This window comes from Triturus cristatus, chromosome 6 (assembly GCF_964204655.1).
Source record: "Triturus cristatus chromosome 6, aTriCri1.1, whole genome shotgun sequence".
Classification (NCBI taxonomy): Eukaryota; Metazoa; Chordata; class Amphibia; order Caudata; family Salamandridae; genus Triturus; species Triturus cristatus.
In genome coordinates, this window is record NC_140589.1 from 1,720,050,050 (window position 1) to 1,720,122,138 (window position 72,089).

Consider the following 72,089-nt stretch of genomic DNA (forward strand, 5'->3'; position numbering starts at 1 on the left):
TTGCGTGAAGGGGGGTTACTTTCACTTCCTTGTTTTCTCAACAGGTGACGCACTTCCAGGGTCAGTGGGGCGGTTCTGGTCCTCTGATCTCCACTATTTAAATATGCTGAGACGGCGGATGTGCAGCGGATGCGCGTATCAGGTGCAGCGCTGGCATGCCGAAGGTGTGCCTAAGGCAAGCCCGTCTGCGTCCGTCCGCGCCTGGACTTCACCAGACGCCAGACATGCTGCCAGTTCGGCCAGAGGTAAGCTCATTCTGCTGTAAAAGCTGTGGCTTTAATTCCTGGGCCATCACTTTGTACCCTATTTCCCCTCCCTGTTCCAGTCATAATATCAAACTCTTTAGCCTCAATTGTCGCTCCCTAGCTAAGCACTTTTCTGATGTTTACGATCTGCTGCAGGATGAATCTCCCGATGTTCTTTTTCTAATGGAGACACGGCTGTCAGCTGACATGGTGGCTGAGCCAGGTTTGGCGCTTCCCCAGGGTTTCAGCATTGTGACTCTTAATACGGTATTGCAGTTGTCTTTAAATCCTGCTACACCTGCACCTTTGTCAAAGAGACTCTGGTCGGCTGTGAGTACGTGCGCTTTGGGATCTCTTTAAACGCTAGCTATACCATGTCTGGGCTACTGGTAAACCACCCGCCAGTACCTTCAAAAGAGTTTAGGGCAGCACTCATCGATACAATCAGCTCCTTGGCAATGAGAGCGGCCAATTTTAGTGTTATTGTTGATCTATACCTGCATCTAGATAGACCTCATGATTTGAAAATGGGTAATTTCTCAGCAGACCTTGCGGAGTGTCAGATGATCCAACTGGTCCAAGGTCCCACCCACTGCGCCGGCCATTTGCTGGACCCATTTTTTTCTAACCTTCCCTCCCTCACAGTTAATATCCCCATCCTGGTGTGTTAGTCCGACCATTATCTGATACCCATGACACTCTCGGGGGTAGTGCTCTCTCGGAGAGTGCTTCAGAAGTCTTCTTTCAAGCGCCCCTGCCACAAATTGAATTTTGACCAATTTCATGCCCTCCTCTCTGCGAACACGCTCAGCCTGCCGGATGACCCGCATGCTGCCGACAAAGCTCTATCTGACTGGATCCTCCATCCTCTGGATACACTTATACCTGCTAAGTGGTCCAAGAGCCGTAATACTAAATCTATTCCTTGGTATAACGACAAGCTCGCTACTATGCGTAAAGCATGCAAAAGGTTGGAGCGGGCATGGAGACGGGACTATGACCCAGTTCTGAAGGGGTGCTATCGGGTGGCCATTAAGAATTATCACAGGGCTATCCAGACAGAACGGGTAGCTTACTTTGCGTACAAGATCAGAAGCAGTAGTAACCCCGCCAAAAGCATTTTTTCCATACTTAAAGATCTTAAACTGTCGGGGGTATCTACAGCACCTTTGATATCGTCTGATGAGCAATGTGAGGTTCTCATAACCTTTTTTATTAAGAAGGTGGAAAACATCTATAAGACCTTTCCTCAAGCTGCAATGTGTCCTGACCGTATGTTCAGACCCCTTCCTACTCACACTCTTGCTGCCTTCCCATCGATCCCCCAGGATGAGCTGTGCATGCTATGTAGCAAGGTTAAATCACGCTCTCCTGCTGACCCTCATAAGCCTGATCAATTTATGAAATCACTACCTGTGCTCCCTACACCTCTGGGTCAGGTGATCAACATGTCCCTGTCCATGGCAGTTGTCCCAAGGAGTTGGAAGCAATCAAGGGTGGTCCCCCTGCTAAAAAAAACCCAGCCTCGATACAGCTAAACCAGAGAACATTCGCCTCATATCTCTCCTGCTGTGGGTATCCAAGATCTCAGAGACCTACATTAATTCCATCTTGACAGGATTTTTGGAAGACAACAACATTCTAGACCCCTCTCAGAATGCCTTTCGCCCAGGTCACAGCATGGAGTCTGCCCTCCTAGCTGTGACCGAACATCTGAGGGTAGCACTAGATGCGGGACGCACTTCGGCACTGATTTTATTAGATCTCAGTACCACGTTTGACATGGTCTCCCACCAGATCCTGCTGCAATGGTTGGAGGAGTCGGGCATTGTGGGCTCTGCTCTGGATTGGTTCATCTCTTTTCTCTCTGAGAGGACCTTCCAGGTGACGGCTCCCCTCTTTTGCCTCCATGATCCATACTATTAAACAAAGGGTGCCACAGGGCTCAGCTCTGAGCCCAACGCTTTCCAACTTGTATGTCCAACCATTAGCAGCTGTAGCCAGGAGCAGAGGGCTTACAGCAGTATCATATGCAGATGATACACAGTTGGTAGTAGCACTCTCTGACGATTCCGTGCAGGATGTTTGCAAGTTTCGGAGCGAACTTGCAGCTATCGCTGAGTGGATGACTGCCAACTGCCTCCAGCTTAATGCCAGCAAGTCTGAGGTTTTGCTGGTAGGGAGAGACTCAGAGCTGTGGAGTGAACTCTGGTGGCCCGCTACCCCGGGCTGTGTACCTGCCCCCAAACAGGTGATAAAAAAGTTAGGTGTCTGGCTTGACTTGGCCCTTAGCTTCCAGGTCCAAACTAAGAAAGTAGCAGGGACCTGTTTTGGCATATTGCGGGGGCTCAAACGTCTGTTGGGTTTTTTCAATCCGTCCATTAGGCAGGTTATCGTTCAGGCCTCTGTTTTGTCTAGATTGGATTACACTAGCTCGCTCTTTTTGGGGACTAACAAGACAGAAATCCTGAGATTGCAGAGGGTTCAAAATGCGTCTGCCAGAACTCTCCTTGGACTCCCTAGAACCTGCTCTATTACTAGTGCCATCCGCTGACTACACTGGCTGCCAGTGACCAGATGTGTAGAGTTTAAGTCCCTCTGCATTGCTTTTAAAATTTTGAATTTCTCCTCTCCTGGCATCCTGGCCAACTTGCTCTCACCTTATACACTCACTCGCCAACTCCGCTCTATGGGTCAAAATCTGGTGGTCATTCCTCGGGTGAGGAGGGTGCCTGCCGATGGGTGCTCCTTCCGTACACTGACAGCCAAACTTTGGAACTCTCTTCCAATACATATCCACAGCTTGAATAATTACCTGGCATTTCATAAGGCTATTAAAACGCACCTCATCCCTCCGCTATAGGCCCTGCTCTCTGCTTGTAGCCTCCTAATTTCTGCTATCAGCGCTGGGACGCCCCTTTGCCGGGGCAGCTGTGCGCTTTATAAAATATTATAACATAACATAACAGAGCCACCAGGACAAGAAGAACCAGGCCCAGGTAAACCTAATCTATGAGGATCAGCTATACCAATGCCAGAGGCGACCAGGACCAAATAGACAATGAGGAACAGGACAATGCAAAACAGCACTAGGGGTAACGGGACTGGGGTAAAAATGATCAGAGGGCCAGGAGGATGTAGAACAGTTCAAAGTGGACTCAGTGGACAAGGGCCAAGGGAACAGAAGTGCCAAAAGTATAAGGCACAGAAGGCCCTGGACCATTACGACAAGAAGGGCTATGAGAGACTGTGCGCACCAACCAGGACCAGAGGGTGAAGGAAAACCAGGGCCAGGAGTAGCAGACCCAAATAGACAGACCAAAGAGGACCAGTACCAGGAGACCAATGAGAGAAAGAACAATGACAGACGGGCAAAGACCACAGACATTAGATCAAGGATGGCCAAGGGGTGAGAAGCAAAAAGACCTGGACCAGGAAGAGCAAAACCAAAAAAGGCCAAGGCTAGGAGGATCTGAAGACCCTAGATTAGAATGACCAGGGAGTTATAAAGGACGAGAAAGGTTAGGTCCATTGGGAACAGGATCAGAAGTTCCAGCAGTGTCAGACTCTGGGGGATCCTAAAGCAGGGTGACAGGAACTACATGAACCAGTGTGACCCACAACATAGGGACTAGGAGGACCAGTGCCAGAGGGATGAGGAAGACCAGACTCAACAGGATCATTACTTGGAGTTCCATCATAGAGGGGTCCATGGTCCTGTTCGGAGTGATACCTTGATTAAAAGGGCAGAGATAGATACCCTTTTGAATACAGAAGGGTCCATAGTCAGATGGATAAGCAAAAATAAGGTAAAATAGGCAAACCAGGACACCAGGAGGACTAGTAGGAGTAGGATGGGGCAAACGGACTGGGAACTAGGCGGGATAGGGAAACAAGACCAGTGGAACTTGCATCAGAAAACCTGACACATGAGGGCCAGACAAGGAGTACCCAAACTAAGACCATGAAAGCATAGACCAAGCTGACCAGGATCAGCAGGATTAGGAACCGGCAAATGGGGGTACTTGATAAACCAGGGGAGCCAGACCAGGAGCAGGAGGACTAATGTATTAGAATTAGGGTTAGGAAAATGAAAAGGTCCAGGAACAGGGACCTGTGAAACAGGAGACCCAAGATCCAAACTATTGGGTGCAGCAGTACATGGAAATGACGACCAGTCAAACTAGGACCAGGAAATTTGAAAACTAGCATGAAATATAACTGGGAAAGGTTAGGGTGAACTGTGGCAGGGCAAGTTATTGCAGAGCCATGCAGGCAAGGAGCAGCTGGGCAAGGGCCAGGAGGAACAGGATCAGATTGAAGATGACCAAGAAAATCATGACCTGAAAGGCAATGGCCAGTATGCCCAGGATACTAGGATAAGCAGGACAGAAATTAGGAACACTGAGGGGCCCGTACCAAGGGCACCCAGAAGACCAGAGTGAGAGGACTAGGTAAACTAAAAGGATCATGACCGGGAGGACTGGAATCAGGGCTAAGAGTGTCAAGAAAATCGGGACCTAGGGGACAGATCTTGGAATACTAAATGGGGCAGGGCAATCATTACATGCAACAAGTGACCTGTTCCCGAGGTGAAAAACCGTTCAAACATCTATACCCTTTGTCATATATTTTAAGACAATCTATACAGCATGTGGTCACACCATCTATGCTACTTATGGGTATGATTTCACCAATTTAAAGAAAAAGAGAAAGAAGAAGTACATACGAGGTACAATGGTCTCTATAGTCCCCAAGTGTCTGTCTCTAAACACCCAATTGTGGTGAAAAAGTGTAGGAAAGGAGCGAGGGAGCCTCACGGTAGCACCACCAGGGAGGTTTAAGCAGGAAGGTACTCGCCTGCTACCTCAAGGTCTCATCATCAGCTACCCTCGTTCCGAAATTATAGTGTGTGTAAAGGAGGAAAAATGGGTAACAACCTAAAGAGTGCTAAGGTATGTGTAAAAGGAAATATAGTGCCAAATTATGTGCACCTAGGAAACCCCACAACTATATACAGAGATGAGCTAGAACACACTGGCTACCAATTTTATTCCATGCTGTGTGTCTACTCCTATTAAAATGCCGACATGTTTCATTGCCTTTGGGTACACTCACGGCAATTTCTTCAGGGCGTGGGGTTTATTTCTCCACCCTGCATTTCCGCCTGTACTTTAATAAAAACACTTCTGTAAGAGACAAGAGACAAAGAGACAAACAACAACACATAGCAACATTAATTGACAACGGGCGAAATGGAAAATGTCTACTATTTCCCTTGTAGTGTGTAAGCCATGTCATTTACCGGGATTTTACCCAACGTGGGTATACCTTTACCCTGGAGCTCTTGCATGCGATAGACTGCACTCCTTCAAGGCTCTTCTGGTTAGCTCCTACTGTGAGCCTGTAACACATAATCATGAATCACAAGCCTATTCTATGAATTCTGACATTGCGTAATTCACTATGCGTCTGTCCTTCCGCTTTGTGCCTCACGCTGCTGGTATCTGTGGCATCCCTCTGTCTCACAGCTGTCCCGTGATAGCATTGTGTAACGATGTGTCAAATTATAGCTATAGTGGGACGCTGCTTCTTCACTACTTTAGCCCTCATAGTTATTTTTTAAAAAAAGGTTGGAACGAAAACCCTCTGGGTGTGCTGCAGACCATCCTGTCTTTCACTCTGTAACCCCCAGGCCACTACTCGTATTTCTAACTGCTCGAAAAACCCCATTCCTGTGGGGTTCTGAAGGACCCTTTCCTACCGGTCTCTCATGTTGCAAGACCCACCTTAATTGCTTGCGCGTCCGGCGTTAGCTCAGCACCGCATCAACCCGATACGCTGTTACCTGGAACTAAATACACTCAGGCTCACCTCGTGTACAGACCCGGAAGGGAACCGCCCTTCTCAAGGAGTGTGTAGTGAGGCGCTCCTACCTGTGTCGAACATCGCCGCCATCTTGGAATGATGTCCGTAACCCATTTATCACTATCGCCACTACTCGTTCAGGGGAAATAGGGTTAAACAATATCACTGTCACTCCTAATAGATGGCTTATTTTGTTTATATCATCGGAATTGACATACTGCCATTGGATATTTTGCAATTACATCTGTTTCTTTTACACAACTATCAGTGGTCAGATGTACGCACTTTAACTGTGCTAATTGTCTAGTATCACATGGCTCCCTATTGTAACGGTGTAGCGCCTCAGCTCTCTGCTCACTCCATATCAATATGGTACAAGTTGAGGCTACATTTGACATTTTAATTCAAATTCAAACCCCACAACTTTATTGTAGACGAACAATCCCCAAGAGGGAAGCTCACATCAATAAGGATTATTAGCGGGCAGTGTATTCTGTTTGTTCCTATAATTGCGCATGGTACCAAGATGTGTCGATGGAGACCTGCCTCATATAAAGATTGCTAAATGCACCAGTACAAAGCTCTCATTAAAGATTTATCCGCTGTTAGCCCATGGTTGTTTATACTGCAAGGTCAAAATTGGGCCTTGATCGCTAGTTCTGGCATGCTGCACCACAGTTGTCCCGGGGTGGACAAAACCGGATTAAATGATCTTATTGAGTGGAATAGGGTAACTGTATAGTCCATTATGTACCTATTCCTCTACTTAAAACAACTGTGGTGCAGCATGCCAGAACTAGCGATCAAGGCCCAATTTTGACCTTGCAGTATAAACAACCATGGGCTAACAGCGGATAAATCTTTAATGAGAGCTTTGTACTGGTGCATTTAGCAATCTTTATATGAGGCAGGTCTCCATCGACACATCTTGGTACCATGCGCAATTATAGGAACAAACAGAATACACTGCCCGCTAATAATCCTTATTGATGTGAGCTTCCCTCTTGGGGATTGTTCGTCTACAATAAAGTTGTGGGGTTTGAATTTGAATTAAAATGTCAAATGTAGCCTCAACTTGTACCATATTGATATGGAGTGAGCAGAGAGCTGAGGCGCTACACCGTTACAATAGGGAGCCATGTGATACTAGACAATTAGCACAGTTAAAGTGCGTACATCTGACCACTGATAGTTGTGTAAAAGAAACAGATGTAATTGCAAAATATCCAATGGCAGTATGTCAATTCCGATGATATAAACAAAATAAGCCATCTATTAGGAGTGACAGTGATATTGTTTAACCCTATTTCCCCTGAACGAGTAGTGGCGATAGTGATAAATGGGTTACGGACATCATTCCAAGATGGCGGCGATGTTAGACACAGGTAGGAGCGCCTCACTACACACTCCTTGAGAAGGGCGGTTCCCTTCCGGGTCTGTACATGAGGTGAGCCTGAGTGTATTTAATTCCAGGTAACAGCGTATCGGGTTGATGCGGTGCTGAGCTAACGCCGGACGCGCAAGCAATTAAGGTGGGTCTTGCAACATGAGAGACCGGTAGGAAAGGGTCCTTCAGAACCCCACAGGAATGGGTTTTTTCGAGCAGTTAGAAATACGAGTAGTGGCCTGGGGGTTACAGAGTGAAAGACGGGATGGTCTGCAGCACACCCAGAGGGTTTTCGTTCCAACCTTTTTTTTAAAAATAACTATGAGGGCTAAAGTAGTGAAGAAGCAGCGTCCCACTATAGCTATAATTTGACACATCGTTACACAATGCTATCACGGGACAGCTGTGAGACAGAGGGATGCCACAGATACCAGCAGCGTGAGGCACAAAGCGGAAGGACAGACGCATAGTGAATTACGCAATGTCAGAATTCATAGAATAGGCTTGTGATTCATGATTATGTGTTACAGGCTCACAGTAGGAGCTAACCAGAAGAGCCTTGAAGGAGTGCAGTCTATCGCATGCAAGAGCTCCAGGGTAAAGGTATACCCACGTTGGGTAAAATCCCGGTAAATGACATGGCTTACACACTACAAGGGAAATAGTAGACATTTTCCATTTCGCCCGTTGTCAATTAATGTTGCTATGTGTTGTTGTTTGTCTCTTTGTCTCTTGTCTCTTACAGAAGTGTTTTTATTAAAGTACAGGCGGAAATGCAGGGTGGAGAAATAAACCCCACGCCCTGAAGAATTTTCCGTGAGTGTACCCAAAGGCAATGAAACATGTCGGCATTTTAATAGGAGTAGACACACAGCATGGAATAAAATTGGTAGCCAGTGTGTTCTAGCTCATCTCTGTATATAGTTGTGGGGTTTCCTAGGTGCACATAATTTGGCACTATATTTCCTTTTACACATACCTTAGCACTCTTTAGGTTGTTACCCATTTTTCCTCCTTTACACACACTATAATTTCGGAACGAGGGTAGCTGATGATGAGACCTTGAGGTAGCAGGCGAGTACCTTCCTGCTTAAACCTCCCTGGTGGTGCTACCGTGAGGCTCCCTCGCTCCTTTCCTACACTTTTTCACCACAATTGGGTGTTTAGAGACAGACACTTGGGGACTATAGAGACCATTGTACCTCGTATGTACTTCTTCTTTCTCTTTTTCTTTAAATTGGTGAAATCATACCCATAAGTAGCATAGATGGTGTGACCACATGCTGTATAGATTGTCTTAAAATATATGACAAAGGGTATAGATGTTTGAACGGTTTTTCACCTCGGGAACAGGTCACTTGTTGTATAGAAACGTTTGAGTGGGGGATGACCTGTTCTCTGCCCCTATAGCTCCAATTTGTGTTGCAATCATTACATGCAACAGAACCAGGGTGAGGAAGATCAGAGGTAAGAAGACCAACCAGCATCTGGAAGACCAAGTGGAATGGACACTAATGGGCAGGAGGGCCTGGACCAACATGACCAGGCTGAGTAGGACCCGAAGAAGGAGAACCTGAATGAACAGGATATGGATCAATGGCTGCAATACCAGTAGAACTAAATGGAGAAGGAACAGATCAAGGAGAACAAGGACAACCCAAACCAGGAGGAAAATGTCTAATGGTGCCAGGACACAAGAAGCAAGATGGACCAGGACCAGGACCTGCAGTACCAGGACTAGGAGGTTGACGGTGAGGAAAACTAGAACAAGGTGACTAGGGCGAAGGGGGCAACAAAGGAACAGGGCCAGATGGCACAACTTTGGGGGAAGGGTTATAATGGCCAAAAGGCAAAGTTTATGATAACAAGCACAAAAGGACAAGAAGGACCAGGATGACCAGAACCAAGGAGACCAAGACTAAGAGAGCAGGTAGGTCAGGTCCTGGAGAACCCAAACTATGTAGGACTGGAGCAAGCGTATCAGGGACACTGGGCACCGATCCTCGAGTAGGACAAAGACTATGAAAAACAAGAATAGCATGACCTTGGTCAGGAGTGCCAGTTAGCTTAAACCAGGGACACAAACAGCCAGATTCAGAAGAAAAAGTTCTAAGGAGACCAGGAAACAAAGGACTAAGGGAACCAGGAACATCAGGTCAAAGAGGATCAGGACCTTGAGTACCATGACCAGGAAGACCAGGCTGAAGAGGAAAAGGAGGATCAGGATAAGGGACATCAGAACCAGGATGAGGTCCAGGCCACAGGGCAAGGAACAGGATGGTCAGGAAGATGAGCAACAGGATGGCAAGGCCCAGTACGACCAGATAACAGAGGACCAATATGAGTTTGTGTAGCATTTTGAGGGCAAGTAGCAGGAAGACCAGGGCCAAGAGGATCGGGACCAGATCCAGTAAAACAAGATCCAGGACAATAGGACCAGGAGTCAGAATAAGTAAAGAAGACAAGGGGTAAGTACTATGAATACCAGGAGGGCCAGAGCCAGAAGGACCGGGACCAAAGCAAGGAGCATTAGAAGGATCAGCAGCATATGATCAGGACCCATGGTACCAAGTCATGCAGAAAGCCAGGCACTGGGGGTAGTGGGACCATGGTGAGGATGAGTAGGAGGACCAAAACAGCTAGGTGGACTGGACCTGGATGTCCAGGAGCAACAGGACCAAAATGATGATGCTCAGACAGACCCAAATAAAGAAAACCAGGACCAAGAGGGACTGACCATCGGGTGTATTGCAGAAGGACTATGACGGCAATACACAAGGCTAGGAGGACAAGGATGATCCAAAGCAGGAAGACAAGAGCCAAGAGGGTGCCGCCTACAAGGACACAAAAAGCCAGGTAGGCTGATGGGACCAGCATGATCTGGAACTGACATTCTGTAAATCAGATGAGTAGGGTGCGAAGGATCAGAAGTACCAGGTTAAATGGATGAGGCTCAAGAAAGAAAAGAAGGAGCTAGGAGAAGGGGGCTTGAAAGGAAATGGATGGTCAGAAGGACCAGAACCAAGAAGATTAGGCATACAAAGACCAAAACAAGGAGGCCCAGGAACAAAAGAATTAAGTCTAGTGGCAAAAGAATAAACAGGACCAGGAACAGGTCTAGAAGAACCAGAGAGGTCAGATCCACATAACCGAAGGACCAAGACCTGAAGTTCTGAGTGGAGCAGGAGGACTAGGAACTGAGGTATTAGGACTAAGCTGGGGGGTATCAGAGGAACCAGGACAACCCGAGCAACAAACAACAATGGAACCAGACCAGGACCAAAATGACCAGGCTCACTCCAAGAGGACCTAATTAGGAGGACCAGGACAATTGGAGGCAGTACCAGGTATACCATAAGGACAAGGACCGGGGCAAAAGGAAGACTCAAACCAGGAAGACAAGGAGGACTAACAGTGTAGAATCTCTACTATTTAACTAGTGGCAAGATAAATGCTAATGCGTTTCTCCTATTTCCACAGCCGCCAGACCCACACTGAAGAATATTTACAGTTTAGCCAGTGGCCAGGTAAATAGTGATGTTTTTCTACTATCTGCATGACGGCCAGACAGACAGCGCAGAATTCCTGCTCATTAATCACCAGCCAAGTAAATATTTAATTTTTTCTTTTCTTTTTGCATGGCTGCCAGCCCAGCAGATCAGAATCTCTGCGATTGAGCCAGAGCAGGGTAAAAAATGATGTTTTTCTGCTATTTGCACGGATGACAGCCAAACACTGCAGAATCTCTACTGTTGACCGGGTTAATAATGACATTTTTCTGCTATTTGCATGTCTGTCAGCCGATCAGTTCAGAATCACTACTACTGAGCCAGCTGCTCGGTAAATAGTGAACTTTATATGCTATTAGCATGGCCATCGGCCAAACAGTGCAGAATCTGTAGTATTTAGCCAGTGACTGAGTAAATAGGGAAGTTTCTCTGCTATTTTCTAGGCCACCAGGCAAATAGTAAATTGCAGAAAAACATCACTATTTACCTGGCGGACAGGTAAATAGCACTTACACTTATATAACTGAGAAGATGGGCAGGCTGACTAAACAGATGTGGAATGGGGTTGGGGTACTTGCCTCTCTCTCTCTTTAGCCAAGTTATTCCCTTTAGAAAGACATTAAGCCTGAAATTACTAAAATCCCATATTCCCTGCATTGACATTTCAATGCTCATTTACTTCACTCAACTACTCAGGAAGGCTTTACATTCAGAATGTTAGTGCTAGTAGTTCATTAGCAATTTGTGGTGAAACTGCATTTGATCTTTAGGGAGTTCATTGACTGCTGCTGGTGTTGACAGTACATTTTCCTCTCTGCATTTCATAATGTTCTTCTTCCATGGGTGGGGAAAATATTTTAGGAACTGATAGAAAATGTGTTCCCATTTTAGCTTTCTAGAGCACTAACCATAATTTCCATGGCAAAACAAACCCCCTCATTTTGTTCCTTTACAGTAGTCTCTCTATAGGAATTACTGTCCAATTTACAGCTTTGATTCCATCAAGATGGTATTCACTTTTTTCATTAATGCAGAATGTTTGTGCTCTAGCTTTCGAACACTGTGGGAGGCTGCAGTAGAACACTGGGGAGTCAACTTACAGGCTGCTGCTGTTGGAAGTACACATTTTTGTCAGGGTTTATTCTCATGAGGCTGAAGATAATGTGAACTTATAGAAAATGTGCTCTCATTTTAGTGTCTGGAGCACCTTACGTAACCTCTCTTCTCTCAAACTGCATCATTAAATCCCACCAGAGGGTCATTGCTTTTCGAAGGATAAAATCATCTAAGAACTCACTGGCTCACCGGAAGTCCTAAAACGAGTGCACCACCATCAACAAATGATTTATATTGTGACTAAAATTTGTTAACACCCTTTATGTGTGCTCCTTTTTGTGAACCTCAGAACCTGCTATTCACTACTATGCAGATCAATGGAGACCGTTACCATGAGTTCTGTAATGGCTGCCATGACACGTTGTCCATGTTGTGGCCAGCCAATCAAGAGGGTCAGGTTTTTTGTACCCCCACCAAATGCCTTTGTGGGTCACGGTGGGCTCACTCTTCCCTTATATATATTTTTAATTTATTTTCAGGATGCAGTGACCATGCCCATGTTGCAGCGATATAATCAACAGTGTCATAGAATATGTCATGAAAGATCTAATATGTGAGGCAACTAGCTGTGCATGGCAATGGCACAAGTTATAGTTACTTTAGGGCATGAGTTTTAGGTACGTGGGATAACTATAACCAATGAATTTCAGTGGTTTCGCTCACTTAAAATTGTATCTTTTAACTGACATTTTCACCTAACAACAGGTTGTTTTAAATATAAGATATTACTACAATTCCCAGCTTTAACATCACTTTATCCTTAGGTTTTTCCAGTGAATTTTTAATTTTTTTTTAATGTAAAGTAAGATGTCCATCAATCCCCTTGCAGGTGCCTCGCCTCCATCACTCCATCCCCCTAGGGTGCACCAGCTGACTATGCAATGCAACAATATAAATGGTGTAATTTTAAGTAAGGCAGGCATATTGGAGCACCACCCAAAACATTTTTTATGTTGGGGGGCTGCATGGAGTAAAGCAGCCCCCTCAGTCCTCTCTCCATCTTTTCCCAAGTCCTATAATGGCTGCTGCCGTATCTTTTATGATGTGGAGGCAACAAATCAGATTTTATATTTAGATTGGTCATCTGCACAGATCCTCTTGATTTAGAGAAACATTTTATTTTTCTTTATAACACTTTATTTTTCCAAATAAAGAAAGCAATTCACATTGCATTGCTTATGGTTATTGCACAACCAACCTGACAGTACATGCTACAATAATGGAAAAAAATATTGATTCATACAGTGGCAACACCCAATAGACACCAGATTCCAACCCCCCTCCCTCGCTCCCGCCCACCTTCCCCACACCATCCTGCAAAGTTTGAGCAGTCGCTTTCCTGTGGATATACTGGGCCGTAACCTCACCACAAGCTTACGCCCTGTCGTGTTGTGTGACAGTGTGCAGCACCCGTCTCTCAGCCCACTCCCTCCGGCACTATGCCATTGTTAGTTTGTGAGGCAGTAGCTAGTCTGGCCGTGTCCAAGTATGCTCACAGTAGTCCCCATATGTCTTTGGGATGGGATGTTGGCGGCATCAAACTGGCATAGAACTCTGCATTAGTGTTGCAATACACCAGGCTACGCAACCAGTCTTGTAACTTGGGGACTGTTTTCCTACCCCAGTGGATGGCTACCTCCCTCTTCGCCAGCAGCAGCCCCAGGGACGCCAACCTCCTAGCCTTCTTGGGAGCCTGAACTGTGTAACCCAGGAGGGCGATTTCAGGAAGGGGAACTAGTGGAATCCCAATAATTTTCCCCAATGTTTCGTGTACCTCCGCCCAATAGGTCTGTAAACAAGGGCAGGTCCAGGCCAGATGAAGAAAACCAGCATGTGGAGCGGTGCATTTCAAGCAGTTGTGAGGTTTGGAATCTTGTGGGCCTCCCTTTCCTGTCTGATTCTGGTGTCTTCTGCAGGAAGAAGCTGAGCGCAGGCCTTGTACATTTTAGAAACTAGCCGAGCTCCACCTGTATCCTCCAGGACCAGGCCAAGCGGGGGGAATGCATCCGGCTCAACCGGGAATGAGGGGAATTCCACACGCAAGGCGGCTTTCTTAGAGAAACATTTTTAACCTTAATTTCTCAAAAACTAGAGAACAAATTTACACCAGATGACAAACACACGCTTTCTCATCCCAGAGCTAACTTTCTGTCAAAATTGGTGTAAATCCATATGGCCATTTTGGCTGTATCTGTGTCTAATTGTGATGTGAAAAAATGCATAGGGAAAAAGTGTTTTGGAACCCGCCCTTTTTCTCGACTCCCACTTAACGGACCACCCTGAAACTTTTAACAAGTGATGTCATTTGAGATGTCATCAGTGATGTCATCAGTGATGCCACTGACCATGTCATGAGTGATGTAATATGTGACGTCATCAGAAGTGCATTGCGGGGGCGCGAGTTATAGTTAGCTCAACTAACTATAACGGCCGAGTTTCTCTGGTTTTGTACGAGTGAAATGTCCAACTAACTATAACATCTCTGAAACCTGTGTTTTTCCAGTGAATTTCTAAGGTTTTTTTAAATGCTAATTTCTAACTATAACGTACTTGAAACCTATTGTTTTTTCAGTGAATTTCTAAGGTTTTTTAAATGCATATTCCTAACTATTACGTCCCTGAAATTCTGTTTTTTTTCAGTGAATTTCTCAGGTTTTTTAAATGCTAATTTCTAACTATTACGTCCCTGAAATTCTGTTTTTTTTTCAGTGAATTTCTAAGGTTTTTTTAAATGCTAATTTCTAAATATGCCTACATAGGTAGGACATGCGCAGAAAGATAAAGAAAGGCGCATAAAAATGTAAGAGAAGTGCAGAAAGAGGCAACTGAAATCCAGAAAGAGGAAGAAAGGTGCAGAAAGAAGCAAGAGAAGTGCAGAGAGAACCACCAGAGGTGTAAAAACAGGCCTACTTTAACTGTAGCTTACAACAGACTCATAAAAAGTAGCCTAATCACTAATCCTTCTACCAAAATGTATTAAACCTCACTTTTCTCTTGAAGGTTCACTATTAATCGACTGCTCAGAATGTTAGGCCTATCTACCAAATATAAAACAGCAATTCTTAGCATATCAATGTTGAAAGTCTGACCAGGTTTGTGAAGGTATGCATGCGTGTCTCTGCATTTACTGAGTGACATGTTACATAAAAATAAACATAGAAAAACTTGAATACCTGTGTTTCATACTGCATACTCTGTACATATGTGTACAAAAAGGAGTATGTATTTCTTTCTGCTCATAATACAGGGCACATGGGTATTCAATAGTATATTCGAGGGGCTCTATAACACCTATATACATAAGACATGTCTGCCTGTGCAACTGAATGACAGAGCAGAACTGAGAATATTTAACCACCTATAGAAGAAGCTACCCACTTTTTAAGCTACCATCTTCAGATGCATAACACATGTGAGAATACATATACAAGTAGACATACACCTCAGTCACAACAGCATGCAGACCTTTAACCTTGACAGCTTGTACTTCCTATTTGAGTACAGAAAAAGGTGGGAGAAGTACAGAAAGAAGCACGAGATGTGCAGAAAGAAACAAAAGAAGTGCAGTAAGAAGGAAAAGAGGTGCAGTAAGAGGCAATAGGGGCGCAGAAAGAGGGAAGAGGGGTGTGAAAGGCACGGGGGTTCAGAAATAAGCAAGAGGGATGCAGAAAGAAGCAAGAGAGTTGCAGAAAAAAACAAAAGAAGTGCAGTAAGAAGGAACAGAGGTGCAGAAAGAGGCAAGAGGGGTGCAGAAAGAGGGAAGAGTGGTGCAGAAAGAGGGATGAGGGGGTGGAGAAAGAGGCAAGAGAAGTGCAGAAAGAAGCAACAGAGATGCAAAAAGGGGGAACAGGGGTGGAGAAAGTGGCAAGAGGGGTTTCAGAAAGAAGCAAGAGAGGTGCAGAAAGAAACAAAAGAAGAGCAGAAAGAAGGAACAGAGGTGCAGAAAGAGGCAAGAGAGGTACAGAAATAGGGAAGGGGTGCAGAAAGAAGCACGAGTGGTGCAGAAAGAATCAAAGAGGTGCAGAAAGAAGCTGGAGTAGTGCATAAAGAAGCAACACAGGTGTAGAAAGAGGCAAGAGGGGTGCAAAAAGAGGGCAGACGGGTGCAGAAAGAGGCACGAGAGGTGCAGAAAGAAGCAAGAGATGTGCAGAAAGAAGCAACAGAGGAGCAGAAAGAGGGATGAGTGGTGGAGAAAGAGGCAAGAGAAGTGCAGAAAGAAGCAACAGAGATGCAAAAAGGGGGAACAGGGGTGGAGAAAGTGGCAAGAGGGGTTTCAGAAAGAAGCAAGAGAGGTGCAGAAAGAAACAAAAGAAGAGCAGAAAGAAGGAACAGAGGTGCAGAAAGAGGCAAGAGAGGGACAGAAATAGGGAAGGGGTGCAGAAAGAAGCACGAGTGGTGCAGAAAGAATCAAAGAGGTGCAGAAAGAAGCTGGAGTAGTGCATAAAGAAGCAACACAGGTGTAGAAAGAGGCATGAGGGGTGCAAAAAGAGGGCAGACGGGTGCAGAAAGAGGCACGAGAGGTGCAGAAAGAAGCAAGAGATGTGCAGAAAGAAACAAAAGAAGTGTAGAAAGAAGGAATAGAGGTGCAGAAAGAAGCAGCAGGGGTGAAGAAAGAGGGAAGGGGTACATAAAGAAGCAAGAGAGCTGTAGAAAGAAACAAAAGAAGCGCAGAAAGAAGGAACAGAGGTGCAGAAAGAGGAAAGAGGAGTGCAGAAAGAGGCAAAAGGGGTGCAGAAAGATGCGAGAGGTGCAGAAATAAATAAAAGAAGTGCAGAAAGAAGAAATAGAGGTGCAGAAAGAGGCAAGAGGAGTGCAGAAAGAAGGAAGAGGGTGCGGAAAAAGGCATAAGGGGTGCAGAAAGAAGCAAGAGAAGTACGGAAAGAAGCAAGAGAAGTGCAGAAAGAAGCAACAGAGATGCAGAAAGGGGGCAGTGGGGAGGAGAAAGAGGCAAGAGGGATACAGAAAGAAAGAAGAAAGGTGCAGAAAGAAGAAAAAGAAGTGCAGAAAGAAGGAACAGAGGTGCAGAAAAAAACAAAAGAAGTACAGAAAGAAGGAACATCGGTGCAGAAAGAGGCAAGAGGGGTGCAGAAAGGGGCACAAGGATTGCAGAAAGAAGGGACAGAGGTGCAGAAAGAAGCAAACAAAGTTCTGAAAGAAGCAACAGAGGTGCAGAAAGATGGGTGGGGGTAGAGAAAGAGGCAAGAGAAGTGCAGAAAGAAGCAACAGAGGTACAAAAAGGGGGAACAGGGGTGGAGAAAGTGGCAAGAGGGGTGCAGAAAGAAGCAAAAGTGGTACAGAAAGAAACAAAAGAAGAGCAGTAAGAAGGAACTGAGGTGCAGAAAGAGGCAGAAGGGGTGCTGAAAGAGGGAAGAGGGGTGCAGAAAGAGGGAAGAGGGGTACAGAATGAGGCAACAGAGGTGCAGAAAGAGGCAAAAGAGGTGCCGAAAGTAGAAGAGATTTGCAGAAAGAGGAAAGAGATGTGCAGAAAAAGGAAGAAAGGTGCAGAAAGAAACAACAGAAATGCAGAAAGAAGCAAGAGTGGCTGGAACACCATTAGTACCAATTTAACACCCACATTTAACAATAAGTAACAGGTGACCATTCTCAGTTTGCAAAGGACCTTTCTCCATGCTGTAACACTTGCCGCTGCATTTTTGGTAACGTTTGAGCTGTTTGAGTTGGAAACAAGGCTTTTTTTCTACAAATCTGCAGATTAGGCAGCAGATGATGGATTATATGGGTAATGCGGAAAATGTATAATTGTGCGAAAGTTGGTGCAGCCAAACAGTTGCAAAGTTTCAGTGGCCCTACTCATACCTCTGACTAGGTCCAGAAGTGCTCCTCAGTTTTTTTGTCTCATTGAGTTCATAGTTTAGCTTCTATGGAAGCAAGGAAGACTAAACCTGAGTTTACCACTCCACAACCATACCACATAATTACTCTTCATAACACATAATCCCACTCTACATAATTCCTATACACTAAATACCACATACTTTCTATCCACATAATTTCACAGCACAATATACCACATAATTCCAGCACACACAACGTACATTCACTCCCAAAAACATTAGTAAAAAACGTTTACATTTACAACGCCAATAGCTCTAACTCTTGCAAATGCGAGACATATTACATTGCAAATTCTTCTTTAATTGAGAGTTGCGTTTGCAGAGTGGTGGAGAAAGGGGGCTGGGCCTCCAACCAGCGCTCAAGAATTCCGCTATGTAGGACTTACAGGATACCAGGAGCGCTTCTTGGCCCCCAAAGTTCCTCAGGAGAAAAGTGGACTTCATCCCCCAACCCGGAGTGGGCCAGGAGGCACGTTTGCAGAGTGGTGGAGAAAGGGGGGGTGTGGCTTCCAAAGACCTCTTAGTGATCCCACAGTGTGGGACTTACTGGAGGTAACAGGAGGGGTAGTTGGCCCCCAAGGACAACCTTGGGGGGCAACTACCCCTCCTTTTACCCCCAGTAAGTCCCACACAGCAGCATTGGTAAGTCCTCATAGCAGGCCTTGCCCCCTTTGACCACCAGTCTGCAAACGTGCTCCCTGGCATGCGCTTCAATGGGGATTAAAGTCCCCTTTGCTGCTGGGGGTGCTTAGGGGCCAACTAGCCTACCTGATACCTCCATTAAGCCCCAGATAATCGGATTGCTGAGAGGTGAGATTGCTGAGAGGTGGTCCAAGTCCACGGCCCTTTCTCCACCACTCTGCAAATGCGTCTCCTGGCACACTCTTGGTTAGGGGATGAAGTCCCCTTGCCTCCTGAGGGTCCCTGGTGGCCAACTTCTCTGGAGCCGCTCCAAGAATCTGGAACTCTCTCCCACCCTCCATTAGAAGACTCCCGTCCTTGGCACACTTTAAGAAGGAGACCAAAACTTTCTTAATGGGAAAATACCTCATTTAGCGAACTCTTTACAATCACCTCATAGTCTTGCCTCTTGTACCTTATATCTACCTGCTCTAATTTTTTTTTACCCCAAATGTAGCGTCGACCTCAGTTGTGATGCACCTCGTGGATTGGAAACCTTTTTATTTTTACTCTGCATGCTTCAATGTTTCTCCCTCATGTAGCTTGGACTTTAAATTGCGTGCTCCTCCTGTATCCATTTCTATCCCAATGTGACCCCTCCCATCCTTATGTTTTATTTCCCCCCTTCAATCCTGTAAAGTGCTCTGATACCCTCACGGGTCTGGTTCGCGCTCTATAAAACTGTAAAATAAAATAAATAAATAAACTACCCCTCCTGTTATCTCCAGTAAGCCCCTGCTACTCGATGAATGAAGTCCACTTAAGTCCTGAGGTCCTCAAGACAACAAGAGGACCTCATCGCCCCACCAGCAGTGCGCCAAGAGGCACGTTTGCAGAGTGGTGTAAAAAGGGGCATGGCCTCGGACCACCTCTCAGCAATCTCACTGTGTGGGGCTCACTGGAGGTACCTGGTGGGCTTGTTGGCTCCCAGGGACCCTCAGGATTCAGGGGGACTTAATCCCCTAACTTAGAACGCGTCAGGAGACATGTTTGCAGAGTGGTGCAGGGAGGGGGCGGGGCCTCCGATGAGGTGCCGGCTTTTCTTTTTTTTTGTTAGAATGGTGGCTGTGTGGCCCCCCTTCTCTTAATATTTTTGGGCCCTGGGGTCCTTATCTCCCACGGCCTGAGCCATTTTTTATTTCATTTTTTAAACGGGAATGGGGCTGCGCGGCCCCCTTCCTGAGGCCGATTTTGGCCCCCGTAACCCCATCTGTGAGAAGTTGGCCTGGTATATGCTCTCCACTAGTTATAGTGGGCACCTTGTACCAGTCCAAACAACCCTTATTGATGAATAGGTTTAAAGACAACCTTTACTGAAAGCTATCCTAGTGATAGCTATAGAGAGCAGCCTTCAGGCTAAGTCTTGAAGGAGTGTAAAGCAGCTTGGTTTACCAGATTATAACCTTTTGAATTACTAAATGAAAGGAGAACCACACAAGGTATATATAAAATATATGTATTTATTTCTAAACACTCACTACTAATCTCTTCATGAGATTAGAGTCCAAGATACACAATAAAATGACAGTAAATAGCACAATGTACAATGGGCCCCAGGGGGAGACCAAACCATATATTAAGAAAGTGGTATAAGAATCACGACTTGACTAGACACAGTGCCTAAAGCGCGTAGAATCGCTGGGACCGCAAGGAACCACCCAAGGTAGTGACACAGGAGACCAACGGGGGACATGTGCAGTGTGAGAACACAGCCGCGAGCCCCGCACTATTCTATGGGAAAGTTGCAGTTGGAATTTTAAAGGTTTAGGTCACTTAGGAGAGGACTTTGAGCAACCCCTTTAGACTTAGGGGGGTTCTATGGCCAATATCCACGGGAGCCCTGGAATAATCGAGTTACCTCACCCAGGGAAGCCAGGTGCATAGGTGTCAAATGGTGTCAGAAATCATCGTTGATTTCAATGGCGACCTGCTGCAAAGTGCTGCTGCCCGGGAAGAAGAAAAGTGTCCGGTGGGATCCAAGCCTGGATTGAAGATCAGAGGAAACTGAAAGCAGAGGGGACAGAGTCTGGGTCACTTGCCAGTGACCAGGGGCACGATAGATGAATACCCACTGATGTGAACCTATATCTCAGTAAGGGGTGCAAGCACCACCTTACACAGGCAGTCCTGTTGTGTCATTTTGGAAGGCTTCCCAGGTGTGGCATAATACATGCTGCTGCCCCTGGTAGGCCTCTGGGGTACCTATATCCTGGGTACATAGTATACCATAAACTAGGGACTTATAAGGGTACCCCAGAATCCAATTTGGAGTGTACCTAAAGTACTGGTTATCAATTTAGAGAGTGATCAGCTAGGCTGGGGTCCTGTTTGGCAGGGCCCCAGCCACACTAAAGTTGAAAAACAGTGAAACATCAGCAAAAAGTGGGGGTAACTATAAGAAGCAGATCCTACTCTCCTACACCATCCCCCGGGGCATGGCCAATAATTTTAAAAAAATTCATTTTACTGGAGGGGGCCTTTTTTGGTCCCAGGGACCCCATCCCACGGGGCTTTGCCTCTTTTTTAAAAAAAATGTCGATAACTTTATGGCAGGGGGCTGCGTGGCCCCCTTCTCTTGGCCCTGGGGACCCCATCCCCCGGGGCCTGGCCTCTTTTTATTTATTTTTATTTTACTGGAGGGGGGCCGCGTGGCCCCCCTTTCTTGGGCCACTTTTGGCCCCGGGGACCCATCCCCCGGGTTCTGGCCTTATGTTGGGGACCGCAGGCAGAGCCCTAATGCCCCCATGGTCCCAGCCGGCTCCCCGCCTCCTGCGTGAGCAGGCATTGCTTTTGGACAAGGGGAGCTGCTAACGTGCAGCTCCCTTGTCCAAAAGCAATCTGCTTTGCCTCGTGGAAGCGAGAGCCGATTTGCTGCTCTCACTTCCATGAAGCAAATCAGTGTTTGCAATGACAGGGCGAGAGCCATGCTCCCGTCCTGTCATTGCAAACTGCAATGTCCCAGGGGTAGGCACCCCGGGACATGGCTGGAGCCGGCCCTGGGGGTGGCAGTCCCCAGGACGGCTCCCTGAGGGGGCCTGCACAGCCCCCCTCCCAACATGTATGTAGCCCCAGGGAGGTGGTGGTCCCTGGGGCAGTGTGGGGCAGCTCGAGCCCCCCACACTTACTTTTTATAATAGCCCCAGGGAGGTGGCCATCCCCTGGGCTTGGGGGGCCCATGAGCCCCGCGCCCATAATTAAATAAAGCCCCTGGAAGATGGCAGTCCCTGGGGCTTGGGGGGTCGTGAGGCTCCCCCCACCCATAAATAAATCAAGCCCTTGGCGATGTATTGTTTGTCACAGAAACATGGCTTAAGGATAGCTTTGGGCCAGATATTAATCTTGCACTCCCTCCTGGCTACCAAATTCACGGACTAGAGCGGGAAAAAAATTGGGGGCAGAATTGCCATTATTTTAAAAGCTGCTTTTAAATGCTCTATGACCCCATTTTTTCTCCCAGACTGCGAAACTGTTCAGTTTCATATCACACTCTCCCCCTCCTGTATATATTCAGGTGTTCTAGTGTATAGACCGCCGGGCCCCTGGTCCACATTCTTAGAATCATTACCAGATATTTTAGCTAGCCTATCTATAGGGAAAAACCACATAGCAATATTGGGTGACTTTAACCTTCACTTTGAAGCACTTGCAGGTTCCGGATGATCTGGTGGCCCTTCAACTAACTCAATTGGTCTTGACACCTACCCATGACAAGGGCATACATTGGACCTTATTTTTTCCAATGAACCCCAGGTCACGGTATGTGACGTAACCCCAGTACCCTAGTCCGACCACTGCCTTATTCTGTTCAGACTACCCAAACCTGCCTAACAGACTATGGTCAAGGCCGAGACCAATGCTACTAGGAGCTGGTCGAGGCTCGATTCGGAAGTTTGGTCAAGTGCCCTGAAGAACACAATGCCCATTTTTGCTGGCAGCATAAAGGAGGACTACCAGTAATGGGAAACTGGATCAGTCAGTCGCTAGATGCGTGTGCTCCACTGAAAAAAATGCCTAATCAAAAATCTCAGACTAAGAAAGCTGCATGGTACAATAACGATCTGATTTTTAAGAAGCCATGTAAGAGACGAGAAAGGGATTGGAGAAAGGCGTACGACCCAGTCCTAAAAGCTAAATATAAAACCTCTATCAGATCCTACCGTAACAAATTAAAAATGGCACAAGCTACATTTTATGAGGATAAAATCACTCAGGCACTTAGCTCCCCAAAGGAACTCCTCAGAGTAGTCAAAATCCTGACCACCCCTCAAGAAATTAATGGATCTCCTAAGGCCACTAAAGAAAGATGCAACTAAATAGCATCTTTCTTTCACAAGAAAGTGACAGATATATAAATTCTCTTTCAGAACTCCACTGAACCAGCACATGAGGGGTCAAATAAGGTCGGTGAGCTGGCTACAGCCCCAAGTCTATCATAATTCCCTAAACTTGGGAATGAGGCTATCCTCAAGCTGATTAATTCCCCTAAATCTGGATCCCTGTTAGACTCATCACCCCCTCATGCTCTTCTCAAGGTGACTGAGGTTATTCTTCCCTCACTAATGATGATTCTCAATAAGTCACTACAGTCCGGCATGGTTCCACAACATTGGAAGAATGCCGTAATCAGACGAATTTTGAAAAAAAAACATCTGGATCCTGACATACTTGGGAATCTGTGACCTATCTCGCTACTTCCTCTACTCTGTAAACTCCTGGAGAAACATGTCAATCGTATATTAGTCAATTCCCTGGAGGAGAACACCCTATGCAGATGGACTTTGTGCCCAACATAGCACTGAAGCAGCTCTCCTGGCAGTTGCCGAGCAGCTCAAAGCCCTACTAGATAATGGAGGGTCTGCCGCCAATATATTGCTCGATCTCAGTGCGGCTTTTGATACTGTCAATCATGCCATACTAAAAGACAGATTAAGGGAAGTAGGTATTCGGGACAAATCGATGAACTGGCTTATTTTTTTTTATGGTCCTTCCAAGTGATGGAAAAGGACTGTTTCTCTGACTGACGGCCAATTAAGTACGGAGTGCCACAGGGCTCTTACCTCAGCCCCACGCTATTCAATATATACGTAAGACAGTTTGCCCATATCATACAGGAGTTTGGCATTTTGGGTGTATCGTATGCTGACGACACACAGTTGATTGTCTCTCTGTCCAACGGCCCCAACCAAGGAAATCAACAACTGGTTGCCTGCCTCAACAAATTGTTGCACTGGATGTTGAATTGTTGCCTAAAACTGAACGGAGAGAAGACAGAACTTATGATAGGTAACATGGCCACACCAAGGCCACTGAATAATTGGCCATCCTGCGTGGGAAACCTACCTGATCCTAAACCTGCTATAAAAAATTTAGGTATCTGGTTGGATAGCACCCTTGCAATGAACAAACATGCAAACAAACTGTCTGGCATCTGCTTCGGGCTCTTAAGAATGCTCAGGAAGATACTGTAGCTTATCCTAGAGCAGCTAAGGAAAACCGTCCTGCAGTCCCTTATAGTCTCACGCCTGGACTATGGTAACTCTCTTTACCTATGCTCACCAAAGTATGTGATAAAGAGACTTCAGACTGTGCAGAACGCAGCGGCAAGGCTCCTGCTCAAACTCCCTAGCCACGTATCTGTAAGAGAAGCCCTTAAACAACTCCATTGGCTGCCAATTGTAGCGAGAGTCAAGTTCAAATCCCTATGCATTGCTCAAAGGGCAATAAGTATTAAAGGCCCGGAAAAACTCAGGAATTTGATATCTGATAATGCCCCCACCAGACTACTAAGGTCCTCCCATCTACACCTCCTCCGCACTACCAGAATCAAAAGATCAAGATAGGGAGGAAGATCCTTTGCACACTTGATTCCTAAACTGTGGAATGATCTTCCTCATGATCTAAGAGCATTGCAAAATGAACTGGCTTTCAGGAAAAAACTTAAGACTTGGCTTTTTCCCTTAAACCACTAATGGGCCCAGTCTTACCACAGCACTCATCATCAGTGCGGGGAAGCCCTAGGTTAGCCATGCGCTATACAAATCTCTAATCAATCAGGCATAACTCGCTCCCCCACCATGCACAGCTTTCTCATCAATAATTGTATTGCAAATGTTGCGGTTATATTAGCAGTGATGCCATAGAAGATGTCATAACTGATGTAATATGTGGGATTATTAGCAGTGCATGGCAATGGCATGAGTTAGTTACCTTAGGGTATGTGAACATCTGATTGGGTGTGTGAGTGCCTGTGTGGGTCTGTGAGTGGATGTATGAGTGGTTCTTTGGGTCTGTAGGTGGTTGTATGAGTGTGTAATGGGTGTATGAGTGGTTTCTGGGTCTCTGACTGGGTGTGTGAGTGGCTGTATGTGTGTCTGAGTGAGTGTGCACGATTTACTTGGTTTCTGAGTGGGTGTGTTAGTGGTTGTCTCTATTTTTGTTCGGAGCCTCAATTTATTTTTCTTGGAGTACTCTGTCATGTTATCATGTAAAATCTGCGGAACTAAAGGAGTTCCTAATACTGGGGCACTTGGGGTGACTACTCTATTGAGTCGTTCCTGATATGGATTTTTAGTTAAAATATCCACTAATAGCTCATCATCCGATTTACCATACCCGGTCACACTCAGGTACTTGGTTTTCTCTCTACACTTACTTCCTGTCTGCTCTTCAGCTGTCGACACTGGATATAACCCTTCTGATACCAATGCTCTTTTCCATTGTTTCATCTGATCTTCTTGTGATCCATTCATATATCTGGGGAAAAATCCTTTCATTCTCCCTCTTCCGTGCTTCTCTCTCTCATATGACTTAGTCTCCCATTCTTCTAAAGCTTCATTCTGAGTTAATCTAGGTCTTGATTCTAAATCATTCATTCTCACTTTCAAATTCTGCCATTAAATGTACCATATTCTGGGAAAGCCAAGACTCCATCACCTTTGGTGTAATCTACCCAATTCTCCAACCATACACAGGTATGATAACCTCTCTCCATCATCATAAATGAAGCAGGTGTTTTTGGTGGAGGAATAAGAGTCCCCTCTCTAGTCAATACGGGCTTGTTTTTCTTAAAGAAATGTTTAATTCTTTTTATCAATGACATTTTTCTCTCTTCCCCATTCATTTTTGGTAAATATCGATGTAAAAAGTTGTATTCTGCAAATCCTAAAAATTTCCTGTCTGGACAATTTCCTATAATAGCCTTTTCCCAATCTTGCATCTAATCTTAATGCAACTTCTAATTTCCCAATCCAACCAGACTCAGACTCACACTCGTAGTTTGACCAATCCCAGCGCGGCCTTTTGTGACGTCAGCATCACTCCTTACTACTGACCCCTTCTTTAGAAACTGTGTTTGTCACACACGCCCGCTGTTTCTACCAATCCCAGCGCGGCACACTGTGATGTCAGTCTAATTCTGGCGACTGACACTCCCTTCACAAGGTAATGTAAAACTTTCTCACTACTTTCATTAAATTCTTCGTTAGTAACACCATGAAAATATTCACTACTCTGCCTGTTCCACTAAACAAAGGATGGATTTATTTTCACTGCGAGTAAAACTTTCCGCTCACTCTTCATTAAGTAAAGTCTTCCGTTTACTCTTCACTCAAGCTCAGAAGAACCTGCTACTCCTTCGGTGTTACACTTTCCAGGTTATGTAAGACCAAAATTTCACTAGCGAACTCTTTTGCTGTCACTCTAGCTCGGAAGAACCTGCTACTCCTTCAGTGCTACCCTTTCTAGGTGATATAACCACTAAAGTTTCACCAGCGAACTCTTTGCTTTCAATCACTCTCACTTTTATACAATATAGTCCCTAATTCAACACTGCCAGCCCTGCATAGCTTCTCAGTGCTATTCCAACAGACAAGTAACCTCAGAGCAGTGTGGCTACTTCCACCACCCGCTATTCCTTCCCGGGAGTTCCAGGTATCACTATACCCCTGTTCCAGACTACATAAAACGCAAAGTGGACTTATTTGCTAAAACATACATTAATAATCAATACTCAATGATCAATATTCATCACCAAACTAGTCAATATTAACCATAACTGTGCTACCAGAAAACTGATCCAGCGGCGCACCAACAACAGATACTCCAACATCATATGTTCACCTGGGCCCATCAATATTGTACACTTTAATTCACTTGGCTACCCGCTGGAGGGTGTTTTTTTAATCACTGATCAATCAGTTCTTTCCATTTGGTCAATGAACCAAAATAGTTGGAACTAGTTGATGGTGATGATGCACATATCCAACCTTGCAAATAATATTAAACACAGACTGAGGAAGTTTTCAAAACCTTTATCTAAAATTTTAAATGTGAGTGAACCATTCAAAATACACCACGGACACCTTCAATCATTTAGGAAGGAAGATTCAATCAATTTAAATATTATCACAAATTCATCAGATTGACGTTGCTCAGAAAAATAGGATAGAGACAGTAGTTCATATAAATAATACACGAATCATATAGTTACCACAGATGGTGTGAAGACCAACCCCCTGGCCAAAGGGCTGGTAAGGGTCACTTGGGAAAGATAAGGCGACAAAGGCTTCAGGACAGGATTTAGGACAGGACAGTAGACCTCACTGGAACCGATGACTCGCCGCACCTCTCTCTGACATTCTCTCCCTCCTCAAGATTCTTCCGTGATCTTCTTTCTAATACATTTCTTTAAGTCTTTGTTCAATCTTCTTCAGCATCGCAGCATCATCGATAATTCCGACTGCATCTTCCCTCCCAACATTCTCTCAGGATCACACACACCCAAGTAACTACACTACCTTAGTTATACCCTTTGTGATTCATGTACCACCACCTAAAGTTGCAATATTGCAAAAATGCTAATTCTGATTGGACAGGCAAGGGGCGTTTTGGTCATCACACCATGATGGCACAGCTCTTTCTTTGTTCCCAAACCCATCCCTTTATTAATATTCATTTTATTTTATTCCCACCCGAGTTCATCCAAAATTGTAACATTTTTAATAATAATGTTCATATGATTTCTTTTTCTGCACATTTCCCAGGGTGTAGTAGTCGATGGCCTTGGATGCGATCCAATCATCCTTCCAGGGGAAGTAGAGGTCACACATGCGCAGATGATGTTCACTCAAGTACTCGAGTTGTGGCAAGAAGGCCCAAAATACAAACTAATAAAAGGTCAAAAGAGAAAAATATAAATTCAAGAAATAATTGATTTCACTGTATACCACCTATATCTACTCTATTCCCCTTTATTCATTAAGACTTTCCCTGCATTAGCTCTTTAGTAATAAACCGTTTTCTAAGTAGCAAAGCAGGTGTCATGCATATGGGTCTTGAAGACCCCATGTTAGTGCTTACTGCTCATATGTGAGACGTTTCCCTCCAAAGCTATTACACGTCACATTACGTAGACGCAATTGACGCATTTGCAGTAAAGTTTCCCTGTTAGAGCCGCGCTTTTAGTCTACTATCCATATTAATGGTTAGCAAACACATAGGCAAGCTTCACTGTCTTATTTATGTAACTGAAATGTGCAAAGATTAATCGCAAACACAATTAATAATTTAATGTTAGTAAATTAATAGGTTAAACGAGTGAATTGAATTCGAGCAAGTCTCACATAGACGAGTCCTTGCTCCATCACCAGAGTTTATTCTTTATTCCTAAATTGAAATTTCAGAAATGTCAGAAGTCAGGAGCCAGTTCTTTTAGGTTCAGAGGCTGTACCCTAAAGAACTATCTGTCTGCCTCTATGAGACTGATACTGAACATCTGTTCTGAAAGGCTAGTGGCTAGTTATATTTTGTGGTACCTTTCTACTAACGTGTAACCCTGGGCGTCGTGCTCCGCTTCGCCCACGGAGTGCACGTAGCGCTGCCTGCTTTGCCATTTACGAAGTAGGCGAAGCAGGCAGCGCTACGCACACACCGTAGCGAAGCAGAGCTGCCCGCCACCCGCCTCCCGCCCGCCCTAATTTAAAAATAATTAAAATAAGGTTAAAGTAAATATAAACCTCTTACCTTCAGCGCAGCGTCCCGGGGCTCCCTCTTCTTGCTGACGGTAACTTCTTCATGCAAATGCGCATGCGCGGACGCCCGCGCGTGCGCATTCCTCGCAAGAAATGCGCATGCGCGGGCGTCCGCGCATGCGCATTTGCGTGAAAAAGTTACCATCAGTAAGAAGAGGGAGCCCCGGGACGCCGCGCTTAAGGTAAGAGGTTTATATTTACTTTTAAACTAATTTTAATTATTTTTAAATTAGGGCGGGCGGGAGGCGGGCAGCGCGTAGTGGGGAAACGCGGAGCGTGCGAGTGTGCGTAGATTTCGCCACACTACGAGCTGCTCCACATAGCCCCACTACGCCCACTATGCCCATCCTTGCTAACGTGCTTTATAGGATCGAGAGTCCTCTCTTCCAAGAGTTTTGCACTGTAGAAATGGCCATATATATAGAGAGACAGCCATTTAATAAAACATTTCCCATTTAATAGAGGTGTCTTCAAAGGTGCGATATATTTTGACATCTTGAAGTGAAGGTTACAAGCTGCAACCACACTGATATCGCTTTTTGCATGGATTGAGTGCAGGCTAGTTTCCACTTAACAGTGATGGATCCATGCGGGGCCATCTTTTGAATGTTCATGCTATACCATCAGTAGGGAGTCATTGGCATACATCTGACAGTTCAGCTTTTATTCTTCAAATGCACATGTCAATTTCAACACAGAGCAATTGGGCAGCAGAAGAGACAATGTCAATGTATCTAAGGGTCCACAGCCTGTCCAGACAGGTCACAGGCCTGGCTTCTAGCTGTTCTTCAGGAAATGACAATAGTTATTTGCTAAAAATCCTTCCTAAACCACTGATGCAGTCCTGGAAGAGATCATGTTCTATCATTACAACTGTAGCTGACAAATCGAACAATATCAAGGCTTCTGGTAGCCCTTGAACACTTGCCCACAAAAGCTTCTTTTTTGTATCCATTAGTGCTATCTCCATTCTGTAATCTGGAAGAAAACTAGATTTGTTGTTCTCCAAAAGGATCCTCCTGGTAAATGCTGATGAATCTGCCCTTGCACTTTGATTCAATAGGTTCAGCTATAACAGGCAACGGGGAGACTGGTCTGAAGTAGAGGAAACATAACCAATGGGGTCCGCAGCCTGACTAGGTACTAGTCTGATCTACTTGAAAGATGCACTCTAAGGCACCTAAAGTCACTATGATGTGGTGAGTTGGGTTCTGAGTTAAGGAGGCATTTTTTTAAATTTATAAAAAGGAGTATGGTCTGACAGCAGACATAAAATGCCTATGTCAAATTAAATTGTATGGTCAACTGAGTGAATGAATGAAGTGTAGAATTTAAAACATGTTTTTATGCGGGTTCATTTTAGTCAATCATGCATTTTGGCTCTCACAGGAAGTTGGAAAACAGGTGTGTGAGGATTAGTACGTGATGCCTTTTTAATCCTGATGAATGTGGCAGCAGTATCTTTGTCGCAAGCTTGGCTAATGTACCCGGTGTTCTTACAGGACATGTTGATGTACAGAACACAAAGGGGCCTATTACGATGTCTGTCGTAAAGCCTCCGACCTTAGGTCGGAGGCTTTACGCCCGACATGGTTGGTTTCAATTTTGACCAGCTATTTACAATACAGCTGGTCGGAATTGAAACCGGCCGGTCATTCCAGCTGGCATCCCTTCGGCCAGTCGGAACCGGCCCGTAATCCATATGGACGGCGTTTTACGCCATCTAGATTATAATGGATGGTTTCTGGCAGGTTTCCCATGCCAGGCTTTCCGACATGGAAAGCCTGTCTGAAAGCGTGTTTGGGGGCCCCTAGCAGGCCCCCTTTCCCTTGTAGCCTCCAGTTGTTAATCCCTGTACCTAGTGGAAGGCACCTTAAAATGCATGCAATGGGCTGCGGGGATTAACACAATGTCTCATTTCTCTATGGGAGCTTGTGTTAACGGCTGGTTTACGGCAGTAACACAAGCTCCCATAGAGAGATGGGAGAGTGCCAGCGCACCATGTGCGGTTGAATCATATTTAGGCAGTCGGGACCGCCAACTGGAGGTCGGATGGTCACGTGTCCGCCACGGTGTTGGTCGGAGGAAACTCCGACCAACATCATATTAGCCCCCAAAAGATCTCAAATGTCAGCTGTCCATGGTACAAAATAAGTTTGAAAAACAAGTGTAACAATTGATGCACCTGTCTTGTGAGCTTCATTTGAGTTGTTAAATGAAAGAATTGAGAAAATCTGAAAGAGATCTGCTTTGCTTAGCTCTGAATAGTAGGCCCTCGTTTGTATTACCTCCAATTTGCCATCAATCAAAGATGAACGCACGTCTACATTCTGCTACATGGGGCCCAATGAGGACCATTTTTCTGAGTAAGAGTCTGCGCCTGAACCTTGTAAGGTATGATGCTTACAATAGTTTATCCGTGCTCATAAATTACCACAGCTGTCACTCATCAGGAACTAATCTGTGTTTTGTTTGCATCGTGTAAGGTCATCACCCCAATTTACTAGAGAATTTATTTAGATAGAACAATGACTTAAAAACAGGCACGTGGCTCATGATATGCTCCCTAATCACAGTACTGCTCCCCCAGAGCCTTCTGGGAGCAGCTCGCGGCCACACCCAGCACACATTGAGCACTGTGCGCGACCTCTGGCCAAGACCTTTGCCCAGTACCCACTGGCATTTCCTGTGCATTTCCAGAGCATCAACTGCAAAATATATATTTTCTTGGCACAGACGGCGAATAAAAATACAAGACCAAGCTTAAAAAAATAGCAGGAATAAAACAAAATATAATTGCAATTATGAAGTGTAATATTCAGTCATTTATTTATCACATATTCTAGAATGTGTTATTAATTTAAAAGAAAAAAATACTGCAAACACATTATTGGTTTACTGTTCAGCAGTAATGTTGCCAATTAAGAAGAACAAGGTACACAATATATAAAAATGTTCATTGTTACAGTAGCTAATTTAACATCTCTTAGTCACATACCATTTGCTAGAAAATGCCTTTCATATTTTTTACTATCTCATTATGGAACACAAATAAACGTGAAAAACCTTCATTTTAATATTGTCTGAAAATCTATAATGTTGTAATATGGCTTATAAAATGTGTGTTTGTAACTACGATAGAGCACGCAGCGACTTGAGCCAAAATGTGACACAGGACAGAAAGCTCGTAAAGCTGCATTCCTAAAAACCACAAGCTTCTAAAAAATATGCTCTTTACATCCATTCAGTACTTGCTCCACAGCTAATGAGCTCTATAAAATGGACGAAAGAAAAGAATGAGGCAGGATCTATGAAAGCCCTACACCCCTGTGCATTATTCGATCAGATGGTGATTCAATTTACTGCTGGCATTAGATATTGTGTTCGGGAATATATTTTATAAGCAGAATAAAAGCAGGGTTTATTTTATGATTTGGTTATTACAATGTGTACACTCTGTCGGTGTGCAGACTGCAAATCTTGCTTGTTTTACATTTTTAACACTATACCAACTGCACACATTTGGAAATTGCATGCCGTGGTAATTATGAAATGAATACAAAATGGTTGAGTTTTACATTTTACATACCTTTCCATTGTAAACACGGATCATGCTGTGCTGTCTATAGCACACTTTTTCTTGTACGACCTGTTTGACCTATTTATCTTCTATTTAACTTTAAATATAAAAAGAAAGAAGCTTTTTTCCAAGAACACTAGTAACAGCAAGATCGGCCTACTCTTTCTTTCAACTAGTAAACAATCTGTACACCGGTATTGCTACAGGCAGAAGTCGTATCCATGTCCCCTGGGGGATGATGAACTAGTAAACAATAATTCGCAGAATTTGTTTTATTCTTTTTCAAATTGCAATCCCTTCTGAAAAACTTTACCGTTGTTTTTCCATGTGTTTCAAAATGGCAGGCATTCCGTTATTATTTTTTCAAATGTTTCTTTTATTCTGCTATTTTTATTTCAAGTATTCATTTTTTCACAGGCAAGTAACCACCGCCAAATTAGTTCTTTGTAATTCAGTTTTTTTTTTTCACCTTTGAAATATATGATAAAATTACACAACCACGCGTAGGTAAATCCAGCACCAAATCGTAGGCATCGCATCACTACTTAGTTGCCATTTCTTTTTACATTTCTTTTATATTAGGTTTTAAAGTTTTTAAACACCAGTTCAGTCCCCTGGGGACATGGATACGACTTCTGCCTGTAGCAATACCGGTGTACAGATTGTTTTTAACAGAGGTGAAGCTTTGGAGGGCATACAGGGTATCACAGGCGGGAAAGCTCCCGGCCCGGATGGGATTCCCCCTGATTTATTTAAATCTGATCCTAATTTTTGGGCACCCATTCTAGAGTCTGTTTTTAATGCTGCTGTAAAAGAAGGATGCCCACGATCATGGGGTGTTTCTACAATTGTCCCGGTCTTTAAGAAGGGTGAGAAGGGTAGCCCACACTGCTATCGACCGATTTCTTTAATAGACTCTATGGTCAAGATTGTAGGAAGAATTGTACTGCAAAGACTGTCAGATTGGGTGGAGGAAAAGAATATTATGTCTCCCTCGCAGTATGGTTTTTGTAAAGGCCGTTCGACAATAACTCAATGCCTTAACCTCTTCCTGATCTTAAGCAAATATACCATAATACAGAAAGGTACCATTCATCTTGCCTTTATGGATTTGTCCTCCGCTTTCGACTGTGTCAATCGGGGAAAGCTGTGGCAGTCCATGAGGTCGAAAGGGGTTGATAGCGGTTTGGTTGATTTTCTGGTTGCCCTACACTGTAACACCAGTGCCAATGTGAGATACTCCCAGGATCTGAGTGTATCAAATAATTTTAGCATTGGAAAGGGTGTCCGGCAGGGTTGTATCCTGGCCCCTTTTCTTTTTAACTTTTATATTAACGACCTAGATGGTGTGTTACAGGATGTTTGTGCTGACTGCCCAAGAGTTGGCAGGCGTTGAATTCCAATAATTCTTTACGCAGATGATGCAGTACTTATATCCAGAACAGAGAGGGGACTTCAATCACTGCTAACAGTATTTAATTCATTTATGAGAGATAGAGACCTCTTGGTAAATAATACTAAATCCTTTGTATTACAAATTGGTCAGCAACCGAAAAAACCCTTCCTTTTTAGGATTGGTGAAGAAATAATCCCCCTAACTAAAACATTCTCCTACTTAGGAGTTCTCTTTGACACAAAATTAAACTGGGAACCTCATCTTGTAAGGAAAAAAGGAGAAATGGTTAATGCTTCTATTTTTAACTTTGCTACTAAACTGGGGAAAAAACCTATTTGTGCTATGTTGAAATTGTACAATGCTAAGTCCGTGGCAACTGCATCCTATGGCAGCGAAATTTGGGGGTACGTCAATGGAGAGCAATTACAGATTGTAGAAAATCGATTCATGAAGCGTCTTCTGTGTGTCCCCACTGGTACGGCTAACCTCGTTGTACACGAGGAGCTGGGGTCTCAATATCTATGTGATTTGCTTGCCCTACGCCCTTTGATGTTTTGGCTTAAATTATGGCTAAATGAGGACATACCCCTAACACATTTAATTGTGAAGGATTTCTTGCCACTGGACAAAGCATTGAGCTCTCCTTGGTTAAGCTACTTAAAATCAAACTTCGATAAACTCGGTCGTCCCGAACTCTTTGCCAATCCACATCTAATTTTAATGGGAGATCTGGAGACCATTAAACAAGCATTTTTGCTGGACAGGAGGACTGTGAGAGAAGAAGTAGAGCTTCAGAAACCGAGTGTGAGGAAGTTTGTTATGCTAAAGACTACTGTGGCCATTGAGCCATATTTGGAAGGGTCTTTGACTTCACATGAGAAATTTTTACTGACCAGATTTAGGTTTAACCTGTTCCATCACCTGCTTATTCGACCCAAGTGTGATATTTTTAATAAATCGGCAGCGCCTTGCGGCTGCGACGGAAAGTATCCGCAGGATATGCTGCATTTTATTTTTTTATGTAAATTTTATGAATTCCCACGTAAACAACATTAAGGGGTTCTTTTAAAAAAATCTTGGTTTTAAACAAATCAGGCCGGCACTTTTGTACTTGCTGCTTTTGCACAGTGACAGTATCCTCCAACTCAAGGAGTTTTTAAAATTATGTATTAGATTGAGAAACTGCCTGGACCAGTGAAACTATGTCCCACCTTTGTGTCTATATTGTCAAAGTACTCTTTTCCTGCATTTGTACCTGATGAAATGGTTGGTTCTTCTGTGACAATGTATTGTATATTTTATGTGTCTTTTATGGTTAGCAAATAACCGAAATAAAGTTTTATGATGATGAACTAGTAAACAATAATTCGCAGAATTTGTTTTATTCTTTTTCAAATTGCAATCCCTTCTGAAAAACTTTACCGTTGTTTTTCCATGTGTTTCAAAATGGCAGGCATTCCGTTATTATTTTTTCAAATGTTTCTTTTATTCTGCTATTTTTATTTCAAGTATTCATTTTTTCACAGGCAAGTAACCACCGCCAAATTAGTTCTTTGTAATTCAGTTTTTTTTTTTCACCTTTGAAATATATGATAAAATTACACAACCACGCGTAGGTAAATCCAGCACCAAATCGTAGGCATCGCATCACTACTTAGTTGCCATTTCTTTTTACATTTCTTTTATATTAGGTTTTAAAGTTTTTAAACACCAGTTCAGTTACATGTAATTCAAGTTTACTCTCCATGGGCTCGATTTATAAAACATTAGTCTTGACCTGCTCATGTGCAATTTCACAATAATACTTGGCACATGCCCAAATTATGCTTCACGTGCACTAATTGTGTTGGGCACATGCATTTGCTGCTGGTACAAAACTAATGGCTCTTGTGTTTCATGTGCAGGTGCAGATTCCAAACCATCCTTTTTCACACAATGAGTAGCCGAACTCTGCTCCTGCCTCAACTCCTGTTCCCCTGCAGCAGTCCTGTCGAGGTGCAGGGCTACATACAGCATGTGAAGGGGCAGCGCAAACAGAGGATGCAAATGTCACCTGCATGCATTGCATACCCAGTACTCCAAGGATCATGAAGTACGTGAGAGGTGGAATGCAGAATAATATTCCCATCCTAATTAATTGGCTGTAATATAATTTTGATTTGTACGTTCTCCGCGCATGTTAATGCACTTCCTTACATCAATAGGCCTCTATTAATATACCGGCGTGCTTCATGGGAATTGTTGTTTACATAGTAGATTTTTGTCTATATGCAAAAGGGCTAATGTGAGGCTATCCAACAGGCATCACGCTGCCCTAATTCACACTGTCCTAGTAGATTGGCACTAGCCTCTGAGAATCCCAGGATATTTGGATATTTACGACTTAAAAAAGAAACTGAGGAGTGGAAGCACTTGGCCCCTCTCCCATGGCCCCTGAGTTCCATTTAGATTGCCCATCAGGCCAAAAGGAGGGTTGTGAGCAGTGGGGTAACAGAGTGGGGATCTTGAGCACTGTCCATTGAAGATTCTGTGGAACAGCGGTGAGGGTAGACCTGGCCTCCCTCTGTGGCCCTGTGCTTCAGCAAGATGGTGCCGTGCCGCGGAGCCGGAAAGAGCACTTAATGGAGCAGCCAGTACAGATGGTGCAGCAGAATTAAGGGCTGGTAGAAACAGAACAGAGATTCCCATAGCATTGTTTCAGGGGCCCCTCTCATGCACCATGGCACCTGAGCTACATCTGAGGGGACGGACTCAAGCTCAATCCTATCCTCATCTGGAGACCACCTGATCACTGTGCTGAGAGGAGCAGGTGAGAACATGGGCTGCAGTGGAAGCATGGACAGCTGAAGGCAATGCTGAGAGGATCATGGTGGTGTCCTTGGGGCTCCCTTCCAAAACTAGAGCATCATGAGAGCAGTGGAAGGCTGTGATCTGTGCCCTCCCAAACTTGGCGCAGGATTGAACGAGTGCCACACTGCTGACCAAGAATAAAATGCAAATATTGCTTGTGGTGGAGCATTTGAGTGGGGAAAGGTGCTGGCAAGAAGAGGACAAGGCGATTGGACATACAAGCATAAAAGGACAGCTGTCATGGAGAGTTGGAGCTTCTGTGGATGTCGTAATACCTTGAGAGCGGAACTTCTCCCTCTTTCCCCTTACGCTATTCCAATAGACACTGAATTTAGAAAAGAGGAGAGAACTCTGAAGCTGACTCGTGTCCTGCTGGTACATTTTGAACACATAGGCAATCCTTTGAAAGGCCTCCTTTATTGCAAAAATGTAGATTTGCCGTCTAAAAGGGCATAATGGGTCCTTCCTGGATGCTGATGTCTTTGGGCTTTACGAGGGGCACTTGAAATCTATTGCTAGCAAAATGGATTTGGGGATTGCTTGAGGTTTGTAGGTGTTTGATTAATTGAGGTTAATATCCTTATAATAGTAGCGGTCTGGTCCTAAATGTTGTGTGTGGTGATGATGTATACATTATAATAACAACCAAAGTGCTAGACACTGACAATACACACAGTTTCTCTTTCAAATAATTTGCCTGTAGCTCCCTTGGCCTCTCTGCCAAATAACATGCCTTGACTTACACCTGGAATGACATTTTGAGGGCGGAGTGTCATAAAACTGGGGGCTGTGCTAATGTACAGGTAGTTGTAGAGGTTAGAGGCACAACGCTTGATCCAGTAAACGGCAAATTGACCCTACAACAGATACAATCATATTTAGAGCCCCATCTCATTTCAGTCCACTGATGTCACGAGTCTTTGATAACACTGATTTGTTATTATAGGTTCATGGCTCACCACCTGATCTTGGTATTTGAGACGTATTGATCATTACCCCCCGAGCTACGGTGGCGGAACTCTCTCCCAGGTGCTCCTGACCTTAAACTCCTGACATTCAAGCAAACATGCAAAGCACAATTGCACACTGCATAACCAGCTGCATTGTCAATGAACTGGAGCTCATATGACATCACTTCAAACACACAGCCTCAGATCTCAGCAGAAATTACCCTGATGATGAATGATTTGATGGAGCACTTTTTCTCTCTCTCTAAAAAGACCTCAGGGGTGAGAACAAAGAGGGCATGTTGAAATATTTCCACGATCTTCAAAACAACCTCAGTACAAGAGCTGAGACTATATAAAAAGTCTCGAGCCCAGTCTGAATAATGGTAGAAGAAACAAGATTGAACCATTTCAAAGCATGACACAAAAAAGTACAAAAATATCCGTAATCTTATCAGTCTGAGCTGGCTTTCTCTATCAGTGATGACCTAGAAAATTGATCTTGGAGGGAGAATGATGGGTTCGTAATAACCTGTAGGAAGATGCAGAAGAGCCACATTTCGAGTCTTGGTTGCCCTCTTTTTCTCCATGCCTGAAGACAATCGTGCAGCAATCCATTTGTATAGTGTCCAGAGTGTGGGGCTGAAGGAGAACTGATATGGTCTTGCAGAGACCAAGGTACATCTTTGCCAAAATTAATAATTTTCTAGAAAACGAAGATGCCCTCTTAGGGGCACAGAAGGTGATTGAGATCTCATTTTAGAGACTCCCCTTTGCTGTATTCCATGATATTTCATCAAAGATGATCCAACAATGTCTCGCCCTGAACCAGATCATGCATTACCTGCTTACCTACTTGGCCAAATGCAGATGGATATTTCCTTTTTGGATATTACTGAGGAGGAGACGGTGGAGGCAGTAGTGGAGATAGATGTGAAGGTTTTATGTTGGAACTACGACTTCCCGATACACGACTTCCCTAACAATGAAGTTGCAACCACGACCTCGTCTAAACCACGATTTTTTTTACCACGCATTCCTTTACCACGATTTTTCGTAGTAAAGGAGTGCATGTTAAAAAAATGCTTTCCAACTAGTACCTGAACCCCCACCCCTTAAAAACGTAATCCCCCACCCTAAAAATAAACACGATCATCCACACTTACTAAACTAATTCCCCCACCCTAAAATTAAACACGATTACCTGCCCACGCTAAAAACAAACACGTTCACCCACACCCACTAAATACTAACCCCAGCCCCTACAAACTAACCCCAAACCCCCAACCTTTGTATACTAACCCCTAACCCCTCGCCCACCATAAACAAATGTATCCATTCTAAAACGATCACCCACAAACCCCAAAAACGAATTCCCGCACCCTATTTATAAACACGATCACCCACGCACCCTAAAAACATTCACGGTCACCCACACCCCTTAATAAACAATCTCTACCCCATCAAACTAATTTTCCCCTCCATTCAAATAATCATGATCACCCCCACCTCCTAAAATCGTTCTCAACACCTTATAATCTAATTCCACCCCCTTTTAAATAAATACGAACACCCATACCCCCTTAAATCTAAACCACAACCCCTAAAATCAAACCCTGAACCGCCCCACCCCCTGAAAATTAACCCCCTTACCTGTTCCTCTGCGACACTCCTCCGAACTCCGCCCTGCCCGAACACTAGACCGACTCAGCCTTAACCACGCACATGCTTGCGTGACTCTGGATCTCGTTGTTCCAGAGTCGTTGTTCAGGATATTTTCCAGATGTGAAGGCACTGAACATTCATAGTGAGACATCCACACAAAGAGGAGAAAACTCTAAAGCTGACACTTGCCCTTTAGGCTCATTTGGAACACATAGAGGCCCTGGGACAGGCCCTGTTTATGTAAAAAATGCAAATTTGCTCCTGAAAGGGCAGAATGGATCCTTCCTTAATGCTGATGTTCTTGGGCTTTATAAGGGTCTGCTGAAATCTATTACTAGCATTAAGGACCTGGCGTTAGTGTGCTCGTTGATGTTTGATGTATTGGTGTTGACATCTCTATAATAACTGTCTGTTCCTAAAATGATGGGTGGGGTGATGATGTTTACATTACATTTGTGCTTATTTCCCTATGTTCTATCCAATGTGGAGACCTAGAAAAGAGTTTACCTTTAAAAGTGAAGTTCTTTTCTTTTCTATGATTTAAAACTGTAACTAACCTAATTAACCTATAGTTTTTCTTGACTGACCTCAGTACTTTCAGTCCTATAAAGTGTGTGTGATATCAAGTGCATATTATGTGTAAGAAAATGCAATCATGATCAAAGTAATCACACTAAAAGTTAAGGGCTTCAACCTTTCATACAAAAAAGTGAAGATTTGGAATTAACTGACAGACATAAAGGATGATGTACTCTATCTCCAGGACAAACCTTTCTGCTAAACAGACTGTAGTATGGGGTTACGCTGTAAGAACTGTCCGAGACCGTTTCTTGCAGAAAGAATGCTTTTAATGAAGATCATAGGCTTACAGGACTGGGCCCACGGCAACACAACAGGCAGGCAAACGAGCGGAGAGTAACTGACTCTCACTCATCAACCAGGGCTCTAAGTTCCATGTGGCAGATTTACAAGCCACTTGCGCCACTTTTGCGTCATTTTTCACACGGGAAAAGTGACGCAAAAGTGGTGCAAGGGGCTTGTAAATATGCCCCCATAAGTCAGAACCCTGACGCATAAAAGTTCTGACAGAATTAAAGAAACACAACAGAAACAGTATAAGAAAAACATACATACCACAACACCCCCCCCTTTCCCCACAACAAAACAAAAAAAAAATTAGTCCACAATATAATCCATCAATTGAGATGGCAGTTTGATGGTACGATGGCTGTGAGAAAGCCGTCACTCAACACCAACTTTGAGATTAGGTGCAGAAGAAGAACTTCCAAGAACACATGCACCAGGGAGCACAAACAGAATCAGAGGCAGCAGGTACAATGGGAACATCTCCAGAAACAGAAGACCCAAACGGCATGCTATGATGAATATTAAAAGTTGGAGAACATTCAATGTTTTCATCTCTAGCATCATAAATGTGTTTAAAAATGTCAGCTTGCTCATTAGTGAGTTTTACCACTCTATCCTTATTCCAGCATCCCCTCCCATCAAACAGTAGAGAGGCTTTACTAACCCTCATTACACTACAGGAAGAGAAAAGGTAGATTGACCTTTGGACACTTTGAAAGGTTTCTTAATGAGAACCCAATCATTAACAGAATTTTTTTTCAGGTTTGACCCTAGAGTTGGTGTCATATAACTCCTTTTGCTTGACTTGTTTAGACAAAACTCTAGGACTTATGACATCATGATCATCAGGTGCAAACCTCTTACTAATCAAAGAGGAACTGGCCCTAAGATTAGAAAACCATTCAGGAATCAATTTTGATCTTGCTTCCCTACCTCACAGAGCTTCAAAAGGAGTTACTCCAGTGGTGGAATGAGGTGAAGTGAGATAAGCCCAAACTTTCTCTTGCAAGAAATCAGCAACATCGACATTAGCAGTAACAGCAGTTAAGAATACCCTCCTTAAAAATGCGATTAGCCCTCTCAACCATACCATTAGCGGAAGGACTGTACAAGGCAACTTGATAGTGTTTAATATCTATTTTTTCAAAGAAATCAGTCATTTTTTCTTAGAGACAAAAGAAACACCATTGTCCGTAGCAATAGAACAAGGCACACCTTCAATCTTGAAAATGTTCTCCAAAAAAAGAATGATGGAAGCGGAGCTAGCCACTTCAACAAAAGACTAATATAACCATTTGGAAAAATAATCTATACCAAATAGCAAATACCTCATCCAAGATGGCAGAAGATTGAAAAGTCCAGAAAAATCAAGAGCGATTTTCTCCCAGGCATCTCAGGAAAAGGAACCAGAAATTATTTGAGTTTCCAGCTTTTATCTGAGACAACACATTTGGGACATTTAGAAACAAAATTGACAACCATAGAATCCAAACCAGGCCACCAGTAAACCTGTTTAATTTTTGTTGTAGTGGTAGACATACCCATATGCCCCTCATGAGCAATGGCAACAATCTTGTCCCTAAGTAACTGAGGAGGCACAAATAATCCATTGCGATTGCAAATACCCTTTACAAAAGATAGCTCCTCACTGACTTGTGCAAAAGACCTTAATTCACTAGATAACATTTTTATTAGTAGGCCACTTGTTTCTAACAAAAAACTCGACTTTCTTCAAAGTTTCATCCTTCTCCATAGCTAGGATCCAATCCTCATGTGAAAATTTACCACCACTTGCAGAAACTACATCAATTACACCAACAACACAGTCATCATCAAAGTCATACAAAGCTCTGGTATTACAAGGTAAAGGAATAAGAGATAAGCAATCAGCACGGATATTCCTTCCACCTTGGATATACTTGTTATCCAGATCATACTCTTATAATTAGGAAAGAAGTCTGACAAGGCAAGCAGAAGCTTTACCCAAACCATTGCCAGCTAAAGGAAACAACAAGGGTTTGTGATCAGTAAAAATGTCACATTTCTTCCCCCAAATGTAGGTTTTGAACTTTTCCACAGCCCAAACAATACCCAGCGCTTCCCTCTTAATGGTGCTATAGTGGCACTCAGCTTCAGAAAGAGATCTAGAGGCAAAAGCATTGGTATTCTCATGCCCATCTACCCAATGACCAAAAACAGCTCCTAATCTTAAAGACTAGCATCAACAGTGAAAAATGAATCTCCAGAGGGTCAAACAAGCGTAAAGCAGGGGCATTGATGACAAAAGATTTGAGTCTCTTAAAAACTGAAGACATGGAGTCACTCCAGACAAATTTCACACCTTTTTCATTAGATCTCTCAAAGATTGCACAGCAAGAGAGTAATCAGGAACATACCTGGTGAAGTATTCGCAAAGGCCAAGAAAGGACGTAATGTATCCTTATCAACTGGTGCAGGAGCATTTCTAATGGCCTCAATGTTGCAGAAAATTAGGCATGATCCCTTCTGCAGAGATGAAATGTCCTAAATACTCAATCTTATTAACCAGAAGCTTACACTTGTTGGGTTTAACAGTCATGCCAGAGGAATTAGGTAATTAAGCACTTTACGTAAGATTTGAACATGTTCATCCTTGGTTTCAGTAAAGACAAGAATGTCATCTTGAAATGCCTGGACATGAGGCATATCACCAAATAACCCGTCCATGAGCTTTTGAAAAACACTTCCGGTGGATGCAAGTCGAAATGGAAGTCTGAGATATTTAAAAGCTCCAAATGGAGTTACAAACGCAGTAAGAGATTGAGATTCTTCAGAGAGTGGAATCTGGTGATATGCCGAATGCAGGTCAATGGTGGAGATGAATTTGGCATTACCAATATTGGCCAGCATTTCTTCAATGTGTGGAAGGGGATGACAATCCACAAGAATTGTGCGATTGAGAGATCTCAAATCAACACATAATGTGAGATCCCCAGTCTTCTTTTTGGCCAAGAGAACCGGAGATACCCATTCTGAAGCATCAATGGGTGCAATGATACCCTCCGATTTGAGTTTATTCAACCAAATTTTGAGGTCATCCCTAATACTAAGGGGAACAGGTCTCACTTTGTGGACAACAGGGACAGCACCACTCTTTAATTTGATGCAGTGCTCAAAGCCCTTTACAGAACCCATAGCATCTTTGAATTCACCCGGGAAGGAGTCAACAAGGTTTGAAACAATGTCGTCTTCTGAGTCAAGGAGCAGGACATCCTTAGGAAGAGGACCTAAAATAATAGGAGGATCTTGCTCAGGACACAAAATAATTCCTAGACGAGCAAAGTCTTTCCACCCAACAATATCCCTGCCATTGACAGCTACATAGATCTTGGTTTTGGTGGATTTGCCCAAACATTCCAGCACCTCCCAAAAGAAACCTAATAGGTTCATATTTTGCTCACCGAAAGCCTTAGGATTGATGTCAGGGGACAACAGACTACCAGGTGACCATGAATCATAAAATGTACGGTCATCAAGAATTGTAATTGGGGCATCGGAATCAGCCATGACAGAGATAGATGTCCCTTCAACAATGGGTCCCTTAATAGAGGAAACATTGGAATGCTCAGTGATATCCACAGTAAGTAAGAAATTAGTAAATGCCTTCTCACATTATTGTACTTCAAAGTCAGAATCATCTACAGAAACATTTGAAACTTTGACTTTGCTTAAGGAAGAGTTAGCTCCACCTCTGCAAACACATTGGAAGTGGCCAAACTTGTTGCAACGATTGCACTTTTTGCCAGTGTAGGATTGTTTCCAATGTGGTTCTTGAAACCACAGTGAAAATAAACAAGCTGTTCATGGGGAAGTTGGACCCTGCGATTAGTTCTGTCAGAGACTTGTTTGTTGCTAACAGCACAAACAATGTCATTGTCAGAAAAAACATTGACTGAAGAGGAAGAGGAACCTTGGAAGAGACAATGGACCTTTCTATGCTCATGGCAATATCAAAAACTTCAGTAAGGGTAGGATTACTACAAGCAAGTAAACGTTCTTGAATTTTCTTAGAAGTACAGTAAAAAAACAAATTGGTCTCTAATATGAGTGTCAATGTTAGGTCCACATTCACACTTGTCAGCTAGAACTCTAGGAGAAGCAACAAAGTCTTCTACGGATTCGTCAGAGGATTGTTTGCACATTACAAAGTTGAATTTTTCTAATAAAACATTTGAGACATCTGGATATTGTTTCCTCATGCGTTCCTTTGCTTCCAAATAAACGTTCCAAGAAGAGTCTTAAGAGGTTGGAGCTGTAGAACGAGAAAGATTGTGAAAAATCCTTCGACCAGCGATTCCTAAATGGTTAAACAGCATAGCCATTTTCCTCGAAGGTATATAACCTTCAGCATCAATGGCCGCTAAGTAGTTTTCAAAAATAAAGAAAGAAAGAAAGAAAGAAAGAAAGAAAGAAAGAAAGAAAGAGAAAAAGTAGTGCAAATTTGACGTAGATTAATGATCCACAAGACAGGTGTGCGGATCACTGAAAAAGTAGCCAGATACAATGAGTAAAATAATGACCCACAAGGCAGGTGTGCGGATGACCGAAGTAATGGCCAACACAATGAGTAAAAATAAAGAGCCACAGAGCAGGTGTGCGGATCACCAACGTTATGCTGTAGTAATAAAGGAAATAAATATCTGCATGTAAGGTGTGCAGATCACCGAAATATAATGAATACCATTGAAATTCACAAAAATAAATCAAGCAAGATGCCAAAACAGGTGTGTGGATCACCAATGCCGTAACTGGGAAGTAAGCACAAAGAATTCAGCTGCTATCGCACAGCAGGTGTGCGAATCACCAAAGAAAATGAGTGCGATCCACAGTAAAGATGGCCGCCAATGTGCTACGACAGCACGCACAGAGAATGCACCAATCCGTTGTTGTCAGGATAGCGCACTAGCTCCCACAGCATTGTGATGACACTAGCTGGAGCGAAGTAAGCGGCTGGAATGACGAGAAGTTGCCGCACGAGCGCAAGCAGGCGGCTCGAGAAGAAAGAATGCCCACCAATGCCAAGGAATGGAGCTTGAGGAACAACAATGCTCAGTTAAGTCAAGTAAGTGGCGCAGGGCTGGTGTGCAGGACTGGTGCATGAAGGCCCAGTTTAAGTATACGCAGGGCGAAATGACGCTTGCAACAAATTGAAACAATCCCACCTGATTTTCCTGAGTGACAGAAAACGATTCCAGGGCTGCAGGCACAGCCTGTGGGTTCAGGCAACAGGTCCCCGGAAAAACAAACGGAGTGTTAACGGTGCAGTCAAAGACAGTAACATCCTACCCCACTCCTGGTACCAATATGTAGTACAGGGTTACGCTATAAGAACTGTCCGAGACCGTTTCTTGTAGAAAGAATGCTTTTATTGAAGATCATAGGCTTACAGGAGCGAACCCACGGCAACACAGCAGGCAGGCAGAAGAGCGGAGAGCAACTGACACTCACTCGTCAACCAGGGTTCTAAGTTCCATAAGTCAGAACCCTGAGGCATAAAGGTTCTGGCAGAATTTAGGAAACAGAACAGAAACAGTATAAGAAAAACATACATACCACACAGACCTTTTACAGTCCTACTCTTTGTTGGCCCACACTAAACTTTTCAAGTCTAATGTCAAGTGAGATGAAGAAGCCAGATATGTCATAGGTTAAGGGATGACACTGGGTAGAGAAGTAACAATGGCAACAGCATATGACACCCAGTACTGGAAAAGAGGGATTTATCCTCCAATTTGTGCAGAATCTTGAGAAGGAGAACTGGGGTATGCTTCACCAAGCTGGCTTCTAATAACAACAACAAAGTGTGGTTTGGCTCTTAGAGATACTTAGAGGTATGTAAGGCTATTTGTTCTTTTCACACTTCCTCAGATGACGCTCCATGATACTACTACATTTTTCAGAGCAATACCTTGATTCCAAATGTCTGAGCGGTTATTTTGATGTTGGAGGGAGAAAACATGTATAATCGATATGTCTTCACTTGATGACCCTTTCTTAAGAAGCAAGTTGCAGATCAACAATATATCATAACTATTAGGTCATAGAACAATCTCTCTTTTAGCACACAAACTAGGAGCAAAACAAATAAATGAAAAATGTGTATTATCTTTTCAGTGTCTTGAAACCTTAAACTGAAAGATGCTGAGAACATTGACCATTGTGCACCATTCATGCACAGCGGTATAAAGCTGACCCAACATACCTTGATCTCCAATTCTCAGTTCTTCAGACTCTGTCATGTATTTCAACAACAGAGGGCAGATCTCCAAGAACCTATTGAAGAAACAGAGGTTGAAAAGTCTATTTCCTATGGGAAGATCAATAAGCTCTCTGGTCCCAGCAGACTTTTAGACATCTCTTATGACCAATTTCCACCTGTATAGGTTCCTAAATGTATATAGTCATCATTCCCAAATCGCAATAGAGACTTCCGTTATTTCACTTTTTAGAAAATTATTGGATTTATCAAGATTGTCACAAAACTACTCATCAAGGTCCTTGGTACCTTTGTGGAGTTATTTCTACTGAAACTAATCCACCCAAATCAGCAAGGATTAGTAAAAGCAATTGAAACTAAAAATAACTAGAGAGTGGTCCATCCTGTTAAGAAGGTAGAGGAGATGAAGTACAAGAGGCAGTCCTGATGTCCTAAGTCACTGATAAAATGTTTGGTAGGCTGGACTAGTTTCTCTCGAGAAGGGAGCTTCAATAAGTGAGTTTGGCCCCGCTTTTATACTGTGGTGTAGGATAGCTAACTATTTTGATCCTTTGGCTAGGATAGTACTTCGTGGTTGTACTTGTACCCCCTTGCTCAGATGAACATGACAGGGTAGCTTCCTGTTTTCTCTCATTTTCACACTCAGCATTGAAACACTGGTATGAGAACGTATACAGAAATTCTGGGATAACATGCCAGAGAGGTGCTTAAATTGTCTCTTATTGCAGATGGTCTGCTAGAGACATTGGTTTCCTTGGAAAAGTCAACACTGGCTGGACCTCATTAAATTATTGGATTTGTACAAGTACCTGGTGGGATTTAAAATTTAACATGGGAAAACCAGTTATTTCACTTTGCCCTTGGTTGGGATGTGGTCTCATACATCCAAACATAATACACCCTTCCATTGGACATGACACTTTATTTCACACTAGGCAATCATGATTGCCTTCCCTGTGAGTATCTTATACTAAGATAGTCCCTTCCTTTACCCTTAGGATGGAAGAATAACTTGGGGAATAGCCTGCCTAGGGACTTATATTTGCTTCAGAACTTACCAATCAGGATTGAACACAGCTTATTTGATAAAGACGCCAATGGTAATTTGTCTAGGAAATGACAATTGTAATTTTTCTTTAGAAATGGAAGAAAATGCAGGCTTTTTATAGAAACTTATACTGCAAGGAGCCCTTTCTTTACCTGAATTGCCATTGTACAATTGTACTATCAGGAACTGCAGAATGTAATTCCATTCCCCTTATATTCATAGTAACTTTATGTAAGAGTTTAGAGACATTTGGTACAATAGGCTTTATCAATCAATCAATCAGGGGTTTGTATAGCGCAGCTACTTACCCGTGAGAGTCTCAAGGCACCATTGTGGTGAAAAAGTGGATCCAGAAATATTTGATTGTTGGAGGGCTGGGGAAGTTGGGAGATCTCAGACATGTTAGACTAGCTGTACTGAGGGGAAACATAAAATTTAAATGTTTAGAGAGACAAATCCACATACAAAGAGTGCCATCTCCGGCATTTATGATCCGTTGATTTTCTCCACCATTACAGATCAACGGTCCCATAAAAACAAGTTGAACATGTAAAGTGATAGAATTTTATTAAATAGGAAGTGATTCATCATGGGAGGAAATATCCATTAATATAAGGAATGCTCAGAGCGATTACGTGCAGTATAGGATGCTTTATGACTATGACTATATCCTCAGCCAGTCCACCCCAGTTGGTGAGTTCTACATATTTCAGAGGACATGCAGTAATTGGAGACAGGATGCATATTTGGTGGTGTTTTCCTAAACTGACCACTTACAGGAAGGATGTACCATAATAGAGATGATGAGTTATTTGATACCAGTGACCCACAGAGGTGGGTTTTCTGAGACTGGGTTTTCTCAGACTCAGGCCTACTGATGTAGGGCAAAATAGAATACTACTGTGGGATTGTTTTTAGTGGCAAGACAGACTGCCATTTGTGTTCTACTGGAGGGTCACTATCCATCTATCTTTCACTCACTGGCATTTGGAACATGTTAGTCATGGAGTGGCTGTTTTCTAACATAAATGAAGACATCACCACATCTAATAACATTTGGAAGCCAGCTCTAGACTATTTATCTAGAGGTTCATTTATACAGTTATGTCAAATCAGTCTCTAAGCCGTAAGCAATGTTTATTGAAGTTAGAGATTATTTTGCTTGTGCCATTGGCACAAGGAGACATCTACATATGTATGTGCATGTCTGAGTTGAGAGGAATAATTTAAACATGTCATTTGAATCTGTGGAAAAAATATGCATTAGGAACAATAATATTAGCCATGTTTGGTTTGTTAGAGGTAGTGGACTCAGAACCTCAATGGACGTATCTAGGTTCCTTCATGTACTTAATATTTTGCCATATTTCTCTCAGCCAGAATTAATGGGATTCATGTTATGAGCTGTCAGAGCTAACATATCTTAACCCATTGATGCAATAGGTCCTTCCTGGGAAGTAGCCATCTCCTGGCATTGGAAGGGGACAGGGTTAAAATGTTATAGCTGTTAGAAGCATCTCCCAGTGAATTGGCTTTAAGGATATTTTCACGTAGGACATGCCTCTATCCTCATACTTCTGTTTAGCTATTGGGTGTGGGTTCCAACACTTGTGATTTTGTTTTCAAATGTAATAATACTACATTAACTGTGTTTAACTGTGCACTCTGTTTTAAATATATTGATAATATATTAACTATGCTGTTTTTGCTGTGTACTTGTATGATTTTCCTTGTGGAATCAGAATTAAGAAAGAATTGAATTAAATTGAAGTAACTTGCAATAGTAGTCTGTGAATACTGAAAAGTAGTAAACTTACTCAAAAGTATAAACTTACTCAAAACTGTAAGTTACTTTTGTGAATCAGGCTCATTGAGGTTATCTGTAACTGTAAAGCCTGAGATAACACCTCAGAAATTGTAGAGTCATGATATGAGCTCTCCAGTGGTTCTCTATCAGCGTTTTGGATAGGAACTCCCACAGAACATCAGGCTACATATATGTGTAGTTTGTCTAATGCTCCCTTTTTGGAGAAAATATAGGGACGATTCAGAATGTGGAAACTTACCTTATTTCAATAGGTTGATGTAGTAAAAGGATTAAAATAATAGCTCGCCTAAATATTTATTTTTGTTTAATCATATTGCCTTTGTGTGGACTCCAAGTTTTTTCACAAATTGAGAGGCTTGATTTTTTATTTTATTTGGATGGGAAATAAAAGCAAGAACGGTACATGAATATATGCCGCTCTCTAGAAAATAATTTCTGGGTTTAGCATGGCTATTATCAGAAATATTATGCAGACTCCGATTTGAGAATGTGTATGTCTGCAGTTTTAGCATAGGCAAATCCAAGGTTCCACCAGACTGATGAAACATGCTGGGTCACAAGAAATCCAGAAGACATCGGAGTTGTAATGGATTGTGACTGCATGAAACTACTCTATTGGTTAGGTGTGTAAAATGTTTAAGAGAAGTCTCGGAATTAGGGGTATGTGAAATTTACATTATTTACAGTACTATAATTACTGAAATGTCTCAAAACTGATGTGAAACAGCTCATATTTACACAAAATTATTCTTACACACAAAAATTATGAGAAGGATCACTTCATGTTCAAAAATAGCGTGACACAGTGTTCTGTGCGATGCGCAGTCATTTTGATTAGGGTGCGAATCCAGTCTGATTCTTCCTGCCTTGTGTTCCTTAACTTCCCTCAGCAATCCTGCTCCATACATACAATTCCTGTTCAACTTTCTTTACAGCTTTTGTTTCCTTTTCCTGCCCCTGTGCTTTTTCCATAGTTATCCCTGCATGCTTAGATTGTTTCTATTTCATCCGTGCCCCCCCAAAAAGAATTGCAGAGGCAGGCAGTAATCATTGGCTCACCCACTCCCAGGCTCACTGGTGACGTCAATGTGAGGGAGTAACATTTTTCTTAGGAGGAGATGGCAGCATTTGTGCCTTGAGTGCAGCACTAGCTCCCCTTATTTTGGTGGCAGGCCTGACAAGTGATACACCTTTGCAGAGAGGAAGGAGTGCTGGGCCAGCAAACCGGCATCACACTAACCCTGTAGCAGGCCATGCACCAAAGGACCAATGTCATTTACTGCACAGCAGGACCTGCTAGACCTGTTCGGGATTGGGGATGCGGCTCCAAAAAATAAGTGATGTTAAAAAATGTTAAAGTCATGTTTATTTCATTGCACGAGGAATTATAGCTGTAACTTTAAGTCGGATATATATATATATTATCTACTGGCGGTCGTCAGTAGATAGTTATAGTCAGGACCTAGTTTTTTCTTTCCCCAATAACTTTGGCGCCGGTTAACGAATCTTCACGATATTTTCAAATCTTGTGGCCCACTCCGGTCAGCTCCTATCCTGAAAGTGTCAGGGTGATTCGCCAAGCGGAGCCGAGAATACAGGGGGGTCCCAAAACATGTTTTCTCCATGTTATTTTCAATAGGAAACGTTAGACACGGCTACAGCCCGAACTGCTGAACAGAATTACACCAAATTTGGCAAAAAGGTAGCCCTTGGTTCAGAAAGAACCCTTTTTGTTAAATGGTGTAAATCCGTTCAGTAGTTCCTGAGAAATTTTTATAAAAGAGGTCGCAAAATGAATTCGCCCATAGGAAACTTTAGACACGGCTACAGCTCGAACTGCTGAACGGAATTACACCAAATTTGGCAAAAAGGTACTGCTTGGTTCAGAAAGCACCCTTTTTTAAAATGGTGTAAATCCGTTTAGTAGTTGCTGAGAAAATCAAGAAATAAAAGTTTTGATATTTAGAAGCGCGGTGGATCCACGGACCCTCCCGACCACGAGCTTTATTCTAATTGGCTGTCAACACTCCAAACCAGGAAGTGTTGGCAGCCATCTTGTGACTCGGTAGAACTGAGTCACAAGAAAAGAGAAAAACAAACTCGAAAAACAAGAAAAGGTGGCAGGGTAGAAACACCCTGACTCCCTAGGCCTGCTCAGGCCCAAACAAGCTTTTTTTTTAAACTGCAAAATCAGCGGAGGATCCACGAATCCCGCCGCGAACAAAAAAAAAACAGAAAGCGGTCTCCCGCACTTCGTTATTATTTAGGCCCCAGTGGGCCAAGTCCCCGGGGCATTTTATTGTGGGGGCCCAGGGGGACCCCTGCAGCACCGGGGACCGCCACCCCCGGGGCTTTTCTTAAATAATTGCAGGGGGCACATGGTCCCCCACAATAAAATGCCCCGGGGACTTGGCCCACCCGAGGAGAAGGGTAGGGGAATGGGAAGGGGGTAGGGGAAAGGGGGAGGAGGGAGATAAGGTCAGGAGAGATGCAGGAGAGTTTGCCCAAAGACCGGCTAGGTAGGTGCTGGTCAAGGAGGGAATACATGGCTCATCTCCTCTTTAGCTCGCGAGGTAGCTCCACTGGGCATCAGTCAAAATGGTTTGGTCTCAGCTGTCACGGGAAAGTTCTCTGAGTAAAGGTCCAGGTAGGTGAGTGGGAACAGGGTCGGGTGAAGGCTGGTCAAGGTCCGGACGATGATGTATGATTTTTGCCCAGAAGAGGAAGGGGCATCATGGAGGGTCTCACTGAGACCGCCGACTTGTCAGGCCAGGGGTACAATCCTTGATAGTTCGGATTAGTCGGCCCCCATGATTCGCTATAGCCCAGAAGGAAAGTGGGAGGGCGGCCATCTTGAGATCAAGTTTAAACGCTGGGGCAGAGATTTTTGAGACAGGTCGGCATTTTTAAGATTGGTAAAGCCCCGTGGGGCTAGTGAGGGGGGTGTCTGTGGTCTGGGAAGAGGCCCGCTACATTTGGATGGAACGGGGGACACGCGCGCAACTTCGAGTTCACTCCTACACATGCCTGCTCAACAGTGCCTCCTTAGCACCCGGCTATTGTCCGTACAAGTCCTCAGGCAGCAGGATATTGGATGACCTGTGCTCTAGAGTTGTCAGTTATTATTGTCCGAAGCGAGCGCCATGTTGGCATCAGGCTACCCACTCAGGTGAGGTTTCTTTCTGTGGGACACGCTGGGGTAGAGGCGCCCCGTTTTCTAGGCCGATGTCACCCCATCCTTGCCACTTCTCGTCAAGGACTTTAATGCTGCTCCCTGCGTTTCCAAGCCCCAGTCACTCACCTAGGAGAAGGTTGAGGTGATCGCTGTATCCCATCGAACGGCTGCCATTTTGAGGTCAGTCAGGGCTCCTCAGGGTTGCATCCTACTCAGGTTATTTTAAGGATAAGAATAAGAGTTGGTGAAGATTTTATCCACTGCGGTCAGCACGTTGGAGGCAGAAACCCATCCCCTGCCTCATGGGTGCTCGCCGGTCAGCAGATAGCGCTGGGGTGCAATTTGCCTCGAGGAGGCGCTATTTTGGGATCAGGCATCCAAGTTGAGTTAAAGTAAAAAAAAAAAAAAGTTGTGAAGCGCGCTTCACCGCCACTGTGGATAGAGTGTCGGAGGCAGCAGATGTTAAGGTCAGGGATCCTGAGGGAGACCCCCGTCACAGGCCTTGCGGGCACTCACCGGTGCTAATAATTGGTCTCCAAGTCTCACACATGTATCACTGAGATATACATTCACTCACTAACACACCCATACACACACTCACCAACCCATACAGTCCATCACAGATGCACTCTTGAAACCATGCACCCAGAGAATCACCCACTCACACATCTATGCACAGAGTCACACACACCCCACCCACACAAACACTCCAGCACCTGTACAGATACTCAGACAACCAATCAATAAGCCATATAGACACTCATGTAGCTATTCACAAACCCATGCAGCCGCTTACACACCAACAGACAGACGGATACAGACATTCACACAGTTTAGTCACTAACCCATGCATTCAGTAAGATATGTTTAATCACTCACTTATAGAGTCAGTCACCTACTAAATCATCCATTCAGACACTTATACACCCACTCATTCTTCAATACGCCTTTCCCTATATATATTAAACATATTTAAACTTTACAGAAACACACAGTCACTGGATGATGTCATCAGTGATGTCATTTGAGATGCCATCAGTGATGTCATCAGTGATGTCACTGACCATGTCATGAGTGATGTGATTTGTGATGTCATCAGCAGTGCATTGCAGGGGGGTGAGTTATAGTTAGCTGAACTAACTATAACGGGGGAATTTCTCTGGTTTTGTTCGAGTGAAATGTCCAACTAACTATAACTTTCCCTAAAACCTATGGTTTTTTCAGTGAATTTCTAATGTTTTTAATTGCTCATTTCTAACTATAACGTGCCTGAAACCTATGTTTTTTTCAGTGAATATATATATATATATTTATATATACACTCCACACAATCTCGTCGTAACGAGAAAAAACTCGTACTCCCAAGTTGAATGCAGTTTCGTTTATTCTCACAAGTGCAAGTTTTGCACTTGTGAGAATAAACGAAACTGCATTCAACTCGGGAGTCCGAGTTTTTTCTCGTTACGACGAGATTGTGTGGAGTGTATGAATCAGGAATTCCGGTTTCCTTGCTCGGACCGCCCGCAGACAGACCGATCCTTTTTACCGGAACTTGTGGTTAATATATATATATGTTGGCGCTGCAGGAACATTTACTTTAAGCAGGCAAAGTCCCATCCTAGGCTCAATGGAGGGCCGTGAATTGTCCTGAATTGTTGTCAAGACCAGAACCCACTGGAGGGTGTTTGAAAAGGTATAAACTTACTACATTTCCCGGCATGCATTTGGTTTGATTACGGACACTGAGGCACACTGGGTGCCAATTAAGGATATAATTAGAGCATGCAAGGGGAAGGCAGTATACGAGATGAATTGGTATTTGACACACGGTCTCTGAAGAAGGAGGAAGATTCTCCGAAATGCATCAGGCCAAGGACGGAGAAAGGGATGCGAAGTTACCTGCTTTTGTTTAAATAAAGGTTTGCTGACCAAACTGCAGCTGTGTTGCGGCCTCAAGCGTTTGGGCGTTGGTGAGAGATAATTAATGCGGCGAGTCCGAGCCGCAGAGGGATCGCGCAACCCGAGAGCGTGTGAAGGGTCCAACCGAAGGAAATTGCCCGTCATGTTGGCGCTGCAGGAACATTTACTTTAAGTAGGCAAAGTCCCATCCTAGGCTCAATGGAGGGCCGTGAATTGTCCTGAATTGTTGTCAAGACCAGAGCCCACTGGAGGGTGTTTGAAAAGGTACAAACTTACCACATTTCCCGGCATGCATTTGGTTTGATTACGGACACTGAGGCACACTGGGTGCCAATTAAGGATATAATTAGAGCATGCAAGGGGAAGGCAGTATACGAGATGAATTGGTATTTGACACACGGTCTCTGAAGAAGGAGGAAGATTCTCCAAAATGTATCAGGCCAAGGACGGAGAAAGGGATGCGAAGTTACCTTCTTTTGTTTAAATAAAGGTTTGCTGACCAAACTGCAGCTGTGTTGCGGCCTCAAGCGTTCGGGCGTTGGTGAGAGATAATTAATGCGGCGAGTCCGAACCGCAGAGGGATCGCGCAACCCGAGAGCGTGTGAAGGGTCCAACCACAGGAAATTGCCCGTCGTGTTGGCGCTACAGGAAAATTTACTTTAACAGGCAAAGTCCCATCCTAGGCTCAATGGAGGGCCGTGAAGTGTCCTGAATTGTTGTCAAGACCAGAGCCCACTGGAGGGTGTTTGAAAAGGTACAAACTTACTACATTTCCCGGCATGCATTTGGTTTGATTACGGACACTGAGGCACACTGGGTGCCAATTAAGGATATAATTAGAGCATGCAAGGGGAAGGCAGTATACGAGATGAATTGGTATTTGACACACGGTCTCTGAAGAAGGAGGAAGATTCTCCGAAATGCATCAGGCCAAGGACGGAGAAAGGGATGCGAAGTTACCTGCTTTTGTTTAAATAAAGGTTTGCTGACCAAACTGCAGCTGTGTTGCGGCCTCAAGCGTTTGGGCGTTGGTGAGAGATAATTAATGCGGCGAGTCCGAGCCGCAGAGGGATCGCGCCACCCGAGAGCGTATGAAGGGTCCAACCGAAGGAAATTGCCCGTCGTGTTGGCGCTGCAGGAACATTTACTTTAAGCAGGCAAAGTCCCATCCTAGGCTCAATGGAGGGCCGTGAATTTACCTGAATTGTTGTCAAGACCAGAGCCCACTGGAGGGTGTTTGAAAAGGTACAAACTTACTACATTTCCCGGCATGCATTTGGTTTGATTACGGACACTGAGGCACACTGGGTGCCAATTAAGGATATAATTAGAGCATGCAAGGGGAAGGCAGTATACGAGATGAATTGGTATTTGACACACGGTCCCTGAAGAAGGAGGAAGATTCTCCGAAATGCATCAGGCCAAGGACGGAGAAAGGGATGCGAAGTTACCTGCTTTTGTTTAAATAAAGGTTTGCTGACCAAACTGCAGCTGTGTTGCGGCCTCAAGCGTTTGGGCGTTGGTGAGAGATAATTAATGCGGCGAGTCCGAGCCGCAGAGGGATCGCGCCACCCGAGAGCGTATGAAGGGTCCAACCGAAGGAAATTGCCCGTCGTGTTGGCGCTGCAGGAACATTTACTTTAAGCAGGCAAAGTCCCATCCTAGGCTCAATGGAGGGCCGTGAATTTACCTGAATTGTTGTCAAGACCAGAGCCCACTGGAGGGTGTTTGAAAAGGTACAAACTTACTACATTTCCCGGCATGCATTTGGTTTGATTACGGACACTGAGGCACACTGGGTGCCAATTAAGGATATAATTAGAGCATGCAAGGGGAAGGCAGTATACGAGATGAATTGGTATTTGACACACGGTCCCTGAAGAAGGAGGAAGATTCTCCGAAATGCATCAGGCCAAGGACGGAGAAAGGGATGCGAAGTTACCTGCTTTTGTTTAAATAAAGGTTTGCTGACCAAACTGCAGCTGTGTTGCGGCCTCAAGCGTTTGGGCGTTGGTGAGATATATATATATATATATATATATATATATATATATATATATATATATTCCCTACTGGCAGTCGCCAGTAGGTAGTTATAGTTAGGACCTATTTTCCATAGGAAATCCGCAACATTCTATTTGGAATAACGTTGGCGTTGATTGATGAATCTTCGTGAAATTTTCCAAACTTTTGGCCAGCTCCGGTCTGCTCCTATCCACGGTGATTCGTCAAGCGGGGGCCGAGAAAAAAGGGGGGTCCCAAAACGCGTTTTCCCCATGCATTTTCCCATAGGACCTGTTGACGCAGCTACAGCCCGAAGTGCTGAATGGAATTACACCAAATTTGGCAAAGAGGTAGTCCTCAGTTCAGACTCGTGCCTTTTGCTTAAATGGTGTAAATCCGTTCAGTAGTTCCTGAGAAAATCACAAGTAAAATTACATATATCTGGGCGGAGCCTAACCACACATCTCATCGTGAGATCTGATTGGCTGTCAGCACTTCATCCAAGAAGTGTTGGCAGCCATCTTGGGACCAATATACATGATGGCACCTCATTAAAAAGCATTGCAGTTAATAGAAGGTTTTAAGACTTTAGTTACATTATAAATCATTTGTTGATGGTACCATACTCATTTTAGGAATTGTGGTATGTTCTAAGGTGATTTTACCATGTGAAAAAGCCTTCTGCTGTGATATCATGAATCATGTTTGAGAGAACTATTTTCTCATGCTTTTCCCACAGAGGTTTGGAAGGTGATCTATAAGCTAAACTGAGAGCATATTTTCTGTAAATTCACATTATCTTTCTCAGTCATGTGAGAATGAAGTCTGACATTCTCAGTAAAACATGTACATCCAACAAGGGCAGAGACTGTCAGTTGATTCCTTTGTGTGCTACTGCAGCTTCCCAGAGTGTTCTAAAGAACAACTAGAGTGCTAACAGTCCTACTTATGACAACTAGAGTGCTAACATTCTGAATTTATGGCAAATGTGTGACACATCTGAATGCCTTCTTGATGGAATCAAAGTAAAAAACTGAAAGTATTTCCGACTGAGGAGACTGTAGTAAATGAGGAAATTAGGAAACATCATAACAAATAAGTTTCCCAAAATGGCCACCAGAGACAAAAGAGCCCAAATGTAGCCCAAATATCACCCAGATGTAGCCCAAGTATAGCCCAATGACAGAATGTCCGAGAGTGTTCTAACGAACAACTAGAGCGCTAACAGTCTTACTTATGACAAAAGTATGGCACACCTGAAGCCATCTTGATTGTTATAAAGTGGTAACACTTAAAACATTTAATTTACAAAGGAACAAAATGAGGGGGTTCATTTTGCCATAGAAATTATGATTAGTGCTGCAGAAAGAAAAATTAGGGCACATTTTGACTTCTCAAATCCTCTTCTATTTCATAAAAAAATTCTGACATGCAGACTGAAACATGCACTTTGAATACCAGCAGCAGACTTCTCTGGTGAGCAGTAGCTTTACTACAGTGATCTAATGAGCAACTAGAGTGCTAACATTCAGAATTTATGGCAAATGTGTGACACATCTGAATGCCTTCTTGATGGAACCAAAGTAAAAAACTGAAAGTATTTCCTACTGAGGAGACTGCAGTAAATGAGGAAATTAGGAAACTTCATAACAAATAAATCTCCCAAGATGGCCACCAGAGACAAAAGAGCCCAAATGTAGCCCAAATATCACCCGGATGTAGCCCAAGTATAGCCCAATGACAGAATGTCCCAGAGTGTTCTAACGAACAACTGGAGCGCTAACAGTCTCACTTAAGACAAAAGTATGGCACACCTGAAGCCATCTTGATTGAAATAAAGTGGTAACACTTAAAACATTTAATTTACAAAGGAACAAAATGAGGGGGTTCATTTTGCCATAGAAAATATGATTAGTTCTGCAGAAAGAAAAATTAGGGCACATTTTGACTTCTCAAATCATATCTTATATTTCATAAAAAAATTCTGACATGCAGACTGAAACATGCACTTTGAATACCATCAGCAGACTTCCCTGGTGAGCAGTAGTTTTACTACAGTGATCTAATGAGCAACTAGAGTGCTAACATTCAGAATTTATGGCAAATGTGTGACACATCTGAATGCCTTCTTGATGGAACCAAAATAAAAAACTGAAAGTATTCCCACTGAGGAGACTGCAGTAAATGAGGAAATTAGGAAACTTCATAACAAACAAATCTCCCAAGATGGCAACCAGAGACAAAAGAGCCCAAATGTAGCCCAAATATCACCCAGATGTAGCCCAAGTATAGCTCAATGACAGAAGTGTGCAAAACACTTATTTTTTGTGTATTTGCAGTTTTATATAGTGCAGACTTGTCGGGTATTGGAGTGCTTTACATGAGCATTGGTTACATCACACAAGATCAAATTCATTTTTGTTGTAGACATGGGGAGATTAAGTGATTTGACCAGAATCACAGAATGTTGAGCTGAAGCAGAAACTCCAACCTGGTTCCCCAGTTGCAAAGTCTGCAGCTCTGGAAGTAACACCACCTCCTCTCCCCTAGGTGCAACATTTAATCAAGTGGTCAACTGGATAAAAAAACATAGATTACAAATAATTTAAAAGTTCTTTGTCGCTATTTGAAAACTCAGAAAATATGTCCTCATTTTAGTTTTTTACAGCACTGACCATACTTTTGATGCAAATAAGACCTTCTCATATATGTAATTTCTAAAGGAAATACTCTAAGTATTGCAGTTTTGATTACATCAAGATGACGTCAGGCGTTCCACACTTTTGTAATAAATATAGAATGTTAGCAATCTAGTTGTTCATTGGGATACTGTTGAGAGGCAGAGGCCAGGGGCACGGACTCTGAAAATTGAAGGCAGGTAGGAGAGTGCAGATGCAACAATTTGACCACACTGGGCAAGCAGGAAGGGCAGTGGCAGCACAACAGACTATGGAGGGCAGTGGAAATGGGGGCAGGGGCAACAAACCAACAATACAGGACTGGCAAGAGAGGCTGTGGCAATATAATAGTCCATTGTGGGCAGAAGGAAGAGGCAGTGGTAGTACAACCATACATGCCAACAGACCCGTTTCAGCCAGGAAACGTCCAATGTTTTTAAGCTCAAATGAGCTTTATTTGATCTGTCTCCTGTCTACAATCTCCTCTTTTTCAATGTAACTCAAAGGGGAAAATCAATACCCCAGTTTTTTTTCAAAATCTCCCTCTTACCAAGTTCAAAATGTTCGCAAGTATGGTACATTGGATCATGGTAGGCAGGAGGAATTGGGGTAGGGACATGGACTGGGATAACAGAGGACAGGAGGGACATGGAGAGGTGCACCAAACTGACTCTACAGGGCAGGCATCAGGGTTTGCAGCAGCACAATACACCACACAGCACATGCGGGACGGGAGTGCAGCACAACAATCCATAGAAATCAATAGGGAGGGGACAGGACCATGCACATGGACAACAGAGAACAGAGGGGAAAGAGGCAATGGTAGCTAGCTGACCATAATGGACAGACAGGAGAGAAAGCTGCAGCATAACAGACCATAAAGGGCAGGAGGGACGGATCAGGGGCATTACAATGGAACAGACAAGCCAGGAGGGAGGGAATAGGGGTCTGCACATGGAAACAGAGGGCTGGGGGCAAGGGGGCAGGGCAGGAGCAGCAAGATGACCATGGAGGTCAGGCAGGATGTGCACTAGAAACAAGACACACCATGGAGAGCAACAATGAGACTATGATGGCATACACACAGACCATGGAGGGAAGGTGGGAGGGGGTCAGGGGAAGCTAGCTGACCACACAGGGAAGGTGGGAGGGGCCATGGCAGCACAGAAGACCATGCATGGCAAGCGGGAGGGTTAGTGGCATCACAATGGCTATGATGGGCAAGAAGGAGGGTGCAGGGGCATGCACAAAGGACCATGGAGGATAGAAGGGAGGGTCAGGACCTGGGTACAGACAAGAGAGTTCAGGGGAAGGGGCCTCACAACAGACCGCGCGGGAATGGCAGGAGGAGCAGTTGCAGCACAACAGATCAGGGAGGGCAGAAGGGTGTGGCAGTAAAATGACCATGGAGGACAGGAGGAAGGGGATAGGGGCATGGCATGTGGACAGGCAGGGTGGAGGTGGCAAGGACAGGTTACAGTCATCTGACAATGCTAGGCAGGTAGGAGGGGAGTGGCAGCTCAACAGAACACTCAGAGTAGATAGGAGTGGCAGGTCCATGGAACATGGTGGGCAAACAGGATGGAGCAGGGGCATGCACAAAAGACATCGGAGGGCAGGGGGAAGGAGAATAGGGGCAGCAATCTAAGCACAGAGGCTATCCAGGAGGTCAATGATGGGCCAAAGAATTGGGCAATGGAGGGCAGGAGGAGTGGACTGGTACATCATGCTAAATGGAGGGCAGTGGCAGCACATCAGACCATGCATGGCAGGAGGGAGGAGGCTAGTCCATGGATTCAGACAACAGAGGATAGGGAGGAGGTGGATGGGGCAGCAAGCTAACTGTTCAGAGAAGGTGGGTATTAGGAACGTTATTGTTTTTAAAATGTGTGTCTGTGCGAACTATTTAAAATATGAACAAGTATGCAGCATAATCTCACTTTTATTCAGGAAGAAGAGGATGTTTGTGACTGTGACTCCGGGCTCACTTGGCAGAAACACCCTCTGACCCTCCCCCCCCCATCGCAAAATGTAATGCCCGTGAAAAGGGTAGGTGGACCCAGTGTTATATAGAACATAGTCCTGAGAGCACGATTGAAAATTAGATCTAGTATATGGTATAAACTATGCACCAAAAAGTGTGATATAAGATGACCCGGGGCGTGAAATATAATATGCAATACATTGTGCGCAATGACAGATTCATTGGAGAGCACGAGATAGCACAGGCACTAGCGCGTGCTATGCGATATGCGCCTTGGAGTGTAATATGCACAGGGCAGTGTTGTGTAACCTAACTAGTCTCTAAAGTTGTAATATAAAATATGTGCTGGGGAGTGTAACGTTGCATATGCACTGTGACCAAGATGTGGATCCCAGATTGTAATATGTATGGAATAGCGCTGTTCGTTATAACATAGGCATCGAGGAAGGCACGTTAGATGGGGTAATATAACCTGTGCGAAGGCAAGTGTGGCATGACATATTCACGGGGTGGTGTTACAGTGCACATGGGCTAGAGAGTGTCATAGCATACGCACTAGCTGGTGGAATACAACACAGAGGTGTGAGGCACTCGGCGGGCACTGGTGGGTATAACACAGCATTGGGCTCAGCCAGGAGCATGCTGTGACTCTCAAGTGAGGTTTGTCTCCTTTCCAGAGAGTAAAATAAAAAGTATTACACATCCGGCGGTGGATGTGTGTTTTATTAACCGTGAGGGGGGTTTCTTGCATAGTTTGGTCGAATTTATGTCGAATCCCCTTTAAATGGCTTGGTGTGCGTGTATATTAAATGTTCCCGTCAATAGCTACCCATGTTTGTATAAATAAACGACAAGGGTGTCTACTTGGAGAGTACCCACCGGCGGGGGCGCCGGGATTAGGCACGGTAGGGCGTCAGACACGTCAGAGCTTCACTAGCGGTGTAAATACATTCCATGTGAATTCATTCTATGCATAGTCGCCTTTTAATGAATATCACGCAAATCGTCATGGTGATAGGTACATACGGTTTGTCCAGCATGTCCTAGGTGTTTCTCTAAATATATATTTTTTTAAATAATAAAAAACAAAGGCCGGCCCCGGGGGATGAGGTCCCCAGGGCCATAAGTGGCCTGAGGAGGAGGCAACGGAGCCCCCTTCTAAAGAATTAAAAAACAAAAAAAGGCCATGACCCAGGGGTTGGGGTCCCCGGGGCCGATTAAGGCCTTGGGAGGGCCAAGTTTATTTTTTTCAACAAAAAAAATTAGGGTGCAGGCCCTGGGGGATGGGGTCCCCAGGGCCAGTAAATTAGAAAAAGAAGGAGGGCCACACAGCCCTAATTCTTAAAAAAATAAAAAAAATAAAAGACCGGCATTGCGCCGGAGGCCATGCCCCCTCCTTGCAGCACTCTGCAAACGCGCCCCCTGACCAGTTGTAAGTTGGGGAATTAATTCCCCTTCAATACTGAGGGTCCCTGAGGGCCAACTAGCCCAACAGGTATCTCCAGTATGCGCCAGGGAGCTGCGTTGCAGACAGGTGTTCTGAGGCCACGCCCCTTTTTACACATCTATGCAACGCAGCTCTGTGTCACTTACTGGAGGTAACTAGTGGGCTAGTTTGACCCTAGGGACCCTTAGGATTCAAGGGGACTTAATCTCTCAACTTAGAAAGGCCACAGGGCGCGTTTGCACAGTGGTGAAGGGAGGGGACGGGGCCTGAGGTGATGTGTGCAAACACGCCCTGTGGCACGTTTTAAGTTGGGGAAATAATTCCCTTTCAATCCTGAGGGACCCTGGGGGCCAACTAGCCCACCAGGTGCTTCCAATAAGCGCCACTGCTCTGCGTTGCAGAGAGGTGGTGCAGGCCGTGCCCCTTTTTACATCTCTCTGCAACTCAGCTCTGTGGCGCTTACTGGAGGTACCTAGTGGGCTAGTTGGACCCTAGGGACCCTCAGGATTCAAATGAACTTAATCTCCCAACTAAAAACGGCCACAGGGCGCGTTTACACAGTGGTGAAGGGAGGGGACGGGGCCTGAGTTAACGTGTGCAAACAAGCCCTGTGGCGTGTTTTAACTTGGGGAAATAATTCCCCTTCAATCCTGAGGGATCTTGGGGGCCAACTAGCCCACCAGGTGCTTCCAGTAAGCCCCACTGCGCTGCGTTGCAGAGAGGTGGTCTAGGCCGTGCCCCTTTTTACATCTCTCTGCAACGCAGCTCTGTGGCGCTTACTGGAGGTACCTAGTGGTCTAGTTGGACCCTAGGGACCCTCATGATTCAAAGGGACTTAATCTCCCAACTTAAAATGGCCACAGGGCGTGTTTACACAGTGGGGAAGTGAGGGGACGGGGCCTGAGGTGACGTGTGCAAACACGTCCTGTGGCGCGTTTTAAGAGGTAGTTTTAATCCCCTGCCCTATTATATACTAGGGGCTTGCAGAGGAGGTCATGCTGATCACAGGGGGACCTCAACGCATAGTGTTCCCTAGTGTATGTAGGCGTTTTCACTGTATTCTGAGTGTCTTTTAACATAGCACTGGCTCTAGGACTGGTTAGTCAAACTCAGTTATCACCAGTATCCGTCTGAAAAAGCTGAGGGTACAGGATGATTTTCCACCAAGGTTTCTTTCTGCTCTTCTGTTTGTTCTTTCTGCACATTATCCTTCTTCCTGCACTTTTCTTCGTCTTTGAGGACTTCTGTTGCTTCTTTCTGCATTTCTTGTTTTTTGCTTTCTGTGCGTTTTTTCTTCTTTCTTCACATGTCCTATCTCTGTAGGCATAGTTAGAAATTAGCATTTAAAAAACCTTTGAAATTCACTGAAACAACCATAGGTTTCAGGCACGTTATAGTTAGGAATTAGCATTTTAAAAATCTTAGAAATTCACTGAAAAAAACATAGGTTTCAGGGGCGTTATAGTTAGCTGGACTTTTCACTCGTACAAAACCATTGAAATTCCACTGTTATAGTTAGTTCAGCTAACTATAACTCGAGCGCCCGCAGTGCACTGCTGATGACGTCACATATTACATCACTCATGACATGGTCAGTGACATCACTCATGACATCACTCATGACATCTCAAATGACATCATCCTTGTGATAGAGTGGCAGAACTCCTCTCCCCCTAATATAACCTTTGATACACACATTCAAAAATAGAAACTAACATTTTCAAAACAATGGACATACCAATATCAGTTACAACAACCTATTCAGTAATTCTAAGATCCACATACACATCCACACATTCACCAACAGTCCTGTAAGTCACTCATACATGTACTCACTCATCATATGTACTCATACACCTATACATCCTGTTGCACAACGCCACTCATCCATAGAGTTACTCACACACATAGTCACTCATGCTAATAAAGAATCATTTACTTGCATATACAGTTATACACACACCACCACACTTACTTCTACAGAAACTTACACATACTTAGTCTTTTAAACAATCACTTATAAAACACATACTTATTCATACAGGAACTCTTTCAATCTCTCACTCTCACATATACTCACTTATATACACCAATAGTCACATATACTAGTTTAAAGCATATGTAGTTACTCATAAAGACACTATTGAGACAGTCATTCACTCACTAACACACCCATGCACACACTCATCCACCCATACAGTCTTCAACACATACAAACATTGAGTCACTCATTCATGCACCTATGCACTACGTAATACCCCCCACCGAACCATACAGACACTCAGACACTCATACTGATACTCAAAAAACCAACTAATAACCTATATAGACACTCGTGTAGCTACTCACCAACCCATGCGGCCACTTATACGCAAAGTGAGAGACTGATACAGATATTTACATATTTAAACATTACTCACTAAGCCATGTATTCACTAAGATACACTTAATCAGTCAGTTATACAATCAATTTTTCAAAAACAAATCATCCATTTAGACACTTATATACCCATTTATTCTTCCATCGACCTTGAGATATACATATATAAAACATATGTAATTTTCAGAAAAACACACATTCACTGGATGATGTGATCAGTGATGTCATCAGTGATGTCATTTGAGATGTCATCAGTGATGTCATGAGTGATGTCACTGACCATGTCATGAGTGATGTAATATGTGACGTCATCAGCAGTGCATTACGGGCGCGCAAGTTATAGTTAGCTGAACTAACTATAACGGGGGAATTTCAATGGTTTTGTACGAGTGAAATGTCCAGCTAACTATAACGCCCCTGAAACCTATGGTTTTTTCAGTGAATTTCAAAGGTTTTTTAAATGCTAGATTCTAACTATGCCTACAGAGGTAGGACATGTGAAGAAAGAAGAAAAAATGCACAGAAAGAAAAAAACAAAATGCAGAAAGAAGCAACAGAAGTCCTCAAAGACGAAGAAAAGTGCAGGAAGAATCAAGACATGTGCACAAATAACCAACAGAGGAGCAGAAAGAGGCCTTGTTCCAAAATCATCTTGCGCCCACAACTTTTTCAGACGGGTATTGGTGTTAACTGACTCTGACTAACCAGGCCTAGAGCCTGTGGTATGCTAAAAGACACTTAGAATACAGTGAAAACACCTACATACACTAGGGAACACTATGCGTTGTGGTACCCCTGTGATTAGCATGACCTCCTCTTTAAGTCCCTGGTACATAATAGGGCAGGGGGATTAAAACTACCTCTTAAAATGCCCCACAGGGTGCATTTGCACACTGATGAAGGGAGGGGGAGAGCCTGAGGTGACGTGTGCAAACACGCCCTGTGGGCTTTTTCAGTTGGGGGATAAAGTCCCCTTGAATCCTGAGGGTCCCTGGGGTCCAACTAGCCCACTAGGTACCTCCAGTAAGCGCCACAGAGCTGCGTTGCAGATAGGTGTAAAAAGGGGCACGGCCTAGACCACCTCTCTGCAATGCAGCGCAGTGGCGCTTACTCGAAGCACCTGGTGGGCTAGTTGGCCCCCAGGATTCCCTCAGGATTGAAGGGGAATTATTTCTCCAACTTAAAACGTGCCACAGGGCGTGCTTGCACACGTCACCTCAGGCCCCGTCCCCTCACTTCACCACTGTGTAAACGCGTCCTGTGGCCGTTTTAAGTTGTGAGATTAAGTCCCCTTGAATCCTGAGGGTCCCTAGGGTCCAACTAGCCCACTAGGTACCTCCAGTAAGCGCCACATAGCTGCGTTGCAAAGATGTGTAAAAAGGGGCATGGCCTAGACCACCTCTCTGCAACGCAGCGCAGTGGTGCTTACTGGAAGCACCTGGTGGGCTAGGTGGCCCCCCGGAGCTCTCAGGATTGAAGGGGAATTATTTCCCCAACTTAAAACACGCCACAGGGCATGTTTGCACAAGTCCTCTCAGGTCCCGTCCCCTCCCTTTCACACTATGTAAACACGCCCTGTGGCCGTTTGAAGTTGGGAGAATAAGTCCCCTTAAATCCTGATGGTCCCTAGGGGCAAATTAGCCCACTAGGTACCTCCAGTAAGCGCCATTGCAGAGAGGTGTAAAAAGGGGCACGGCCTGCACCACCTCTCTGCAGACCCCCAGTATTCAAGGGGAATTCGTTCCCCATCTGCAAACGCACCAGGGGGCGCGTTTGCAGAGTGCTGCAAGGAGGGGGCGTGGCCTCAGGCGCGATGCCGGTCTTTTTTTTTTTTAAGAAGGGGGCCTAATATTTGAGGAGGGGGCTGCGTGGCCCCCCTCCCGGGCCACTAATAGCCCCGGGGACCCCAACCCCCGGCGACGGCCTTTTTTAAATTTTGGAATTTTAATTTTTATATTTTTAATATTTGAGGAGGGGGGCCGCGTGGCCCCCCTCCCGGGCCACTAATAGCCCCGGGCTGGCCCTCTCCATTGGGGATCCCACAGTCCTGCCGGCTCCCTGCGTCCTGCCGGAGCCGGCATTGCTTTTCCACACGGGGAGCTGCTAAGATGCAGCTCCACCTGTGGAAAAGCAATCAGGGGATTAAGTCCCATTGAATCCAGAGTGTCCCTGGGGTCCCTGGGGGCCAACTAGCCCACCAGGTACCTCCAGTAAGCGCCACAGAGCTGCGTTGCAGAGAGGTGGCTTGAGGCCACGCCCCTTTTTACAAATCTCTGCAACACAGCTCTGTGGCATCTTACTGGAGGTCAAATATGGCAAGCGTCTCCTGAAGTAGGGGACGTCCCCCTGTGCAGGGGGACGTCCCCTACTTCAGGAGACGCTTGCCATATTTGAATTCTGACACTCTAGACCAGAGAGTGATACCCCAGCAGCATGCCACAGCCAACCACAACGCTCAACACGGATAGTGCGCTTATCAATTTTTTGCTCTCATCTTAATGGAGGTACCTGGTGGGCTATTTGGCCCCCAGGGACCCTCAGGATTCAAGGGGATTTAATACCCCAACTTACAACATGCCAGGGGGTGCGTTTGCACAGTGGTGGAGGGAGGGGGTGGGGCCTGATTTTACAAGTGTGCAAGCACACCCCCTGGTGTATTGTAAAGTGGGGGACTAAGTCCCCTTGAATCCTGAGGGTCCCTGGGGGCCAACTAGCCACCAGGTACCTCCACTAAGCGCCGCAGAGCTGTGCTGCAGAGAGGTGGTCCGAGGCCACGCCCCTTTTTTACACCACTCTGCAAACGCGATTTCTGGTGCACTGCTGGTGGGGCGATGAGGTCCTCTTGTGTCCTGAGGACCTCAGGACACAAGTGGACTTCATCCTCCAGGCAGCAATGCACCAGAAGCCGGTCATTTTGATAATAACATTTTAAATATGTATGACTCCTTCTCGTCTTCTAAGGCAACTGAGAAAGTGGATATTTCTGCGGGTTCGGCAGAGGGATCGCCGCTCACTAATTTTACACCGATTTCACCTCAAGAGGCGTTAGCAGCAATTCAAAAATGCCGCTCAGGTGCCACAGATGATCCTTGCCCTCCCAAATTGTTGAAAATGCTATCCCATTCCCTGGTGAGTGGGCTACTTCATGTATGGAACACTTCTTTGGACACAGGCATCTTTCCTGACATGTGGAAACACTTCTCCCTTTGAGAAAGAAACCAAACGGTGATCCAGGAGACCTTAGCAACCTTAGACCTATCTCTTTGCACCCCGCCCCAGGAAAAATGTTGGAGAAGCTGGTTCAGCGCCAACTAACCAAGTTTATTGAGCAGAATGGCACCCTGCATGATACACAATCAGGTTTCCAGGCAGGGTTTTGCACGGAGACGGCTCTCCTTGAGGTGAGTCGGTGAGATGGTCTCTAGATTCAGGAGCATCAGCATTGCTGGTGCTCCTGGATCTGTCTGCTGCATTTGACACTGTCGACCACATCATATTGGTCCAGAGACTACAAGAGGTGGGCCTTGGAGGGATAGTGCTGACTTGGTTGACATCTTATCTGAGTGGTCGCACTCAGAGAGGTGCCCATCAGCCATTTGTATCTAAACTAAAACGGCTGTGGTGCGGTGTCCCCCAGGACTCAGCCCTGAGCCCCCTACTTTTTAACCTCTACCTAGCTCCACTGTTTTCTCTGATTGCCAACTGGGGAGTGAAAGCGATTTCTTATGCTGACGACACCCAGTTGTTTTTTCAGTTTAAGGAACGGACGGTAGACACCTTCAAGAACGTCAAAGGCTGTCTACGAGACATTGCACTATGGATGAACTCAAATAAATTAAAACTTAATGCGGGGAAGACAGAAGTTCTGTTTTTCGGCAATGGCTCAGTGCCAGATTCAGACCTATGGTGGCCACCAGAAATGGGGCCACCACCATCCCCTGCTAAACGTATTCATAATTTAGGGGTGAGATGGGAGGCGGACCTCTATTTTCAGTCCAAATACAGCAGGTTTCTGCAACTTGTTTTAGTAAATTAAAAAATCTCCGGAAAGTTCTACATTTCCTACCGGAAGATTGCCGTAAATCAGTAGTTCATGCCACAGTTACATCTAGGCTAGACTACGCTAATGGCTTATATCTTGGGCTCCCCAAATACGCCATTTGTCGCCTTCAAATGATTCAGAATGCGGCTGCGAGACTGGTTCGTCGCATACCGTTTCGACACCATGTCTCTCCGCATCTACAGGAGCTCCACTGGCTTCCTGTGGAGAAAAGAATTTATTTAATTTAAGGCCTTGACGCTGGCCTACCAGGACCTTAATGGAAACTGCCCAGGCTATCTGAAGGAAAGACTGTGTCCCTACAAACAAAATCGTGCGTTGAGATCTAATTCTCTCAACTTACTACGCACCCCACGCTTTGCGAAATCCCGATTGGGTGGCAAAGCTTTCACAGTCAGAACGGCTTCTTTGTGGAATGCCCTGCCAGGGTTTTTGCGGAAGGCCAATTCAGAAACCTGTTTTAGAAAGGCCTTGAAGAAGTGGCTCTTTAGGGTAGATTAAATACCGGTGCTCTCTTTGGTGCTCTCTTTGGTCGCAATTACCTGTTGTTTTAGCGCCGGGACACCCCTGTTTGGGGTAGCTGTCACGTTTAATAAGCTTCAGTATTATTATTATTATTATTAAGTCCAACTAAGCTGTCATGTGAGATGTCATCATTGATGTCACTGGCTATGTCTTGAGTGAAGTAATATGTGAGGTGATAAGCAGCACATTGCAGGGGCGTGAGTTATAGTTAGCTCAGGTAACTATAGCTGCTGAATTTCTTCGGTTTTTTATGAGTTAAATGTCAGCCTAACTGTAATGTCCCCGTAACCTTTGGTCTTTCAGTGAATTTCTATGTTTATTTTTTATTCTATTTCCTAACTATAATGTCCCTGTAACCTTTGCTTTTTCTGTGAATTTCTAAGGTTTTTAAAATTCTATTTCCTAACTATAACATCCCTGTAAACTTTTAGTCTTTAAGTGAATTTCTACGTCTTTGAGTGGGTCTGTGAGTGAGTGTATGAGTTTCTGAGTGGGTTCATTACTGGGTGCATAAGTGTCTGAGTGGGTATGTAAGTGGATGCATCAGTATCTCAGTGGGTCTGTAACTGGGTGTGTGAGTGTCTAAGTTGGTCTGTGAGTGGGTGAATGAGTTTCTGAGTGGGTCTGTGACTGGGTGCATGAATCTCTGTGTGGGTATGCAAGTGGGTACCTGAGGCTCTGGGTTGGTATGTGAGTGGGCGCATGTGTATCTGAGTTGGTCTGTGACTGAATGCAAGAGTCTCTGAGTGGGTCTGTGAGTGGGTGTCTGAGTCTCTGAATAAGTCTGCGAGTGGGTGCATCAGTGTCTGAGTACATCTTTGAGTGGATGTGTTAAAACTGTCGGCAAGTGTGCGTATATATATATATATATATATTATCTACTGGCGGTCGCCAGTAGATAGTTATAGTTAGTTTTTTGAAAATATCAAGGACCCCCTGTAAATATTTAGGTAAATTCCTAGGACAGGGCAACAGACACAATGAAAAGTATATTCCTAGGCAATCACAATAGATATAGATATCAGCCACTAGGTCAAGTGATATAAAACTGAAAACGTTAGAAAGACTTTTAATAAGAACCAGTGTACCATACAATAGTGAAAATTAAAACATGCCGAAACCTTTCGAGAGTAGAGAAGAAGACAGTGAGGCACGTCCTATCTTCCACGAGGATCTTTTATCAATAGACCTCCTGGAGAAAAGAAAGAAAAAAACAGAAAGGAAAAAGGTCAAAAAGGAAGATATATACTTCTGCACATCAAAGAAATCAGTATAATATATCGCAAACTGTCTTCTACCCTCGTCCCCGCATCTAACTGGAAATCATCGATGTAATTGTTGCTCCATCAGTCGCTTGTTTAATACATCCCAGCTACCACAGTACCGCAGCTGACAAAAGTATCAGTTAGAAGTGACTACTTTATCAGCAAGCACTAGATCCCAACTTCTCTCGACCTTCTTATTCTTATTGTTTTTATGAGAAACATTGTGTGGCTTTCCTGACGAAGGCGCTATTGCGCCGAAACGCGCGTCGAAGATAATCTATTGCCGCAACTTCATATATTTTGAATGTCTACATTTTGATTTACTCTCATTATTTTATATTGCGTCTATTGAATAGGTTTTTCATGTCATTGTATTTGTACTCCAATTTACATTTGGTTAAAGTTTTGTTCCTTTATAAAATTCATGTACATTTTTAGAAATTGTATTGTGTTTTAGTTTTATGTTGATTTTAACATAAAATATGATTTTACACTGACAACAATAAAAAAATGTTTTAATTTTCACTATTGTATGGTACACTGGTTCTTATTAAAAGTCTTTCTAACGTTTTCAGTTTTATATCACTTGACCTAGTGGCTGATATCTATATCTATTGTGATTGCCTAGGAATATACTTTTCATTGTGATAGTTATAGTTAGGACCGTGTTTCCATAGGAAATCCACAACATTCTATTTGGAATAACTTTTGCGCCGATTGATGAATCCTCGCGAAATTTTCAAAATAGGTGGGGCGCTCCGCTCCGCTCCTACCCTGAAAGTTTCGGGGGGATTCGTCAAGCGGGGGCTGAGAAAAAAGGGGGGTCCCAAAACGCGTTCTGCTGTTAAGAGGATATACCGGCAGTCTGTTTTCTGTTTCTGTTAGCACGGGGCACTTTAAATTGTACAGAAAATGGTGGCATGTCATGTGATCAAGGCCTCTAGGGCTGAAACGCGTCATGGCAGCAGAGCACGTTTAAAAGAAAATTACTTGCACGAAACAAGTGGAGTCCGTTCCCTTTCTTGATTCCAGGGCTAAGGGATCGCGGAGAAAAGGTGGTGTGTGTATAAATATATATATATATGTATATATGCCGATGGTCTGTCCAGATTCTTTTGCCTTAGTGATGAGAACTCCCAAGAGGGTGGGTAGTTCTTCCGACTTTTTAGCTGGAGGGGACAAGTGTTAGACCTGGCATCCTTGGCATGGTTTTCTCTGACTTTTTGCCTCTACCTCCTATGTTTTAGATGCTGTGCTGGATTTCGTTTTTGCTGGCTTAGATGCTTTGGGCACTTTACCACTGCTGATCAGTGTCAAAGTGCAAGTGCTCCCTGTGTAAATTGTTATTGTGATTGGTTATCCATGAATGGCATATTTGTTTTACCAGTAGGTCCCTAGTAAAGTGCAGTGAGTTTGCCAGGGCTGGTAAATCAAATGCTACTAGTGGGCTTGCAGCACTGATTGTGCCACTCACATGAGTAGCTCTAAAAGAGGTCACAGTCCTGCCACCGCAGTGCCTGTGCGC